Below are 72,089 nucleotides of genomic sequence, written 5' to 3'. Positions count from 1 at the left end.
CTCAGCTTTTGATCTGTTGAGCTAAGAGGGACCAGGTTCATCCTAAGGAGCACTCACAAGGCCATTTACTGGAGCCTTAGTTAAAGGTATTACATTGCTTAAATTAGTAATTTAAGTGAGATGATGCATCTATTCTAGCAAGAAGGAAGGCTATTTTCTTTCTAGTTAAGTTATCATATTTTTCTATGGTAACCATGAAACAGTTACCATAAAAGCAGTTACCTTCATCTCTTCATCTACAAACTGACCTCATAGCAATAATAACAATTATTCCTGGGGTGGTTCTGTTGGTCAGTCTTGTGTCATGCATGAGACACAAGACTTGGTCTCCAGTTTCCCAACATGCCTCTGTGACAGTTACAGGCCCTAAATATATAGACTTGGAGCATAGGAGGCCTCTGCAACTTAGCCAAGACTACTTTATTAGTGATCAATATCATCAAGGAAAGTCACTTTGAGGCATTGACAAAGCATAGGCCACTGTTGGTTGATTCCTAACAAGGATTTTGAATCCCTGCAAAATGATTAACCTATGCTGTCATGTCATCAAACACGAGTGGCATTCCATTAAAGCCACCAAGTATAAATTCATACCTATTTAATTTTTATTGAATGTTGAAGATCTTTAATAAAACTGAGATGCCATGTTATTTATCTGTGTGTGCAGGGGGTAGGGTGGGTATGTGTGCCTGTGAGTGTGGCTTCATGATGATGCTGAGTGTCCTCCTCTATTGATTATTCTCTTATTCTCTTGCGACATTGGACCCAAAGCTGGCTGTTTTGGCAAGGCTGGCTGACCAGCAAGCTCCAAGCATCCATCATCTTTATCCTCCAACACTGAAGTTGCAAGCATATGTGGCTGTGCCCAGGCTCGTATGTGAATGCAGGGAGTTGAACGTGCATCCTTACCCTATGTATAGCAAGCTTTTTTTTTTACCCACTGAGCCATCTCCCCAGGCACAAAGGAAGCTTCTTTAACTGAGAACTCATCCTTTGACTCATTCTCTTCCTGTTTCCCACTGTCTCTCTGGGCACTTTCTTTGGCATTAAAGTTGGCTGTAATGACCAATGATACCCTGGTGACCTAGGAATTGTTAATTACTCTTCAATCTCTTTTCAGAGTTAAAACCATATATGTCCAGTTGCCCACTAGACACATTCTCTCAGAGGTTCTAAAAGCAATCTAAGCTACAGATATCTGGAACCCACTTCATCTCCTTTTGCCCCAGACAAACTTCATTGTCTGTCTCTTCCTAAGCAGCAAGAGCAGGGGCCTGGAAATCTTCAGACTGTTTTCTTCTGCTTTTCTTGATAGAGTCCATTGGTCACCAAGTTCCGTAAAGGATTGTTCCCAGAGTCTCCTGATGGCCACGGGCAGCAGCATTAGGAAGGTCATCAGAAATCAAAGTACTTGAGTCTCAATGCTGATTCTCTTGATCAAAATCTCTGGGTACAGAACCCTGAGATTTCTATTTTAATAAACACGCCAGGTGATTCTGGCACATGCTCTAAATTCACATTCCTTGACATGACTTTAAATATCCTGTCCCAGGGGCTGCTGTTTGGACATACATTCACTGCTTCACATCAGAACTGCTACAATTACTTCTCAACTTAGTGTGACGTGAGCTCCCTGCCTCCTACAGGTGTGCATGTGTGCATGAGTGCTCATGCACACACACACCCCTCCCCCCCACCTCAACAGCTAGTATGTCCTTCTCCAGCTTTACAACTCTCCAGGTTACTGTCCCCAAATATCTGATCATGCCTTAATTCTTACAGGAAACTAGTGTTGCCCTAGCATATAGATAGTTAGGACTGTTCCTAAGGAATATGATATGGTTAAGACATACATTCTAAAAGTAACGGGAAATAAGTGAAATTGTTGCAGGTAGGTGATGGCTGGAGAGAGCTCAAAGGCAGAGAGAGCAGATGGAGAGCTCTACCCAGTTTCTACAGTTTTTGCCACCATCAGAGATAGGATTTAGAGATGAGACAAAGTAAGTCGGAGGCAGTTTATTTCTGAGTGAAAGCAGATACCAGGAGAAAGTGTGGGTTGATCAAGAGAGTCAGGCAACCTAGAATCTTGGATAGTATTGTATGATCAAATTGCTTATTCATGAGTTAAGGTGCTGAATGCTTAGTCAGTGCACAAAGTTTAGACTCAGACAGTCCTACAGGTCCTCAAGAGAGACATGGACCTAAAAGAAAAAAACAGGAGAGCCTCAGCTTGGAAGAGGCTCACCTAAGTCTTCAGTCAGGTAGACAGAACAGATTGAGCCATGCTCCCTAGAGAGGCACATGACACCCAATGAGACCGGTTGCTCATCTTTCTCGGCTATAAATTCCTCGACGGCAAGTCTTCGATCTTAAGCTTTCTTGTTTCTCAAAGGCCAATGTTTTCACACCTGAAGCCCAGCTTAAGTTCATGAAGCTGTTGTTGAAAACAGATCAAGATGGAGACAGTTGTGTTCTGGCACACCTATGCTGTGCACCCCACCTCCAATCCCTGTTGTGTACCCCACCCCTGTTCTTTTGCCCCACCTGCCATATTTTGGGGGGCTTGCTCATTCGCAAGCTCAGTCCGAGAATATGAAAATACTCGCTCACATATTAATTTTAAACCACGAAGCTCAAGCATCACGTGTGAGGGGACCTGAAGTGACTTTAAATGGTGCCTAGGATTCTCCTGGGTGTGCTCCACTTTCCTGAGTCATTTTCTTGCTTAGACTGTCAGGGAGAGGTCACTGCCACAGTGGAAGTGAAGATAAGCAGAAGGTGTCAACCTGACTGCACAGGTAGTGGACAGGAGGGATAGGCTGAGACGTGATCAATGTGACACAAAAGGATATGGAAGAGTTTCAGGGGATAGCAATGCCCTTTCAGTCTCTGCTCCCCAGAGACATTGAAACATCTCCATGGTTTAAAAGGTCAGTCAGCCAAAGAAAAGAGCACCCTGAGGCCAAAGCCTGAGAAATTTGAGCAGCCCTAACAAATTGAGTAGCATGATCCAGAAAATAAAGTAAAACCAGTGGCTGTATATGGATAGAAACAGGCGACGGGAAAAGCAAGTCCATGAAGGAGAATGGCCAACTGCCTGGAGAAGAATTCCAGGTAATTTCATGTACATACTCTGTGTTCAAGGATGCAGAGGATAACTCCCCATTCCTTAACTGTGGGCTGAGCACTATGATGTCGCACCTAAGGACTCAGTGTGGAAACGGAGAGAAGAGCACTTACAGAGAAGTAAGTATAAACACTTCCTAAGCCAGGGACGAAGGTCAACATCATCCATGATGAGTCATGGTAGAAGAATACCAGTGGGTCTTTATAGTCTTCATCAAAAACCCAGAACCACTGGCTGACAGTGAGAAAAATGTCAGACTAATCCAAATGAATACACCTTATACAGTACAGCAGACCAGCACTATTCAAAACACACACACACACACACAAACACACCCCACACACACCACATACACACACACACACACACACACATACCACACACACATACACACACCACACATACATACATACCACACATACCCACACTACATATACATGCATACATACATACATACATATACATCACACATACATAGCACACACACACACACACACACCACATATATACACACATACCACAGAATCACACATACTTACATATACACACATCACATAAAATACCTGTACCACACACACATACCACAGATTCACAATACACACACCACACATACATACACATCACACATACATAGCACACACACATACACACACCACACATATGTACCACACATGCACACAACACACATATCCACACCACACATATACACACATCACACATACACACAACACATACACACATACACACATGCACACACACAACCAGCAGCAGCAGCAGCAGCAGCAGCAACAAAACTGAAAAATTATCATAGCCAAGAAGAGCGAAGAACTTACAAAGACTTAATGTAACATGGGATCCTGGAGCCCATAAAGGAATCACGTAAAATATAAGGAAATTTGAACAGGCATTATCTTTACTTACTAACAATCTATTGACTTGGGTGCAGTAACCATGACTAATACACCATCCTGTGGGCTAAGATATCAGTAATAGGGCAAACTGCACATGGGAGGATGTGGGAACTTCATATTATCATAACAGCTTCTCTGTAAATCTAAAAAAAAAATTTCCAAAAATAGAACCAAATTTAAAGGCAAAGTGAATTACAAAATGGAAAAAACTCAAAATTTGCTAGCATTAGATGGCAGGAGTCTTTATAAGAACAAACACACAAACCATGTGTGTGGTATGGATGTGTATATACACTGCTATGGCTGGTTTTAATGTCAACTTACTACGAATTAGAAGTGTCTTGACTGCCCTGTTTGCTGGAGATGACCCACTCAGATGTGAGTTCGGCAGAAGGAAGAGCATCTTGCCTTCTCCTCCCACGGGCTTCCCGCTTGCTACTGAGCTAATCTGTCCTCTTATGGCTGCCATTGATCCCTTCGCTGTGATCAGACCATCATTTCCAAGCTTCCTTTGTGGACTAGAGACCACCAGGCTTCCAAGAAACCTCCTGGCTTCTGGTACCATGTTGAAACTGCTAAGGCCTCCCCAGCCTGACAGATTGAGTAACCACCAGCTTGTCAACTCTCCATTCTATTGTCACACATAGCTTTTATCTTGTTGGTTTTTCTCTCCTGGAGAACTCTGACAAACACATGTATGTTTGTGCATGTTCATGTGTGTGAATATGGACATATGTATGCCAATGGGGAGACCTGAGGATACCTTGGTGGACTGTTGGTTCTTGGCTTCCACCTCATTTGAGAAAGAGTCTGTTGTTTTTTGTTGACCTTGTCAGGATAGTGACTTCCAAATCTCTGCATTCCCTTATCTTCATCTCCCATCTCCCTTTAGGAGAACTGATCTTAGAGACATAAGCTCTGCAGCCAGCCTTACAAGGGTTCTATGGATCTGAACTCAGATCCTCTTCCTTGCACGACTAGCACTGTGTCATGTTCCCAGAGTGCTATCCAAGTCTTTAACCTAGTGTCCTATGAGTCTGTTGGATTTGCAAACAGCTTTGGTGAACTAATGTAACTCTGGGTCTTGAAACATATATGTAACCTCACAGTGCCTGGAGGATTCCAGAGACATTTCCAGTCATTTAGCTTCATTCTTCTAGGTCAATAAGCACATGGGTTATTTTTTTTTCAGGCATATCTAGAAATAGATATGCTGACTATCAACTGCATCATCCCATTTATTTACAGCGTCCAGAAAGGATATGGAAGGCGTATCTTTCAGCGTGCCATGCTGACTGAATCCTGCCAACCTAAACCTTTCTTATTCAATTTCTTCACCCATAAAGTGAAGATAAAATGCTCCCCGCAGTAGTACAAGGTTAAGGTTAAGTTATACAAGATTTGTGAAAGCTCTCTGTGACCTAGAAAGGACTTGGAAATCTTATTTCGGAACGTCTTGGGGGAGATGAGGACCTCCTTCAGTTTTTCGCCTTTTAAGCAGCCCTATGACTTGTTCGTTCAGTGCAGTCTGTCAGACACCTGACAAGCGTTGCTGAGAGGCTAGGTACATTAAGAAGTGTCTCAGACAGTTAAATGGCATCCCTGGAACTGTAAGAAGACAAATTCGGTCTTTTTTAGATTCTCATGGCAAGAACGCTAAGCGGCTAGACGGGTCAAGTGCTTTGGGGAGGGAATAGTAACTCATGAGAGATCTAAATTAGCAGCAGTGCCTGTGGCTGCTGGGGCCTGAAAACCCAAATCAAAATGGCCTAAAGAAACTGTTCACCCAGCCAATAGAAAGGCCTCAATATCAGTGTGCTTCAAGGCTCAGTAAGTCATTGTCTCAATCATAGCATCAAGGAACCAACTCAAAAGCATTTTGCTATCTACACTGATGGTTTGCCTTATGTTTAACTTCTCCAGAGTGCTGGGATGGCTGCCAAGAGCAAGCATCCATCCTTGGTCCCAGTGGATGTAATTGGATGGCTACCTCCAAAGCTCAGGCCACAACCCTTGACCTTAACCACACTGAATTAATTACCCTATAGTCCAAGTCTCCTGTCTGACCCTAACTTTGGATTGTTTCCATCTGAAATATTTATCATTTATTTTATTTATTACCAGTCTTATCTTTTCTTGTCCCTCATCATCTCTCCCTCTGGACAGTAATATTCCATGAGGTCTTGTGTTTTATCTTGGTCACTGCTGGTCCTTAAAGCCCCTCATAAGGAGACTGTGTCTCTCCGTAGCCCTCAGGACAGAATTTGCACTTTTATGAGGACTCTCTCTCTCCTCTGTTCTCCTCTGTTCTTCATATGCTCACGTTGCTTCTTGTTTGGCTTCTCCCTGTTAATATGGGGTTTTGCCAATCAGGAGTATTCCTGAATAAGAAAAAGTTAGGTGTTCTTTGGAGAAGGTCTAGCCAAACCCACTATGGGTTGGTATTGTCTGGGTATCAAAACCAAGACCCGTGACTGGAGGAGCCTGGGTAGAAGTGGAAAAAGAAGCTTGTTGGCAAGATTGTTTTTGAAGACAGGCTGACTGGAAGGTGTGCACTGGGAAACGCCTACTGTGTAAGTTCTTGAGCACCTTTGCATGTTGAGGCTCCAAGAACCCCGAATTCTTGGAGTATTATTAGTAACAGTCCTTCCGATTTTAAGAGCATTGTAGGCCGGGCAGTGGTAGCACATGCCTTTATCCCAGCACTTGGGAGGCAGAGGCAAGCAGATTTCTGAGTTTGAAGCCAACCTTGTCTACAGAGTGAGTTCCAGGACAGCCAGGGCTTTATAGAGAAACCCTGTCTCAAAACAACAACAACAACAAAACAAATGAACAAACAAACAAACAAAAGTAAGAGCATTGTATAACTTACTGAGCACAGTCTTCAATATCTCTTTATTATGTGGCTGTCACAGCTTTTCTAAAGGTTCCTTAAGCTGTAACAACAAGCCTCCGTGTGCCTTTCCCAACCCACCCAGGTCGAAGCAGGGAAAGCTGGGTAGAGACATCCTTCCAGTCTCGAGTTCATTCTTTCTCAGTGTAGCTGGAAAATGGGAGAGTGTCTTGAGATACTAAGAGGTTCATAATCTCTCCAGGCTAGGTTTTCTCTTTAAACTTGAGTTGTTGCAAACTCCTGTATACACATGATGTTTTCTTATAATGCAAACTTTAAAACATTTTAAAAGAGCAAAGTTGAGTCACTTGGTCAGCTCCTACAGAGTGCAACAAGGAGAGGTCAGGCCCATGACAGTCAGGGGATGAAAGGCTTGAACTTTAGAGCTTTAAGAAGTAACTTTTGAAAGGAAAAGGAACATCTGGGAATACAGAAATATATACAAGGGAAATCACATGCATGTTCAAGCAGCTGCAAAAATAAGAAAAGAAAACGGCACAATGGAATGACTTATTCCCCCAGGGTTTTATATTCTCCTGCCAGATCCTTTAATTATATTTCTATTCTTTTTAACCTAAATTTAATTTTACCCCAGACTTCAATAAAGAACAGATGATGCCTCATAGGGAACTTGGTCAAATAGCCTTTCCTAAGTTATTGTAGCTAAGCTCAAGTCCTGGCCAGCTTTCCAACTCACTGTGTGAGCACCGGTTATTAACCTCCTAGGAGGGTCTGCCTCTTGGCTGTAACACAGGATTTAAGACCTTTGCCAAGCAGCGGCCTCCAGGAAAACTGAAGAAGAGCCAGAGTGACAGGCATGAAGGTAATTTCCAAAGAGAGACGTCTTAGTATGGGAGACACCATCGTTCCTGTACCTTCCCAAACCTCCTGGGTCGGGATTATTATAATTCAGGGATCTCAGCTTCAAGAATTAAATGTGACAGGACCCTAATTGCCTGTGTGGCTGAAAAGGAACCATAGATCCCCAGAGTCCCACATTCTTTCTGGTCCTCTGGTTGGGTTGGTTGGACACAACTTTCATCTCACGAGGTAGTATCAGTTTGTTCTGATGTGTCGTGAGAGTATTTGTGAAGAATACAACTAATTCTCCATATCTGTGCTAAATCACCTTAAAAAGCAGACACTCTCGAAGAGTACGAATCTTTCTATTTCAGCACTGTAATAGTTAAATCAGTAATAAGATTATTCTAGTCTTAATTTTGCTTTGTTCAGGCTGAACTCTGAAAAATGGGAGAGGGGTTCTTCATAAATGGGGTGGTGTGAAGGTCTTACGTCTGCCCCAAGATATGTCCTTTTCTTTGCTGTCATTATTGAAGACATCAGTATATGCTAATGGATTAGGGGACAGTCTGGCCTCCCTATTCTTGTCTTCTCAGTTCTCTTAATGGTCTTTCAACGAATGCTCCCTTTGAGATGATACCAGGTCTTCATTCATGTCTTCAAGGCATTTTTCCCTTATTTCAGAAACAAGCTCACAGTGACGCCCACATGCCAAGAACTTCTTGAAGACCAAAGATTTGAGACATTTCTTTCCCTTGCATTTATTATGGAAATGGGTGGGCATGTAGTGAGATCCATGACTAGCCTAATGGAATATAGCAGGAGAATGCAATGGAAGAGCAGATGCTAAGCCTAGATGGTCGGAACAGCTTCAAGAAGGCTACCTTTGACTTCAGACTTGAAGGCTCAGTGGGGATCATCAATATAGAATGGCATAGGTAAAGGTGGAGCAGGGAAAGCATCCAGAGAAAAAGATCCACCTTGTGCCAAAGTTGGAAAATGAGGCAAAGCATTGGCATTTTAGATTGGAGGGACAATCGCCAGCTTGAAAGACATATGTGAGCTGAATCCCAACAGGCAATCTAGTGGCAGATTCTGTCCTGGCTTCATCCTGAAGGAGAAGTGGAACACTTCAGAGAACTCAAGTAGATTCTCACATTAGAAAGACTCTGGCAGGAGAGCAGAGAGTGGATTCGTGATGTGAAACAGAGGGAGTGGAGGAGGCTGCAGATCGACCTGTTGGAGTGGTCATAAGTCAACTAAGAGTGGATCAAGACCTTAACCAGGGCAGTGTCTGCAGAGAAGGTGAGGATCTGGGAAGACATTTTAGCAGAGACTTGGGGACCATGGAGTGTAGAGCACAGACAAGCTACAGGGAGACAAATATAACTCCTGGGTTTCTGACCTATGTGAGTGTACAGATACTTAGTGTTGGTTGGCATGGGAAGTGTAGTAAGAGAATCCAAGCCGGGCAGTGGTGGTGCAGGCCTTTAATCCCAGCACTTAGGAAGCAGAGGCAGGTGGATTTCTGAGTTCAAGGCCAGCCTGGTGTACAGAGTGAGTTCCAGGACAGCCAACGCTACACAGAGAAACCCTGTCTTGAAGAGAGAGGGAGAAGGAGAGGGAGAGGGAGAGGGAGAGGGAGAGGGAGAGGGAGAGGGAGAGGGAGAGGGAGAGGGAGAGGGAGAGGGAGAGGGAGAGGGGGAGAGAATTCAGATTGATAGAAAAGACAACTAATTCATCTTTGAAAATATTAACATTGACTTCGGTGTGATGGGAGACCTGTGCAGAAATAATATATAGAAATAATAGAAATAGTAGATAAATGGGTGGTGGGATCTGGGAATTGGAGGCGGGCCCAGGGCTCCAGACTTTTACTGTAGATCTCAGTGAGATCACCAAGGGATAGTTAGTGGGGAGGGGAAGGAGGATCATGGGAACAAGATTCCAGGGCCAGTAAGTAGAACAGGAGGAAGCAGTAGGACGATTTACAACAAGAGGTCAGAAAAGAACATGGGAAACAAAGGAAGTCATGCCAGGGAGAGCATGGACAACGGGAGATGGCTCAGTGTGTCAAGTGCTTTTTGCAGTGTAAGTGTAAGGACTGCGATTGGGAATCTCCAGCATTCCTGTAAATGTTGCCCGGTGGCTCACCATAATTCCAACCCTCAAAAGGCAAAGACAGGGCATCCCGAGAGCAAGCCGGTTAGGTAGACGCACTCTTTCTGTGAACCCTGGGTTCAAGCCAGAGTCAAGAGACTCTGACTCAATGTATAAGGTGGAAAACAACCAAGGAAGACTCCTGACATCAGCTTTCAGTCTTTACACATGGCAACACATATGTATGCTACGTCATACATGTGGACACACACGTGAGCAGACAGACATGCACACACATACATACTACACAGAGTTATGCACAAAACGTTAGAGCGACAGCACTATGAGTTTTTGTTTTGAGACAGGGTCTTATAATGTAGCCCTAGAACTTGAAGACCAGGCTGCCCTTGAACTCACAGAGAGCCTCTGCCTCCCAATTGCTGGGATTAAAGGTATGCAGCATCATTCCCAGCCGTTACCTAGGATTACAGAGGGTATGTATAAGGAAGGCTCCAAATGGTGAGATGGCGATACAGTCATTCAGGATGGGCCAAGCAACCGAAAGTGCGATACAAAGAACCTCTACAGGACCAGGGCTGCCTGCCATTAATATGACACAAAAGAAGCTAGATCAATGCTCCTGCACTGCTCTGTCCTAATTCCTAACCAAGGACAATTTCACAGCTGTCAGAGCACCTCTGATGAAAAACAAGAGGAAACAGAACTTAGCACATATTGATTGTCAGGTCCTATGCTAGACACTTCATGTAAATAACTACGCCACAGTTCTTGAAGCAGGTGACCTAACCTTCTCTCCCCATCAAGAGGAAGTAATAAAGCCTCAGCATGCTAAGTTACCCACTCCTCTGTTTTCCCTCCAGTCTACAATTGCCTAAGCAAGGCTTCGAGGAGCCTTTGACTCTCACTGACTCAAGAACACTAAAAACAAGAATGGCTGGATGTAGGCCGTTTATCTCTGTCAGAGAGACACCCAGAGAGGAATGCAGCCACAGCAACCTGTGGCAGGGAGGTGCCATCCTCTACAGAGATTCTATCTTGCAAAGGAGCAGAGGACAGCTAGGGTGGAGCAGGGAGAAACAGAGTAGGGAGGAGGTATCCGCCTCCTTTTGCTGGCATCGAAGCTTCCTCCTCTGAAATGGCAAATCCATCCCTAGTCTTTCTCCACTTCCCTGAGAGATCGATCTTTAGGGCTCTTGGGGATTTACTGGCTCACCTTTATCTTTAGTATCATCAGTTTTAGGGGGGATGTGAAAAGATGGCTCAGTCAGTGAAGTGTTTGCCCCACAAGCATGAGGATTTGAGTTCAGATTCTGAGCACCCACATGAAAATCTGGGTGCACGGGGTGTACAACTAAAACCCTGGCTTGGAGAGGTGGAGACCAGTGGATAACTAAGGTCACAGGCTAGCCAGTCCAGCTGAATTGATGAGCTCTCTGCTCAGTGAGAATGAAAAAGCAGAGGACAACAGAGGAAGACATGTGATGTCATCGACCTCTCACCTCTATACACTAACGCATATGCACACTTTCATACACATACCTACACATACATGTACATTTATCAACATGTACACATCCACACACCGCACACACAAATTAAAAAAAAAAACAAGACTATCATTTTAGAGCTAACATCTTTATAGTGTTAGTTCTGCTCTGTGAGACTGATGGCGTTTTAGTAAGAACTGAGCTGAGACTAAGGGCTTTGTCCATAGATCTTCCACCCTTTAGGATCCAGGTCTCCATTTAGTATTTGGAATAGAGGTGCCGAGATAATTATAATACCCGAAACATGGAAGACTCTACAAGAAATGTCACCAATAATAATTATGCCATTGCATGTGCCTCTGGGCCTTCTGTGGCCCTGTGTAGTCTGTCATTCAGAGCCACTATTAATGGAAAAATAACTCATGACATTTCTCAAGGATGGCAGGACAGGGTTTATCCAGTGAGACTGTAAGGATGAACTCTGAAAGCAAGGATGAGTGGTGATTTCTAGCCCAGAAGGGGCGGTGGGGAGTCTCCGGATGGAAAATTACTAAGAAGAAACATGGAGGGCAGGCAGATTCTCACTGGTGGCTGAGAGAGTGGGGACAGAGAACTCAACCCACTATCTGCAGTGGGGAAGTTTATGAAGATGACCCAGGAGGTCAGGAACTGGTCAGGAAGAGCCTGACTCAGCCTGGTTCAAGGCCTTTGTCCCTCCCCTGACTTCATTGTCTCCTCCACAGTACTTAAGTCAGAGTTTCTCCAGCTGAGGCTTTTGCACTTCCTGTGGTCTCTGCCTGGAGGCTTCCCCAGCAGGCTTCGGGGTGGCCAGGGCCTTTTGCTCCTACAGCCCCTTCTCCAGCAGGCCTTCCCTTATCTGTGGGTGTATCACTCCATCTCAGCATCCCTGATGACTCTCTCCTGACCAGTGCTTCCCCAGAGAGTTCATCACCACCAGACACACTGTGTGTTTCCGTTTCCTCCCGTCTATACCCATGATACAGCATCTTGTCTGTTTTGCTTTCTGCCTTCACACAGACACCCGGAAAAGCATGCAGCACATAGGAAGGGCTCCCCTAGTTGAATGAATTTAATGACTGGTTGAAGCCTCTTATAAACTCCTTCAGATCTTTTTTTTTTTTTCCTTTCTGGAGTCCCAATAACCAGTAGGATGACCTAACTCCCTTGGCACCTGGCTCAAACTCCTTTTCTTTTCTTTCTTTTTTTTTTTAAGATTTATTTATTTATTATATGTAAGTACACTGTAGCTGTCTTCAGACACTCCAGAAGAAGGCATCCGATCTCATTACAGATGGTTGTGAGCTACCATATGGTTGCTGGGATTTGAACTCAGGACCTCTGGAAGAGCAGTCAGTGCTCTTAACCACTGAGCCATCTCTCTAGCCCTCAGATCTTGATTACTCAATTACATATGTCAGTAGTAAAGCATAACTCCCAATGATGAATGACCAATGACCTATTTTACCATGGTGGTGCGTGTGTGTGTGTGTGTGCTACAATTTCAACACAGGCATTAACTCAGATGGACCATAAAATATTTTTCTCTCATAAAAGTTTTATGGAGGTTCATGATCATAGAGGGTAGCTAAAAGGCAAAAGGATTCAGAAATATCCAGACCAAAGAAATTCACTTGGCTGGAAAAGAATGCATGTGCTTTCAAGATCACCATCCTTGCTCTCAAAATAGATGAGTCCATATGTATGAGAAACATGAAGAATGGGCCAGACTCATAGTGGGAGCTCAATCAGTATTAGCCGCTATTACTGTCTCCCCTTCCAGACATCCCAGCAGTGTTCCTTCTTCCAAATTCCCCCCCATGTTGCTCCCCAACCCTGACCCTGCACACTCACGCTGCCCACCCCCCAACCTCCACACCTCCTTGTCCACGTCTCCTTGCCAATGTCTCCATCAGGGTTCAAGGCTCAGCTGAGATGGTGCATCTTCAGGGAAAACTTCTGACTCCTCCGGCAAGTTAATCACTCGCTCCTCTGACAATAACCCCCAGTATAAACACTGCATTGTAATTGCTCATTTGTTCTCCTGTCCTCCCCAGGAGACTGAAGGAGCTGTGCGGCAAAGACTTACCTTATTAAGGATATATTCCCAGCCAGGACTACCAGGATGACACTCAGGACTGGTGTGGATAATAGAGAGATTTTAGGCATCCCAGAAGCAAGGACAGCCCTGGCGGGTGTTTCTCAGACATCATCTCTTGCCAGGGGAAATCAACCCTCCACCCAGAGCTTCCTGACGAACAAGAGTGGAGCTCAAGTAGAGGTCGAGTCAGTGACTTGTGAAGGTTATTCGTTTGAAGGCAGAATTCATCTTGCATCCTGTTTTGGGTTGCTCAAAAGTAGGGTCGGATTTTCATACTGGCCATTTGGACTCAGCCTAGTAGATAAGCAAATGTGTGGCACAAAGGAAGGCCCTTACATTGAAGCTCTAGGTAAGTCAGGATTTCTCTTTGCCTATATTGTTTTGTTTAACGGCTGCTCACGTGGTGTCTACAAACAGACTGCCAAAAGCTCGCGCATCACCCAATACAGACTGCAAAGTGGAGGAAGGATGTAGCTGCATCAGGATGGATCCTGGCCTTTCACTATCATTCTAGCATCCCAATGTCTTGACAAGTCTTTAGCTCACAGTTGACACTCAATAAACATCTGTCTAATGAACCTGAGATTTATCACCGGGAGAGAGACAAAGTAAGGCCATTCATTACAGCACTACAGTTGGGAGGCACTCCCTTAGGGAACCACCAGTCTGTGAGTCCCCACGAGGCAAGCTCAAGTAGCAACAGATTTTACTGAGGGCCGGATATGTTACTAAGCATACAAACCCACCTGGGTGCAAGATAACTCACTTAGCTCCCTCTGTGAATGCACAGGCTCTTGCCTGGAGAAATGCTGAATATTTAAAGAACAACTGATTTTTTTTAAAACCACGCAAAAATCTTTAGAAGGCATGAACCATTAAAAGAGAAGTTTGCATGTGCACCCATGTGCATGAGGGTGCCCATGGAGCCCAGAAGAGGATCCAGGAGACGTGAAGTTAAAGACAGTTCCGAGGAGGCATCAGACATGGATGTTGGGAACTGAACTCTGGTCCTCTGTGAGAGCAGCAAACTTACTTAACTGATAAGCCATCTCTCCAGACCCCACGGTTATTTTTAAGAGTTAAAAAAAAAAAAAAAAGCACAAACATTGTAAAAAGTGTTCCTGAAGGCTCCTTCTGCATGGAAAATCTCCCCAGGTGGGCTCTAGCTATCATTGCAAAAGCTTGGCCATATGGCGAGGAAGCATTTGAATATTTTATCTAGTGCCAACAATAGCCCAGGATGTAATGTATTTTCCCCCTTATGACTGAGCTGAGAGAAGCAGATAAACCCCTTTAACAGCCAGGGACTGAAGTTCAGTGTAACTTGCCTAAGCTAACCCAGCCAATTTGCTCTGATTCTATGCTACCCTGATATCTCATTCATCAATGGGATTCAGAAAACACTAACACAAGCTTAAGAGAACCACATACTTGTGATAGAAACTGGGCCTGACCTTTTCCTTGGTTGAAATCATCTAGGTATATCTAGGATGCTCTAGAACAGCACCCTCCCCTTGGAGATAGTGTTAAGACTCCAAAGCCGAGTCTTCCAAACTCCTTAACCTACTCAGACTATTCTGACTTAACGTCTTCTGGCTGCAGACAGAGTAGTCTGACTCCCGTGCAAAGCAACCAGAGTGCATGGTGGCGGTATTTCTTGGAAAACTACCACCACTGGTACACTGCAGGCATGTAGGTGGGAATGGCACAGAGTGTGAGAACATACTGGCACTGTCTATTTAAAATAGCAAGAACGGTAGAAAGACGGGAAAGCAGTAATCCTAGCCTTGTTCAACTAAAAACACTAAAGCCCAGGTCCTTAGGGGGAATTCAGTTTGCTTCATCAGAGGGGGAAGTCACTTCTTTGGGCTCAGAGTTATTCCCAGTCCTCTTTCCATCTAATCGGGTATTTGACAGGAGCTGTGACCCAAAGACACCAAACACACACACACACACACACACACAGAGAGAGAGAGAGAGAGAGAGAGAGAGAGAGAGAGAGAGAGAGAGAGAGAGAGAGAGAGTAGGGAGATAGGGAGCAAACCATATCTGTAAAATATCTTCCTGTTGGCAAGCCCATGAGTGAAACGTTAACCTAGAGGCTAATCTGACTCTAGGCTTCCTGGCTCCCAGGCATCAACACGTACTAAGGGCAAATTGTCACACTCCACGTTTACTTCCTCCTGTGTAAGATGGGGACAAGATAAACTAACGATTTTTAATTGACTGAAGGGGATAACTAAGGTAGACCACAACAGTATTTGCCATATAACAAACACTGAGAGGCTGGAGAGATGGCTCAGTGGATGAGAGCCCTGGCCACTTTTTCAGAGGACCCAGGTTCTCCTCCCAGCACCCATATACTGGCTCACTGTCCAAACTTCTGCTCCAGGAGAATCTAACATTCTTCTGGCCTCCCTTGGCACCGTACAAATGTGGTATCCAGACATACATGCCGACTACACACTCATGCACATAAAATAAACATAGTTGCTTACTGCCTTTAAACTCAAGTCATAAATACAAGTAGTGCTTTAAGTTCCTTGCATCACTGTTCATAATGATAAAATATTGAAAAGGAAACCTAAAAATTCTGAAACGAGCAAAATGTTCACTTCTGGAAAAATGGTAGAGACACTGAAAATTCTGGCTCTGTTTCTCAGCATGCAGGAGATCTCTGTTTAAAATCCCAGCATGGCAGCAAAAAGAAAAGAATATTCTGCTGACTAAAATGATGTTAAGCGTGTGTGTGTGTGTGTGTGTGTGTGTGTGTGTGTGTGTGTTAAACATGTGTTACAATATACACATGGAGGTCAGAGGAGAATTTTGAGGAGCTGTGTTTCTACTTGCATTGTGTAGGTCTTAGCAATGGAACTCAGGCGGCCAGGCTTGGCAGCAAATGCCATGACCTGCTGTGCTATCTTACCGGCGGAGAGCTATATAATATTTTTAAACCTGTATGGAAAGAAAGTGTGGAAAATGCAGTGCCATGTAAATGTTTTTTTTAAAGGATTTGTTCTTATTGCAATGTTTAATTCTGTGTATGTGTATCTATGTCTCTGGCCCATGAATGAAGAAGGTACCTGCTGAAGCCGAAGGCATTGGGTTCCCCTGGAGCTGGAGTGACAGGGTTCTGCAAGAGCCACATGTGCTCTTAAACACCGAGCCAGCTCTCCAGCCCCTACAATTTTTATGTATGGGATAGACAGCTGCATAAAACAAAAGCCAGGACTGGAGAAGTGGCTCAGTGGTTAAGAGCACTGGCTCTTTTTCTAGAAATCCTGAGTTCAATTCCCAGCAACCACATGGTGGCTCACAACCATCTGTAATAGGATCTGATGCCCTCTTCTGGTGGGTCTGAAGACAGCTACAGTGTATTCATATACATAAAATAAATAAATATTAAAAAAAGAACCCAGAAATCATATCCTATAAATATGGGAAAAGAAGATGGACTAGTCGTATATGAGTATTCAAATGAGTAAACTCAGGCATTTAAATTTTTTGTATATTTTTTCTAGAACCATACACTTGCATGATGTGGGGATAAAAATATATTATATAATATCAATAAGTAATTTTAGAGTTACTGCTTTTCAGAATAATCTGCATTAAGACTCCAGGGACGCAGAACCAAGTGCTGATTCTGTTCATTTTATTATTAAGTCAGAAAAGAAGGAAGGGCCACAGGGAAATAAGGAAGGCAGGAATCATTTTCCAAGCTCATAAACTGTTGCTGGGTTTTATGAAAGCATTGATAAACAAGTGTTGCTTTTCTTTACTTAGGATAGTGTCTAACGTTCACATTCCAGTTCCCCAATTTCCTTGTGGCTTATACAAGCTTTCTGAAACTCAAAGTCGGGTTCCAACCATTCCAGAGAAGCCTACCTCTGAGATCTAAATAACACCGTATCTCCTGGGAACTCTCTTTCACCCAACAAACTCTCCCCTTGAGCCCGGCTTGACACTAGAAGCTAAGAACAGAGGTAGAGCGAGACTCACTTCTTTTTTGACAGACTTCCTTCTCAGGACGAGAAACCAGGAGATAGCAAACACCATCAATATGTGACAAGCTGTGGAGGGATGCCAAAGCTGTTGTCTTACACAGGAAGACATCTAACCATGCCAGGCACCTGTGTGCATCCCGAGGCAGGTGGGACTGAGCATGCTGTCCGATTAAGCAGGGTTTCGGTAAGTACAACTCACGCCTAGCTGCAGCAGACTCTAAAGCAACAAGTGGGCACAGGCATTGGGTTGTGAGGTTGCCAAAGTTACCAGCTGCAGGGTTGTCCTGGGCTTCATTAAAAGAGGCAAGGTCAGACAGCATCTTTGTGAGAAGAGTTCAGACGGAGGCACTGAACAGGCATCTCTGGGCCTAGCAATGGGAGTTCTAAGCACAGCAGTCATGTGCAGGTCTTATGTTAGGAAAAGGATGCTGGAGGCAGGGTGGGGGCTGAATTTGTTCAAAGATGCTTCAGCCTGGGTAGAGATACGAGGGTGGCAGCATTGCTCTGAGGGTTTGCTAGAGCCTTGTAGTTGGGGAGAGAGGTGAGGAACCCCATTGTGGAGGGATGAAGAAGGCACAGATTACAGCCTTGAAGACTGGTTGTAGGGAAGGGTGGTGAGAGAAACCGAGGGCGGGTGGACTGGTGGTTGTTCATTTGAAAGACCTAGTCTTTAAAGACAATGTTGATGGGAGACATTAAGGGGGCATCACCAGGTGGGTGGGCACTCTAGAAATACATGATAGAATCCTGGAACTAGAGAACAGAAAACTCCTGGAAATAAGACTTCAAAGTTCTATGGAAAGATTGTTTGATCCTTACGAAGGCTCTTTGCCATATGAACATTGTTTTCTTTCTCGTGTCCATGCTTGGTGAATGTCCAGTTCAAGTCCTTTGATTTTGCTGACTCTAGTCTAATGCAGTGGTTCACCACAAAAGTGAGGCTGTGGAGTCGGGCGGACCTAGATCCCTTCCTCCATTTAGAATGAAGCAGTCATCTCTCTTACTGCCCAAACTACAGAGAGAGGTCAAGGGAGTAGTTCAGAGGTAAAATGTGTGTCCAGCGTGTAGGTACAAAGTTTAACCCCCAGCATCAGAAAAAAAAAAGTCAAGAATGAGTTATATCTACTACTGAAGTCGTGGTTAGGGTTATAGTGTTAAGTATAATCTAGTCATTGGGCATATGGAAGCTTTTAATCTGAATCCCACAATGGAGTACTTGCTTGAGATAAGCAAAAGTTCTCCTATGTAAAGACATATCTAAACACACACACTCGTAAAGACATATCTAAACACACACACACACACACACATATATATATATACATATACACACACATATATATATATGTACACACACACACGTAAAGACATATCTAAACACACACACACGTAAAGACATATCTAAACACACACACACACACACATATATACATATACACACACACATATATATATGTACACACACACACACACACACGTAAAGACATATCTAAACACACACACACACACACACACACACACACACATCCATCCTTCAGGCCTTGAGAGGAAAAGAACATGGCACTAAAGATGTTATAATATGGCTGGGCCTGGTGGCGCACGCCTTTAATCCCAGCACTTGGAAGGCAGAGGCAGGCGGATCTCTGAGTTCAAGGCCAGCCTGGTCTACAGAGTGAGCTCCAGGACAGCCAGGGCTACACAGAGAAACCCTGTCTCAGAAAACCACACACACACACAAAAGATGTTATAATATACTGGAAAAGTCTGGGTGGTGGTGGTGCACACCTTTAATCCCAGCACTCAGGAGGCAGAGGGATCTCTGTCAATGTGTGTGTATACATATACATACATATATACACATATACATGTATACGCGTGTGTATACACACACATATACACATATCCTGAAGAGTGAACAGTGACAGGGGTCTTAAAGGAAAGGCGCAGCTTCCTTTTAAACCTGGAGAGGGGCTTCACTATGACTGAAAATGAGGAGAGATCTAGAGAGACCGAGAGAGGGAGCACTCAGGAGTGTACTGCCATGAGAGGGGGGTGGTAGAAGGCCAGAAGAGCCTCTTCAGAGAGCAATCTTCAGAGCTCTTCCTTGAACAAATCCCAGGGAAGTCTCTAGACCAATCTCCGAACAACGGAAAACTGGGCTTTTTATAACCTTTAAGGGGAAGTTTCACATCAAGTGATTTAGTTCAATAGCATACGTGGCCAAGAGCGTGGAGGAGCCAGGTGCTGGCTGGGACTATAAACCGGGGGCTACACTTAGACCTCAGCACAGACAGTCTTTTCTTTATCCGAGAGAGCTGCAGGCAGGCATGGAGTGATCTCTTCAAACTGTGGGGCTTGGCCTTTTAAAAGTGACTACTGTTGTTTAGTTATGTACACACACACACACACACACACACACACACACACACACACACACACACACAAAATCAGATTCATCTATCTATCTATCTATCTATCTATCTATCTATCTATCTATCTATCTATCTATCTATCTATCTATCTATCTATCTGATAGAATCTCTCCCTACTTAGCTGGGACTGTGTAGACCATGTTAGTCTCAAACTCACTGAAACCCTCCTGGACCAGTTTCCTAAATGAGCTGAGATTACATGTCACATCAACACTCCCTGTAACCAGAATGAAGCTTGAGTTAGCTCAAGTCAGGAGAGAGAGAGAGAGAGAGAGAGAGAGAGAGAGAGAGAGAGAGAGAGAGAGAGAGAGAGAGAGAGAGAGAGAGAGAGAGAGAGAAAGTTAAAAATGAAAGGGCCAGTTTGTTTCCCTCTGCATACTGATTTTTTGGAAGACTACTACACAAATTACAAATGTGTGATTCGCTCAAGCACTCAAACACCCAGCATTACTCTCAGCCATATGCTCCAGACAATGGAGTCAACCCAAGTAACAACTTTATTCTAACCTACAGCACAAGTTCTCAAATACAGTTTAGTGGTTTTGACAGTGCTGCATATGAGCAGACTTTAAATGAATCCACAAAAAGTTAATATATTTAAAGTCAAATATACACAGTAAAATAACAGGCGGCTAACTGTTCAGAATCATGCATATACAGCGGTGTGGCTGGTGTTATCCTTGGGTACTCCTGACTACTGAAGACATCCCCAGCAACCAGTTCTTCAGTTGTTCCTTTACAATTTACCAAAAATCAGAGCCTAGACACACATACAAAATAAACTTTCTTTTAAACGTACAGCTGTCCAGAATTTCAATGAATAAACCATATCTTTAGTCTGACAGCTTGTTCCTAGACAGACAGGTTATAATAGCATCTGATCTAAAGGCAAGGTGACTTCATTTCTCTTAAACACCAAGAAAGATTAACCAACAAAGCAACTAATACATCAATCTTAATATAAGACATTGAGAGGAAACTAAAAATAATATATAAATATCACTCCACAGAGTCAGCATAAAACCCATCAACAACTGACACAAGCTTCAACCTGCCAATCAATGTTTTATTTATGGCGTGAGAAAAACATAATATATTGAGAAATGCAGAGGAAAAGGCAGAAATGTGAGTTTATGTGTCTAGTCCCACAATTAAAATGAATATCAAACTCATACAATAAAGTTAAGTGGCTTAACCACAATGACTTGAACCGTTGGGCACCAAAGTGGCAAATACAATTCGCCATGATTCAGAAAGCTCATGGCAGATGGGCAACCCAATAATACTATCATAATCCGGACAGGATCCTCCCCGACTGTGGAGAGAGACCCTGGAGAAAAACTGGGGCAAAGGCATGTAGCGAAGTTATGTCTTCTGAAAAAGTGGATGGTATCAAAACACTACTGTCTTACTCCTGGTGGCCCACACCAGTCATGGATGTCAGCCCAAAGCAGCACTGAGTTCAGGGTTAGAGATTGGCAGAAAAGGTTGGAAAAAACTGCAGTGTTTCTAAAAAATTGGCAAGTTCTCCACACTTAATAAAACTGCCAGAAGAGGTATAATGTTTGTTCGTGGAATGTTGACCGTTTGCTGCAAAAACCTCGCATGGATGAGGAGCCAGTGGGGGTGTGCGTCAATGGAATCGTTTCTTTAAAAATTTACAAAAGAACTAAAGCCTCCTTTTTAAAAAATAACCATGTTATGTCAAGATGAAACATGGTAAAAAGTAGTGTTCAGTTTCCATGATTCTTTTACACAGTGAACGGGAAACGTGATAGAAACAACTTTGGGTTTTCTTAAAAAGGAAGTTGTATTACTATTGCACTGACTTTGACAACCTGACCTACTTAATTTAGAAAAAAATCATCGTAGTTAAAATCTGTAAAAGAAAAATACAAAAATTTCTGGTTTGTAAACATCAGTTGGCCAAGTCTCTCCCGAGTCCTTCATGATAGTGGAATGGAATGAAGAATTGATTCACTACCTCATCTGTTGCCTGTGAAGAGGAAAACTCCGAGACACAGCTTTTATACTTTCACAGTAATTATATTAAAAAAAAATTAAAACGAAGTCAGTGCAAGTTTGCTCACTCTTCTTCTGTGTGCGACATTCAGTTCTCCCCCCGCCCCTCCCCCCACCCAAGTGCCTCCATCGTGATAATACTGATTTGAAAACCTAGCACAGACTGGTCATAAATGCCGAATAAAGTCTGTGGGACTTCGGTACAGGTATTTCCAAATGGCATAGTAGTGTACGGCAGCTGCCGTGGCCACAAACAGGTGCCAGATGGCATGGGCGAACGGAATGATGCCATCGCTCTTGAAGAACACAACTCCCAAGCAGTAAATCAATCCCCCACAGGCGAGCTCCTGAAGTCCGTCAGTGTTATTCTGTCAACAGAGATGGGAGGGTGGGGGAAGAAGATCTGATGTTACTCTGATGTGAGTTACTGCCCTTGCCCCTCCCTCCCCCCCAAGAAATCTCCTGGTTTTCTGAACAGTTAAAATCGCAGTGAACAACATCCTTATCTGTAAACAGAAAGCAACTGTAAATGCCTCACCAGCTTGACCCTCTCGATCTACAGACATGGATCCGATCATTGCACACATTATAGGCTCCACAAGACAGTGCTAATTCTGCTCATTTAACTGTGCCTAAGCAGATTGTAATCATGGTTAGCCGTGACGTGCCTGCCAAGGCTGAGTGACCTTCATGTACCAGATTACCCCTTGGAAGCCTCCTTCTCCATCTGACAGGCCCAAGAAACTGGTTTATAATTTATATCTTAGCCAGGCTTGCTGCACGCCTTCACCTCCCTCTCACCACATGTACCGATTGGGTTTTTCTCCCTCTGATCTTTGCAGCATGTACGAATTAAGGGAGTCTTTACTACTGACAAGGGACACATCACACTGTCTTAGGGATATCCTAATTTGCCCCATGCTTCTGGGTGTTAAATCTAAGTCCTATATGTTTTAAGTCAAAAGCAAGATTTTTTTTTTTGTTAAGGCTGTCTCGAGAGATCCAAAGACCCAGACCCATGTACAGAGTAAACTATAAAGAGACTGGTGCTGCAGGGGAAGGGGCGGTGCCCGAGGGAGAAGCAGAGGCCAAACCAAGAGGGTAGCCAGCCCTTAGAAGGGAACAAGAATGCAGACAGCTGGGTGCGAATGCCAGCAGCCTTGGAGCTAGTCCATGTGGCCCAATGGTCCCAGTGGCCAAGTCAGGCAAAAGCAAGAGGAAATTCCTGCTCAGCCATCTGTAGGAAGGAGCCCACGGGCCTCGCCAGAAGCAGTAAGAAGATGGAGCTGAAGGCCGCTGGGAGGACACAGGGTCCAGTGTGATGATCAACCCTATTTCCAACATTCCCATTAACTTCAGGGTTTTATAGGGTTAAAAGATTAGGAAGGAGGCAACTCAAAATAACCTATACCAAATTTTCTTTTCTTGGTAAGAAGAGACTTGATCAACTAGACATTGATTACAATGTTAAAAAAAAAATCTAAGACCAGAAACTTCAAGCCAATTAGTCATACAGTTGTACTGCTGCATACAGGTTACAGGGCTACCAACACCGATCATTCAACATTTCTTGGATGTGCATTAGGGATGCTTGTCCCCTCCTTACTCTCTTGCTCTTTTCCTTTCTTCCTCTCTTTCCTCTCTGTCCCTTCTCTCCCCACTCCCCTCCCCCCTCTCTTCACATTCTCCCTCCCTTCTCCTTCTCCTCCTCCTTCCTCCCTCTCTCCCCATCTTTCTCCCTCCCTTCCTCCCCCCTCCTGCTTTTCTGTCTCTACTACCCCCTCAAGTCTCCTCCCCATGCCCTAAATAACCTCTATTTCATACTGTATCTCTGTGAGGATGGTGCCTCAGGGGAAGGGATACCTCAGCATGGGCCCGCAGAGGCACCCTGATCCCCCAGATCATATGGAGCCTCTACCAAACATATCCCTGGCCTGCCTCTCTCTCTCTCTCTCTCTCTCTCTCTCTCTCTCTCTCTCTCCCCCTTCCTTCCTTTCTTTTCTTCCTTCCTTTCTTTTTTTTTTTATAAAACACAACAGATGTAATAGGTATAGTCAAGCTTGGTCTGTTCCACCTTTCATTCTCATCTGTATACCTCACAAAATTAATCACACAAACCCCTACTCTAAAAATGTCCATTTCCCCAGTGTCAAGGGAAAGTTCAGACACCAGAACACTTTGGTTCAGGTCCCCATTCTGACACTAGGGAACTCCGTGGCCTTGAGAAAAGTACCTGACCTCTCCGTTTCTCATTAGTCAGTGCTATTGATAATGAATGAGACCCCAGTTAGGGTCGTGAAGATGAATGTGCACAAATGCACATGAGCACTTCACGGGGTCTACCAGGTGGTACCTGCAGCATCTTCCCTGTCTCTGCAAGTCTGACGTGGAAAAGTGTTCTAAGGAACTGCCTCTTCACAGATTGTGTGTAAAAGCTGATTGGTATACTTGCTTGGGTTCCTAGCTTGTTTGGACAAAGAGGATTAGTGTCTATCAAAACCAAGCCAGAAACGAGATGACTCTGAGGACAGATGGAGGCAGTGCCCAACCACATGACACTGTCTGGCTGCATTTCTTAGCCTCCTGCACTTGCACTTGGGGCTCCTGCACCCCCTAAGAATCCATGGCAACCTTTGCCCTTTGAGTCAGGCATACCTGGCTGTTGCCAGGTAACTGTGGGGTGGAGCCTAGAAGAAATGCAAACAACATCCACCCAAATGTTTCTGTCAGTCCTTGGGCATCCCAGTCCCAATCAATTCTTGACCCTTCCAGCCACCAAGGTGACCACTGTTCTTAATGCTACCACCACATACAGGACCACCCACTCTAGGACTTCAGATATGAGGAGTTATACTGCTGATGTGCTGCGAGTCACATAAATCCAAGCACATATTTTTAATTTTCTTTTCCTTTTGTTTGTTTGCTTGTTTGTAGGTTTTGTTTTTGTTGTTGTTGTTTAATAGTTCCTCCACTTAACATAGTTTATTAATTCTTGCTATTTTGAGAACTGCAATGTATATGACCAATTTTAACTTTATGAGTCTTTTTGTGATATATGTCTCCATTTCTGTTGAAGGAAACCAGTAAGTCCCAGAATAAATGCACTTAATTTTACTAGAAACTAAAAATGTAAAAACTAAACTTTTGGAGGCAGGCCCTATCACTTTATACACTACACGGTGGTGGGACCCACCCTAGTGCAGGGCTCCAATCACAACTACTCTTTCAGTATGCTGTGGTGTGGCAGCCCACTGGGGTTCTAATTTCCATTTTCTTGACCACTAATTATATCTACATGTTTTCAAAGGGATGGGCTTTTTTTTTTTTCACTCAAGTTTTTTTTATCAAAACTTTGTATCCATCTTTCCAGGGCTTTAGGACTGATTTGGAGGACCAGAGACTGAGCATATACTTAAGAGCTGGCTCTTTCAGGATGCATGTCCTTTACCACAGACACAGCAAGTATTTCCTGCAGAACCATGACCGCTGGTCCATTTTCTTCACAGAAGCAAAAGCTTTCATTTGGGAACTTTCCCCCAACTTACTTTTTCTTCTTTCACAGTCTTTCTTTCTGTGGCTCCAAAACCCTGTCCCTATCCAAAAAATTGTGATGACAAGATGTCCCAGGTTTCCCCATGTTTGTGTTTCCAAGAAATCTTAAGAATCTTGCTTCATAGCTAAGCCTATACTTCAAATGGAGTGTCTGCATGACGTGAAATTGATATTCAAGTGTTCTAAACCGTTCTCTTAAAAACATTTCCCTTCTTCCATTGAGTTGTGTTTATATATAAATGCCACTGCTTCCTAAATAAACTATTTATTAACATTACTTATTTATTAACATGAGTAATGTTAATAAATAGTCTATAGACTCATTTCTTCCTGGACATACCCATGGTCCAGTCCCAACAGACGTGGCACAGCCCTCTGTGGGCTCCAATCTTCTTCAGTCATCCTAGATCCTCACAGAATTAGTGGTCTGGAACACTGGTCAGAATCTGGCTGTATTCTCCATCCTTCTCCCAGTTGAAGAGTCCCTCTGGGATGTTATACTGGCCTGGATTCTGCATAACGGTACCACATGCTCCACCCCATCCTCCCTAGTTCTCCAGTCCTCCTGGTGTCTGATTCTTTATCTCCACACAAACATATCCTTTCCCCACACCCTTAAGTGCAGCGATGGCTATTTTTGGAATTCTACTGACATTAGCATTGAATACTCACAGTGTGCCTTAACTTCTCAGGGATCATCAGAGACAGGCCAGTGGCACACACAGGTGTGACGTCTCCTGAGGAAGGATGTTCCTACTTCTTTTAATATTGTAGCCAACTGTGAGGCTAAACTCATTCTTCTGTAGATCCTGGCTTCTATGCTGTGCTGAAGGTTCATCTACAGATTAAAAAGTCCCTGTTCTTTTCCACTGGCTTGCTTTTGTTTCTCTTATCTCTTACAGCATCCCTAGCTCATCAGCTACAATGTTGACTAGAAGGAGTGAGGACATAACATTCTTGCGTTGTTACCAATCACAGCCTTTCACCAAAAAATATGGTATTTGCTGGTAGTGTTTCCTTAATTGTCTTTTATCAGATCTGTGAGGATTCTAAGTTTGTTAAGACGTTTAAAATGACGGTTGAATACTGGACCTTGTCAAAAGTGTTTCCTTCATCAGTTGAGAAGAGCCACTCTTTTTCATTGGTCCTCACAATGTGGCAAATTTCAACGACTGGTTTCTAAGTGATGTAGCAATGGCTCCAGCAACTGGCTTCAGGAAAAGCTAACCTGATGATGATTCTTTTGCATCCTCATGAAACTAGATTTGCTGATACTCTGTTGGAGCCTTCTGGAGCCGTTTCTGCTTCACGGGTACTGGGCTGTAGTGATCCTGCAATGTGCATCTGGTTCTCAAGGTAATTTTGGCTCTGGAAGATGAACCAGAAAGTGTTTCTTCCAATCCAGCTGTGTTTGTTTCATTGATTAATTAATTTATTGTTCTCAGGTAACCTTGGCTTGCCTTGAACTCTTGATCTTCATTCCTCTACCTCCCAGGTACTGGAAATGCAAACATGGCCCATCTCACCAAGCTCCACTCTACTTGTGAAAGTCTGTATACAATTATTATTATTATTCTGACCCTGAGTATAAAATTTGCTATAATGTATGACTGGAACCTTTTCAAAGTTTTTGGTTTCATGGATTTTTTTCTAGTTGTTGAGTTTGTGTTCTCTCTCTCCTTTTCTTTTTCTCTCTCTCTGTGTCTGCCTGTCTATTTTTTCAATACTACCGGTTGAACCCACCGCCTCCTAGATGCCCAGAAAAGCCTACATCACTAAGCCATACCCACAGCCCTCTACTTTTTCCATCTGAAGATAGATGCTTACATCACTAATTTTAAAACTTTCTTCTTTTTAATCGTGTTACTCAGAGTTCTTCAAAGAATTAGAAACGTGGGGACTGAGGAAGCCTAGAGTGAAATGTGTATTCCCACAGACACAGGCATGTAGAGGCCTCCCATTCAAGAGATGGCAAAGCATCCCTCTGCTCCAAATGCCAGCACCTGACCTACAGAAGTGCGAAAGCTAGCACCTGCAGCATCCTCCTTACAGACAGCTGTACTGAGACTGCTCCCCTGCGAGACCTTCCAACGCTAGCTAACATCTACTCGTGCTCGTACATGATAAACTCCCTCAGGTTTTAGGTTGCATCATTGGTGTCCCTCTGTCAGAATGAGCACACCTTACCTGGATCCCAGATTTTCTGTACATGCGTTTGTTCTTTGTTCATTCTCTTACCACCCTAGTCAGGGTTCCAGACTACCCTGTGCAAGACTAGGTGCAGAGTCAGTAAGATGGATGTGTATGTCTGCATGCAGAACAGGGTGTCTGTCTCTCTCTCTCTATCTCTGTCTCTGTCTGTCTCTGTCTCTGTCTCTCTCTCTCTCTCTCACTGTGTGTGTGTGTGTGTGTGTGTGTGTGTGTGTGTGTGTGTACTTATAGGTTTTAAGGCACTGACTTGTGTAATTACAGAACAGCAAGCCTGAATTCTGCAGGGGCCTGGCAGCCAGTGATCCAGGTTAACGCGCGGCTACTGTGGCTGACATCCAAAGGTATGGGGAGGATCCTTGCTAGGAAGACCTCAGTCCTTTTATCTTAAGGCCCTCAGGTTGAGACCCCCACACACCACAGGGAATATACTCTCTGTCTACTGAATTGAATGCTAATGTTACTGAAGAAGTACCCTCACAACAACCAGGCTGTTAATGGGCAAACATCTGGGTACCTCGGCCGAGTCAGGATGATTCATCAAAGCAACCTGCACACTCACAGAGTCATCTAAAGCACCGTGCCTCTTTCCCAACACGGCTTGGGCTGCAGCCCACAACTTGTCAGGTTGCATATTCCTTACTAGTCACTTCAAAGATGCAAGTGTTTATATAGGCGTATGCCATCGAATCTTTAAACGTTTGGAGCACCTCTATCATTTTGTGGAACAGTTCTAATTCTTTAGTACCAAAGGCTGCTTTATTGTCTACGTACATTGCCTATTTTCATCAGAAGATTTTGTATACTGACCTATTCTCAGGTGGGGCCTTGTGGGAGGAAGCAGGTTGGCAGGGGCATGCCTCTCAAGGGCTTAGCTTGTCCCTGGCTCCTTCTTAGCTACCTCTCTGTCTGCTGTGAGGTACTCCACCCTCTTCTGCTCTCTCCACAGCACGCCTTCCCATGAGAGAGCCCACAGCCAACAGTCAAGTAACTACAGGCTAAAGCCTCCAACACTACGAGCCAGAACAAATCCCTCCTCCCTTTCTTTTTGTGCTTTGTCGTTATTTTTGTTTTGTTTTGTTTGCTTTTTGAACTTTTTTTTTGTCACAGTGATAAAAAAGCAACTAAGACAGAGGGGCGGAGTTCCTCTGCCCCTAAAGTAAGCTTGGTCACCCAAAAGCCAGAGATGTGTGATATCCGATGTGGTTCTAACCACTTGGAATGGTGGGCGCTCCACTATTCCCCTGAATTCAGTGCTTCTGGCAGCATTGTTTAGCTCCTCGCCATCAAATGGTTATTCCCAGTGAGGGCTTCCAGAATTCTGCCCTGCACACATCCAGCTTGATGCCTGGCCGCGCATACTCCTTTGTAGATTCCTGCAGGTCCGTCTCGGCAGCTCTCTCCTCCCTAGGTCCCTGCCCCATCAACTGTCTCACGTCTGATTTCTAGGAAGACAGCTGTTCTCTGTGCTCTCTTTTAATTGCTATTTGGAAAGTCTACAGGAAAACAATGCGGGCGGGGGGTGGGGGGGAGGGGTAGAACCCAGAGCTCAGCTTTTGGTTTCTCTGCCTTCAAGCATCCCGCTCCGCACTCTCTGTGCTTAATGCTTGGAGAGCCCGCAGCTTTAATTCATTATTGAGCGCTCTAGCTCTTCGTGGCAGAAGAGTGAAGCCTGAGACCCAGGACTCAGCTCCACAGCTCAGCGCTCACTCTTACATAACCCTTTTGATCTGGACTCTGTCTAGATCTCCAGATTATTATCAGCTCTCCAAAGGCGGGGGTGCCCTCCCAGGCGTGCTGTACCCTCTGTTGGTAACACCTGCCTCACACTGACTGTTCCTGCTTTCTACTTGTCTTTCTGAATCAGCATACCTATCACTTATTTTAGTACTTCAACCTCATGTTTCCATAGCAACCTGAGTTGTCCCTTCCCCATCCCCTGCCATCGGGGATATTATAAAACTTTATTACAGTCTCCTATTGAACGGAAACTGTCTATCTGTTGGACCCTAAGTTCTGTGACAGCAGTGTGTGAATTACCCTGCTTCATTTTCATAAACATTAGTCACTGGCTATTATAGCACCTAGGAAAAGGCCGATTACAGATTCGGGCCAGTAAAAATACTGGATAAACCTGCTTTTATGACAGCCAGAGGGAATTGACTTGAAACTGCTCTAATAATTAGTAACCAATCCACATAGACTTTGCTATTATGGCTCTGGCTGTCCTGAACTGCCCTATGGATGCAATAGCCGTGGCCCAGTTTTCTCACTTCAGTCACATGCCTGCCTACCTCTTCTCATCCTTTTCTGCTGCCTTTGCCAAGTGAGCCATGTACATCTATGTGTACGCACACACAGACATAGATAATATGTATTTATCCGTGCAGTCGTGCTAGGTAAATTACTAAAACTACCATCAAACTCATATATCGAGGAAATATAATTTTTGACACTTTCACAAGCAATGTTTTCTGAAACCTCAGAACCAGATTTTAGCTCCAAGGGGCACTCTTCTGAGGAGGGCGGGCCCTGGGGAGTGAGAGGGGAGGTAGGCACTGGAGACAGGGAGGTGGGTCCTGGGAGCTGGAGGTGGGCCCTGGGGAGTGGGAGGGGAGTTGGGCCTTGGTGAGAGGGAAGAAAGCCCTGGGGTGGGAGGGGGGTCCTGGGGATTGGGGTGGGGAGAGGTGAGCACTAGGGGATGGAATTACATTCTCACATTGTGTGTAGAAACTCAGTAATGAAATCTCACGTCCAACCCTGACTCTGGACAACTGAGAATAAAGAAATGAGTTAAAACTAAATAAGCTGCAGTTCTTTAATTAGTACAGTGGCTAACGGCCAGTGCCGAACACAAGACATCGGAGGAAGTAAGCCAGTGGCCAGCAGAGCTGGATGAGACTGCAATGTATAGTTGTGGACTCAAAGTGACAGGTGTCTATGGTTTTCTACATGGTAATTCCACTGGAAAGAGAACTTGAAACACACCGTACACAAGAATTCACTAAAGATAATGTAACACTCTTATACTGAAGTTCCCAAGCTATTCTCAAGCAAAGTTAAAAGGAAAATAACAGTTGTTTTGTTTTAAAGCCACTCTCCTTTCTTAGAACGAGAGCTACTACTACTTCAAAGCAAATTTTAAAAAAATGAAGTAAAAGGACTTGAAAACTACTGAGCACGAAGCTGGGGCAAATGCTAGGCTTTTCCTTCTGACCTCAAACTTACAGCTTTCCCTCTTCAGCTGGGTAGGGACCATACGGTGGGCCACCACAACCTTCAAAGATCCCTCGAATTCTTAAGATTTTATGTCAGTCATTCATGCTCTCTTTACCATAACAGAACTCCAAATAGCCTCTTCCAGAGAGTCAGGCTTAAATAGCCCCATTACTCAACCTCAAACAGCTACTTCTAATCTTTTAGACAAGTCTCTGAAAGAAGGGTGATGAGATGGGGGTTGAGGGGGGAAGCCATCATCCAAAACAAAAAAGTACAGAACAAACCCACCCAATATATACACAGCGTTGCCAAGCCTTGGGGATAGCTAGTGTAACTCATATGGTTCTCTCTCAAGTCTATAGTTAATGGATATATCAAAGCTCCAAAAGGGAAAACTGCACATTTCTCATTACATCAGAGTATCAGGGATTTAGGGAGGAAGGAACCAAAATTCTAAAGCCACGTCTCACCATTGATGTCACCACCAAGGCTGGAGAAAATCCCATCGTGAGATAGAAGAAAAGTTCAACCACTTTATACCTGTAGGGACACACAAATGGTTAGACACACCCCTTGGGACTGCTTTATACCAGCTTCCCTGTTCTTTATCTTGAAAGCGAAATATAAGCTTTTAAACAACTCAAAGGGGATGCATTTCCCACGAGGAGACCACCTAGCCTCTCCCTAACACACTGAGTAACAATGTGGTAAAGTTTCTCTTAGGATGAAAAGGGCAGAAATTGACCCAGGCTGCCTAGAACATGCTTGCTGTCAAAGCTAGCTGTAATCTAGCCCAGTACAATACGTTTCCCTTGCCCATCCTCTTGGTTTGGCCCATCATCAGTTCCATCCAGAGTTAAAAGGACCTTGAAAGGGTGAGGGGAGGTGAAAACACAGCTTTCTCCAGGAGTGGGCAGCAGCCAGAGCCCAGGATGCGTTTTCTGTTTGTCTCTTCATTTTGCACGCATATTTCCTGTCCCATGCCACTAGGCTGCAGGCTATCTGAGAACTTTAGCCCTAGTGGAGGGAGAATGGTCTTGGGGTTACCAGAAAGGCCTGTCTTTCCTTGCTATGCTATCTGGAGGCTACAATCCAGAAGCCTGCCCCCAAGGAGCGCGTGTGCCTTCAGACAGATTTGCTGGATATTACATAATCTACTTAGCATTTGTTACATTCAGGGGGTAACTGGAGTCAGGTGTCTAGGATCAGCTTCAGGATCAATATGGCTATTGGTGTTCTCTTTGTTCAGATCTCGTTTAGGCAGCTATGTTGGTGAACTTCATGGGTGCAGCTTCTAACTTTCTTAGAAGACAATCTCATAGCAAAGTTCATTTTCTTCCGGCTCTCATGTGGGTAATTTTCATGCCTACAGCTGACGGTGATGACCCTGAAGGTCTCCTTTGGAGCCAGACGGTGCACTTCAATCTGCCTTTGTTTATACTCACACTGTGAGTAAGGGGAAAAGCTGTGTCCAACACTAGCTTCTTTCCTCAAACACTCTCCAGATTTCTATGTAGGTGAGTACTGTGCTGTGACACTTATCATCGGTTACCTGTCATCCCCATGGAAACTGGAAGGGAACTAGTCTCCACTTAAGACATCTGTGAAACAGACAGGGGCTAGCTTGCCTCTGGATGATGATGATAATAATAATAATAACAACAGTCCCTAGGGCTCTAAAATGTCCTTCAACCTCATTGTGACACATTTTTGCCTTCCCACCCCAGCCTGTGCAGCAATAGTGAATTCCAGATGGCATTAAAGACTTATTAAAAAGCAATACATTTTCTTTTTATGTATTTCTACTATTGTGAGACACCAGCACAGAGGAAACTGCAATGTACCACAGGGATAATTTAGGCAGTTAATTGTTAAATTATCGAACGGAAGTGATCTTTCTCTTACTTTTCATGGTAGAGAAATACATAAATGGTTCCTCCAGCTGCCATGAGCCAGATAAACCAACGCATATGAGATGCCAGGGGTCCAAGTTCACGGAGATTTAACCTATAGATGCAAATGACAAAGGCGTAAATGACAGGAATCGGGAGCCCATGTTCTCCTAGTGACAACAAACAGCAAACAACAGGGTGACAGAAAGATACGGCCTTCAACATAGCAAGGAGGCTTTTGGCAAGTTTGGGTGAAACGAATCATTCAAGGTAAAAACTGCTGGTCGAATTTTAGTATTCAGAGTTACACACGATTTAAAAATAGCACCAGCTAAAACCAGACATGTCAGTATGCTGTCAAACCTGACTTTCCCTAGCGGGGACACACTGAAGTAAAGGCTACTGGCGGTTTTATTTCTGACTACATATTTGGGATGCTGACAAAGCTTATTGAGAACCCAGAATAAAATCCTGAACCCGGATCACATACCCACAGCAGACACCTAATATACATGTCTCCTTTAGCAACCTCTCTGCCAAGACAGAACATGAGAACTCCTTCAGCATGTGCTATGGGACCTGTTCTGTCACAGTTCAACATACCACAATGTCATGTGCCCGGGTATATTAAAAACAAATTCGAAAAACAAATGTTCAGTTTGGCTAGAACTATAAAACTAATATTCCCGAAAAGGAAAATTAACTATGGACATATCTAAAACTATACAGGAACAGACTGCCTACTCTCTGTGTGATTCTTGAGTTCATGCTTAATTGTTTTTTTCCCATATTTATCCACTTTAAATTGCTTCACAAAAGCTTTTAGGCATGCTTGCTCGTATATGAATCAGACCTATAATTTAGTGAGAGGTACTGGAGAGGCCTTGGACAGTTTTTTATTCAAACAGATAATTACATTTCTTTTGAGTGACTGAGTCGGCATGAGGCAGATTCTAGAGGCCTGCTGTTTCTATTGACTAGAGCAGTAGATGGGTCAATGGGAAGTTCTGAGGTTTTAAAACTGGGCCAGGTCTAGGGGAGAAACTATAGTTTCTTTAGTTTTGGCTTTGAAGGCGTGTGATCTACCTCAGAAGGGCAGTAAGATCAAGGAAACTGCACAGGAGACTTGATATATTTAACTCGTTTGGCTAGTTAGCAGTAATGAGAAATGTGTGGACAGTAGCTACTGGGCTACGGAGTGGGCAGAAACAAAGGGTATACATTTCTAAAGGATGCTTGCCTTTCCTCATATGCATTTACAGCATCTCCATTCACCAAATTCAATCGTCACATATTCTGAAAAGCAGCAGAGATATATGGAAAGAAGATGGAGGGGGAAGGGAAGCCTGCTAGCTATACCCAAGTTCACAGCACCCCCCCCCAAATAATCTCAAGCAGACAGTCCTTCCAAATCATGAGTAATGTATCCAAGTAAACCAAACTGGGGGTGGGGGTGCAAGTGTGCCCTGTGAGAGGGGCAGAGTACACGCAGGAGGACCTCGAAGGGGAAGGGGAAGGGAAGGGAAGGAGTGAGGGTCTTTATCACAAAGATGCTTTCCCAGGGTACAGGATGCTATCTTACCATGGGGCGTAGGAAGCAGCAATGAAGAAGTAGATGACCATCCGATCGCACATGTGGAAACAATGCTCCACTGTTCTGTTGGGGGAAGGGAAGAGGGTAAGGGAACGGGTCAAAACCTTCAGACAGGAAGTCTGGGTACCACTCTGCAAGGTTACAATCACTCTGCCTGCTTCACTGCCCCTGGGCATCCACAGCTCGCCCTTCCAAGCCGCAGCTCTGCTTTTTAATGACAGGAAGCCACAGGCGAAGCTCTACAGTTTTAGGTCATACACATAACCGGACGTGAGATGGGGGAGCCCCACGGCAGTCAGGTGACATGAGTCTTTGATGTTTCCCTTTTCGTTTGGAAGATGAAATGCTGTGAGGGGAGACAGCACCTTGGTTCCTATCACAGTACATGGCTCAGTCCTCATGCCCAGCTACCAAGCCCTAAAAATCCTTTCTTTGGTTTAAACTCCTTTTTTTTTGACCATTTCATATACATGCATAACATATTCTGTCATAGTCACCCCTCCACAATCTCTTACCAGCTCCTGCTTGCCCCACCCACATCCTTGTACCACAGTGGTGCTCAACCTTCCTAATGCTAAGACCCTTTAATACAGATCTTCATGTTGTGGTGACCTCCCAACCATAAAATGATTTTCATTGCTACTTCTGCTACTGTTACGAATCGTAATGTAAATACCTGATATGCAGCCCATGGAAAAGGGTTGTGCAACCCCCTAAGGGGTCAAGACCCAGAGGCTGAGAGGCTGAGGTTCTAACAGGTCTCCATCCCATTTTGAAGACTTCTGTTTACTGAGTTCACATTCTTGTCTTTGTTGTTGCTGTTTTTGTTTTGTTTTGTTTTGGTTTTGGGTTTTTTTTTTCACACATCTTTAAGCAAGCTTTCACTTTAAACATGCCAGGGTAGACAGTAAGTGGCAAAAAGGGGAAATCCGTAGTTTAGGGCCAGCAATAGCATACATAAATATGGCGTCTTTGCTGTGAAAGGGTGGCGAATGCATCTTGAAACTGGTCCAAAGTCAAAGCTGGACTCGCAAAACGCATGCTAAGGAGGCTGTGCTTTACTGAGGTCGTTTATGAGTGCAGTCAGGTGGAGAGATGGGTCGGCAGTTAAAAGGTGCTTACTGCTCTTCCAAAGGACCTGCATTCGGTTCCCAGCACCCATGTCAGGCAGCTCACACCCATCTGTAACACCAGCTTCAGAGAATCTGATGCCCTCTTCCAGCCTACACACACACACACACACACACACATACACACACACACGGCATCCATTCACACACATGCACACACACACATACATAAATAATAGTTAAAAACATGAATAAATAAATAAAGGTGTAAATACAGAGGACTGTCAGCCACGTAGCTGAGGGTCGGCTTGAACTACTGATCCTCCTGCCTCCATGTCTCACAGTGTTGGGATTACAGGCAGGTGCCATCCACCCAGCTCCATCTGTTGTTCCCAATCTAGTTTTGGTTTCCAGGGTATGGAACGCTATCATTGTGTGGCGCTTGGGCCCTTGACATTGCCTCATGATACACATATGCTGTTGGCCAAGTGGACTGACAGGGTCATGAGAGCAAATAAATAAAAATCAGATCTGTACGGAAGAATGGTACGGTGTCCTGAGCTAATGTCTCGTCAGTAAAACACACTCGGGCAACCGGATTCTTCTACAGCAGAGCTTTATTGCTTCAACAGGAGGATGACTCCGAACCCGGAAAATGGTGCTGCTTATATACCCCTCCGTGTGGCATGTCAGCATCTGATTGGTTGTTTGCCCATCACCCCATTACTACACCCCAGGATGGGCAGTGACTTGGCACGAATTTACTCTTGCACCTGCGCACATTACTTGTTTACCAGTTAGGCACTATGGAAGCCAGCGCCATCTTGTAATGGCGATTGCTCACGGCTCTCCATACTACGGAAGCTACAGTTTAGTTATGATCACTTAGTCACGGGTCTAAAGAAGCAAACATTCGATCAAACCACGTCTAAAAATCACCTGGGAATACAGGGAGCCACAGACTCACGGGTGCAAGACTCTACTTTCCAGGAGCCAGGAAGCAGGAGGGAGAAAGCAAGGGTTTAATTTCTTGTTTTGAACCCCTGAGATAATTTTGATTCCCAGCAAGGCTTGGGGGCTTTCTAACTCTGCTTTCGAGGCACTGTTAGGGCAGACAGTCAAACCTAGAGTCTTGCTGGTAACCTGCCACCAGCTTGCCCTTGTGGCACAGGCCTGTGGTCCCAGCTTCTGAAGTTGAGATGATATTAATTACCTGGGAGATACAATAAGTTCAAGACTATCCTAAGCCAGACTTGTTCTCAAAATAAAAAGAAGAACGAGGTCTAGGGATGCAGCCCAGTGACAGGACACTTATCTGGCACACATGAAACCCTAGAGGCAATTCCCGATACCACTTTCTCATAAGGTGAAAACTCCCCACAAGTCACCTCTCCGGTCACACTGTCTCATAAGAGGGGGACCAACCTGAGAACACAGAACAATAAATGTGGTGATATTGGTTATGTTTTCAAGACACTTACCCAGTGCATAGTCAGAAATTGGGACTTCCTTTCTCTCTCCTAATTCTGGCTTGGTTAGGCATTAAAAAATAATGGTGTGATTCAGGCTGGACCTAGGCCTCCCTGCACATATGTAGCAGATGTGCAGCTTAGTCTTCATGTGGGTTCTGAACAACTGGAACGGGGGCTGTCCCAAAAGCTGTTGCCTATAGGTGGGATACGTTCTTCTAGTTGGGCTGCCTTGCTGTCAATGGGAGAGGAAGCGCCTAGCCTCGAAGAGACTTAAAGTGCAAGAGTGGGATTGGGGGATATCTGGAACGGGGGCCTACCCACTCAGAGGAGAAGGGGAGGGGAGATGGGGGAAAGACTGTGTGAAGGGTGACCAGAAGTGGGGTGTAAAGTGAATAAGTAAAAAAAGATTAAATTGAACTTAAAAAAATGGTTTGATTGAAGGTTGAGCAAGATAAAACAAAACAAAATAAAACAATCAAAACTACTCATGACTTGTGATTCTAGCAATAATTTTTCATGGTTCAAGAGAATCTCGTTTCTATTATACCTTCATCTCCAGCCTCTTCCAGGGAGGCCCTGAATACTGAAGTAGGCATCTACAACTCTTTATTGATTCAGAAATCTAGACATCAGAGCCAAGTATGCTAAGACAACCACAACTGTCAGGCCATGCCAAGAAGATAATGAAGTGTCCTCCTCCCAAAGGAGCCTCTGGGTCCTGTGACCGAGTGTCCTGGGAAGCCAGTACAGGTGCTCTGGTGAATCTCCTGTGAGTGTGTCTCTCACCACCCTGTGGCTCGGTGCTGTGCTTTTATTTTAATCCTAGGGAACTGTCACCTTCGAAGAAAGGGTGGCAGAATGCAAGCTTCGGGCAGTACAGTAAAGGATACAGAGGAAAATGGGGACAAGAAGAGCTCTCTCCCAAAGCCTGTCTCCCTGCTAGTGACAGTTTTTTTCTGGCTTGTTTTGTTGAGATAGTCTCACTCTGCAGTTCACTGGAACTCACTCTGTAATCTAAGGTGGCCTCAAACGAATGACAATCCTTGTGTCTCGGGCTCCCAGGTACTGGGATTCTAAGTCTTAGTGCCATCATGCTTAGGACTTTGGTTTTGACAATTAATGAAACCAAAGTTCTTTCCTTACATCTCTGATTAGAAGTACAGTCTCGTTCATAGTGCTGAAGCCGGCCCCACGCTTCTTCCACTTCTCTTTCCTCCATGCTAGGACTACAGGCATGTGCCACCATGCCCAGCTCAAAGTTCATGCCCCGCTACATCAGTGGTCCTTTGCTCCAAGATGACCAGGGTCTTGTGAGAATTGTTTTCTTCTCTGGGGTTTAATCTATTTAATTATTTAAGGTTTTATTTGGTAAAGCACCCATTTCCACAGAAATGATGCTCCGTCTTCCAGCCTAATTCTGACAAATGCAAACACTTTTACATCCTTATTACCAGGCCAAGGACCTTGATATTGTTTGGAAAGTACCTCATCTTCACTGGGATGGTTGTCACGGTAACCTCGTCCTACATTTTATACTTTTCAGATTATTTTCATAGTTATTATCTTATTCACCATATTGCATTACAATAACCTCACGAGGCGGCACAATAATCCTTTCATAATGAGGAAAGCGGAGCTCTTTGTATGGGGTGGAATTGCTCAACGCTAAACACAGGAGGAAAAGGCTGCAAAGTTCAATGTCCCTCCTTGCTAGGTCACAGCTATGGCTCTCTTTCTCGTAGTGCCCCTGGTGTACAAGAGAGAACTGGAAAGCTCTCGGGATTTTAGCTGTAAGACCCAAAAGCCAACTTAGGTTACTGCTTTCTTAGACACACACAAGGCAGCTGGGTCTTCAAAACTCTATCCAATCCAAAGAGTATGTCTTGAATTCAGGTGTAGCTCAAAGCCTATGGGGTAAGAAAGATCCTATTCTTCAGCCCACGGAAACCTCAACAGCCTGTGACCTGAAGACCAGTTTAGTCAACGAGGATGATCTGCAGGGGAAGTTCCCCGCCCACCGGCCCCGCCCACTATACCTCAAGTGGCTCTTCTTCCATGATACTATGTGAAACACTGTGGAGACTATGAAGAGGGCGCAAAGGCCCATCCCGTAGATCCATGCTGTTATCTTCTCCCAGCAGTCATCAGACAGCCGATGGAGGAGGGCACTGCCCACAATGGCCGGAACAATGAGGAACTGGGAGGAAAAGGCAAAGAGACATGAGCAAGCACCCTGGTGTCTGCGGGATCAACAGTTTTGCTAAAAAAAAAACAAAAAACAAAAAAACAAAAACAAAAAAACCCCAACCAAACAAAACACATACACACACACACACACACACACACCCTGACACAAAACAACAAAACAAAACAAACACAGAGGTTTGCCAATGGTGTCTGCGGGATCAAGAGTTTTGCTAAAAAAAACAAAAAACAAGAAACAAAAAAACAAAAACAAAAAACCCCAACCAAACAAAACACACACACACACACACACACCCTGACACAAAACAACAAAACAGAACAAACACAGAGATTTGCCAATTGTGTAAAAAACACGTTTTAAGCAAACATTTGTCTTCCTTGGATCATCAAAATGAGAGGCAGAAGAAATTAGCTGCTGCCTGGAAGCAGGTGTTCCTTGTTCGGGGAACTGGGCCAGCCAATGGCTGCACAAACAAACAGGGAGACAACATTGCCCAACTATTGCAAAACGGTTGTTCTTTATCCTAATTTCATTAAACAAGAGTGCATTCCAGTCTCCCTCTGAAATCTGATATAGAGGAGGTATTTAAACTATGCAAACATCAAGCTTATGCCAGCATTCCCAGAGAGGTCCTGATTTCCAAGCACTCCATACTGTCTGCAATCTGCTATATAAGTGAAGGACGCATGAGTGAATAGGTTCCTATTATAGTATCTAAAACACCACACACACAACCCAAATCAACTGTAGAATTAGTGTGTCCTGGGTTTCACTTTGAACTTATTCGATTTACCTATTTGGGAGAGCCTGCAAAACAAAGGGGGTTGGGGATTTCATCATTTTAAATAGTGCATGTCACTGAAGCCCAAAGCTTGAGAAAACTAGAATCTTAGAATTCTGATGCCTCCCTCCCTCCCTCCCTCCCTCCCTCCCTCCCTCCCTCCCTCCCTCCCTCCTTCCTCATTCTTTCCTTTCCAACCACTAAGCAGGTAAGGATTATGAGCTCTGGACCCCCCTCCTGTACCCCCTAACTGACGGGGTTACAGCACCATGCCCCCATGGTTGGCGTCTGTGATGTATTTTTACCACAGACCCAGATTTCAACATCACCTGTCAGTTTCCAAGTGGCCTTGAACAAGACAAAGCAGTAACTGTAATAACTTTTTTTTTCATAAAGAAAAACGTACTTGTCCGAAAAAAATCTCCCTAGAGATTCCATCCCTTTCCCTCCTGTGGTGGGAGAGCGAGCATCTGCTCTGTTTATCTCGTTTGCGGTTGTCTTGTGTGTTGAGACAGGCTGCCACAATCCTCACTAGCCCTCAGATTTAGGGCGTGCACCACCACACCTGATAATACTTTCTCTTTAAAGACTTGGTGTTGGGAGATATACTCTCTGTCTTTAGAAATCTCCTGGGTCTATAACACTCCCAAATATACATTTATTTAATAAGATCACACACTCTGCTCTAAAACATCGTCCTAGAGGTATGTATCGGCTTTCACTTCATTTCAGTCTAAGCACTGTTCTGTGACTTGTGACATGCTGCCAGGAGTTAAGGAGTGTTCAGGCTCATCCTACACGAATGCTATCTCTGAAGGCGGGCTGTGTACCTGCGGAGGAAACCCATCGAGCCTGCCCAGCCTCATCTATACCTTAAGCCTCGCCCAATCCTCATCTCTGCAGGAGCAAACTCATCATCTCTCCTACTGGTTTTCAGGAGATCTCAGTCACTATTTCTCTCCAGATGTCTCACAAAATGAAACTCTCAAGGAAAATAAAAAGTAAACAAAACAAAGTGCAACAAAGGAAATGTATAACAACATAAGAAAATGGAAGGACCGCTGTGTGGGTGAGAAGATTTAGCCTCCCTGTCTCAAAGAATCATTTGGTAAAACAAAACAAAACCATCACCACCACCAACAAGCTCTCCTTTCCAACACGCTGTGACTTGCCCTAGCCAAATAAGCCCAATAGCTGTCTTGAAAAAGCAGCACCCTCATTCAAGGTCCTGCAGCACCCATAAAGCAGGAATCTTTGTTGCCCCCTCACTAGGGTGCTTACTTTCTACTATTCTGAAACCCAGCACTGACCTTCAGGCACTTAAGGTCACCAGGCTGAGTAGTTCCAACAACTTGTGCTGAAGTTACTAGAGAAGCCGTTCACCAAAAGCCGCGTAGGAAAGATGGAAGGACGGCAACGGAAAAGTTGTACTCACTGCGTGTGTGTAGCAATTGGCAGCATGTTCGTAGCACGTTGGTTTGTAGCGGCCATTAGCTGGGGCCCGATGGTTCATGAAACTGTGGAGACAGAAAAGCCACCATGTAAGCCACACGCTTACCTTCGGGGGTGGGGGTGTCACTCAGCCCTTCTGAAAGAAGAAAGTTGCTGTTATCAACAAGAAAACTGAAGCCGTTTAAAGAGGTGTCAACTTGGCCAGCAGCACTGAATCTAAAGCAAACGCGTCGTTTATTTGATGAAACAGCCTTTGAGTTTGCTCGATAGATAAACTTCTGCCAAGTAAGAGCAAACAGAAACCACATCAAATTCAGCAGCAACCCTCAGATTAAAGGGGTGCTACACAACCAAGTTGTAAAGCTTAGAGGGGAGGATTTCTGCTTCCTCCACTCGCATGTTGTTGCTGTCATTAAACAAGAAGGTACATACGGCATTTGCAAGGTTGCTGCTTCCTCACGCAGAACACGTAAAGCTTTATGTATGTAGAGCATACAGCCTGCATCCCACAGTAGAGGGCCTGTCGGACTAGTTTTCTAGTATTGTATTACCTGTTCTGGCACTAGGCAGCATATTCGATACCTGGTTACCTCCAGGCCACCTAAACAAGGAGGCACGTGTTCACCTCTGCTCTTTCCAAGTGAAAAAGAGTTGCTTCAGACACCACACCCAGGATGCTGTGGCTCTAAAATACACACATCCACACACCGGCACTGGATGCTCCTGGACCAGGCTTCCCTTTCAGCTAACGTTCCCAGAGTCCGCAGGATGAAAACTATATACAGTTCCGTTCCAGCAAGAGGATGAGAACTAAACCTGAACTATGCTCACTTGGGGATCATTCTGATGTGTTGGTTCACACACATCGGGTGGGTGTGGCGTGGGGTGGGAAAGCGTGCTGAGTAAAAAAGGCAAAGCAGCAAGCACAGAGAAATAACTGAGTAAAAGCCTTGACAGCTGTACGATCCCAGAGCTCCTCCTGTCAACATGCTCAGTACCAAAAACCAACCAACCAAAAAAATAAAAAATCAAAACAACAACAAACCACCACCACCCCTTTTTAAATTCTAGATAGTCCGAAGGTAGTTTGTGTTTGTTTGCCAGTATCTATTCTGACCAATCACATTCTCCATTCCCATGATGGGGAAATATGGGGGACTAATATTTTCCCCCACTGGGAGGAACCTGATAACCTCAGATCAAACAATTAAAGACATAACAGATAATTCCTGACAAGTCCATACACAGTGCAGGTTGGACATGGGGACCGTGAAGAAATGTCACCTGGCCATGTATGTTAAGCTAGAGCCTAAATGAGCGAGCATGCTAAGTGTAGCTACCAGTCAGCTTGGAGAACAAGTAACCACCCAGTAGCTTCGACATGTAACCAGCCATCCTCGCATACAGCTATGCAAGTCCAAACGTCGTCTCTTCCCCCCTGGAGATCCCCTAAATTATGTCACTTATTGCCTATGGGATGAGAGTGCTCCTGTACAGCTCTTATTAGTAAAGAGAAAAATAATTACACCCTGGGGAGGCACGCTTTTCCTCCTGCTCCAAGGAGCTGAGGATCCACCATATCCTCACCCTGACAGGGAGGCCACAACCGAGCTCCGTGGGTGCGTGGCTCATACCCTACTAGGAATTTCAAAGGGTGGAGAATGGAGCTGCCAAAATGGCTGAGGTGGGATGACACGGCAAACACTCCATATAGGGTGAAGTGGGAGCTGTCTACCCACCACCAGGCTGCAGACTAAAATAGCAACTTCTATCCCAAGCAGCCCAGTCTAAAAATAGTCAGACCATTACACAGCCTGGGGGGTGGGGTGGGGAGGGGGGCAGATAGACTTTCACATTTTCTCCTGCAAGTGAAGAAGCTGAGTGCCCATGTCTGCTCGTCTCTGCCCTGCAGAAATAATTCAGCTTAGAAATAAAAACGGCAAGGAAGGAAGGTGGCTTAGTGGGTAGAGTGCTTCCTATGAAAGCTCGAGGACAAGTTCACACCCCAGTATGCATGTTTCGAAAGAAGAGGAGGAGGGGGGAGAAGGAAGAGGAAGAGGAAGAAGAGGAGGAAGAGGAAGGAAGAGGAAGAAAAGGAGAAGAGGAGGAAGAGGAAGAAAAGGAGAAGAGGAGGAAGAGGAAGAGGAAGGAAGAGGAGGAGGAAGAGGAAGAGGAGGAAGAGGAAGAGGAGGAAGAGGAAGAGGAGGAAGAGGAAGAAAAGGAGAAGAGGAGGAAGAGGAAGAGGAAGGAAGAGGAGGAGGAAGAGGAAGAAAAGGAGAAGAGGAGGAAGGAAGAGGAGGAGGAAGAGAAGGAGGAAGAGGAGGAGGAGGAGGAAGAGAGGAGGAAGAGGAGGAGGAGGAAGGGAAAGAAGAGGAGGAGGAGGAGGAGGAAGAGAAGCTTCTACTTATAATTGCAGTGCTATAGAGATGGACACAGGCAAATCCCCATTACTGATCACTTAACCTACATTACTCGGTAAATTCAAAATTCAGTGAGATGCTCATTCCACAAAAATATGGGGTTGATTGAAAAAGACACCTGTTACTAGCCTCTATGGGCATGCATATAACACACACATGCTCATGAACACATATGCACATATCTGTGCATACAGTTGGGGGGGAGAGGAGAAGCTATAGAAATACTCCTCTCTGGCGACCTATGTACCCTGTCCCGATGAATGGGTAAGCTGGATACTAGAAACACAGTTAAAAGCAGCTACCCCGGGAGCATCCTACTGTCTGGAGCTCATGGAGAAAGACAGCACAGTTGTCCTGCTGGGAAATAAGAACACAATTTTTCAATTTCTCTCAATCTGTCAGGCTGCAATCATGCCTCCTCCTCCTCTTGTTTCTGAAGAAATCATTCCTGAGAGCTAAAGGGAAAAGCAGATGCAACATGGAAATCAACTCCCACACTCTGAGCCTAGGCTCTCCTACCCACCACCCAGAAGAATGAGAAAAGCTTATGTATGTATGAGAGGAAAAAAGGTCCCCATTTACAGAAATCCTCTCTACTGAACAAGAAGCAACCTAATGGTCACTTGGTGCCCTGGGAAAAGTGGCTAGCGTGCATAGATCTCCAATCTTTTGACACTGTGACATGATACTGTCATCTACAAATATTTTAGGCCTCACTCACAACTACCCTGAAACATGAGGGCCATGGATTTGAGAGACACACCTACAGGGGCTCTGATCTAGGTCTGAGTATGGCAACCACATTTAGCAAGATGGTTAGTGAGGCAGGGCTTATTCACTTCCTTTCTCATGCAATGCTCTCTTTTGCCTCTGGCTTTTGGGTTACTCTTATGCGTTCTTTTACCCCACCCCAGAACTTCAAAACTATGGCGGGAAAGAACAGTTAGGCACTGACCGTTATATGTTAGTACAATAATCCAGACCCAAGGACTGGGCTCTCAGAGAGCAGGCAGGCTGCAGCTCTTCCTGCAGAATTCATAGGCAGAAGACCAACGCACACAGGTTAGGTCTCCTGGGTTCCCAACTCCCCAAGTCCAAATATTGACAACATTACTTTCGAAGTATATTCTAAATCAGCTCATTACTACACTCCTTGGCGCCCAACTGAAATCAAGACCAGCAGGCCAATATCTCCAACCTGTGAAGCCGGAGACTCGTAACTGGCCTTGCTACCTGTCCACAGAGACTCTTCTTCATATGGTAGCCGTAACTGTCTCTTACAAACAGATCATATCACTTAACTATGAGAAGTACCTCTACTTCAACTATTTCCTAGCTTCCCAAAATGCTTAAGGTAACACTCTGATTCATCCCTGACCCACAAGCCTTCAGCCACTCCCCACGTTCAAGGTGCCACTTTCCTGCTCATTGGTGCTCCCCAACCTCCTCCTTACAGTTCCTGTGACCCAGGAACTTGGGGCTCTTTATTTCTTCCTAGAACATTCAACTTGCTTCTCTTCTCTCAAGCTAATACATCATCTACTAAGAGATCTTCCAGACATCGCAGATTAAAGCACCTCTCTGTCCTTCGTACCCAAGTAGAGTCCTTCCCATAACTAGTAAGAATTTGGCTCCTAAACTTAAAAAAAAATATATGAAAGAAAATTCATCTTTCCATGTTGTAAAAATTACATGGGAACGTGCACCTTTGCATGCAAGACGCTGGGAGTCCCTGCCCCTAGTTGACTTTGATAGAGTTTTTAAAATAAAGTTGCCAGTGGCCAATGGTTGAGCACGGAGACTCAATGGTTGGTTAGGTTCCCGGGCAAGGAACACAGGGGAGAGGTAATACTGCCTTGCCAGGGAAGCAGAAGGATCAGGCCTGAGAGCTGCAGAAGAGAGAACGAGAGAGTGTGCAGGCATGTGGGAGCCAGGGAAGAGTGGTCCCAAGCCCTCCTGCCACGGGGTCTAGAGTAGCAAAGATGGAATATAGACTTTTAGTAGGTAATAATTCAGGAGTATCAGAGGGGGGAGGTGTTAACAACGTGGAAGTGTGGGAGAAGCCCAGCAATTGAGCTGATTAAGGCATATTAAATCTAAGGCTGTGTGTGTGTGTGTGTGTGTGTGTGTGTGTGTGTGTCTTTCATTTGAGAATTCACAACATGGGACAGTAGCAAGGAACTCACCCTGCTGCCAAGGAGATTAGAGTGGATTAGCCAACTACCCTGACCTTTCTACCCTGTAATGTGAGTCTAAGAGGTGGTCTTTACTATTTCATTTCCAGTGTTAAGCACGATGCTCATCTTTTGCTGAAGTTTAATTCATAATTATTAAACAAGCAGATGAAAATCTCTTTGTAGCCTCCCGTGCACAGAGATTCATGACTTCCTACAATGCCAGCTCCCAGGATCCATTTATCTTTGCTGGAGATTACATACAGAAGAGCAACAGGCAGCCTCGGAGCCAAATGAGCCCTAGGTCTTAGGAACAGAAAACTCAGAGGCTAAGACAACGGTTATCCTCAGGACAGCTTCAATGTTACTGAGTGCTGCAGCTTCCACCGATCCTTCTGCCCAGCACCCTGCAACCGTGCCAGCTCCCTCTGAAGACTGAGCATGGCATTTGTTCAGACAGTCACTCAAGAATGTCAGACACTCTTGGCGATTCCTAAAGGGAGAAGGAAGAGAGAAGACCACCTCCTTCTATGGCTCAACGCCAAGAACCGGTCCAAAGAGACAGCAGATAGCCCCCCCCCCCAAAGACTTTCTAAATGTTTCAGATTTTGAAAAAGACGCTTTTCTGTGCACTCGACTTAAAAATCTCATCAGTAGGGTAGTCACAGCTTGGGCTGAGGAAGGAAACTCCTTTTCCAGCTAAGAGGCAGAAAGGGTTAACAGCTCAGCCAGCAGCTGCAGAGATACGAAACTGAATTCCAAGGTCTGCCTCTTCCTACCTGTAGCTCCCTGGGCAAGGACTTTGTTACTCTCTAAACTTATCTGCTCTTCAGTGACTTGTTAAGTTGAAAATATGCAAGTACCCAGCCAGTAGCTGGCACAAACAGGCAGTAACTGACTGGTAACAGTTATTATCACCTCTCAGAGAGGTTAGGAAAAGGAAAGTGTGTGTGTGTGTGTGTGTGTGTGTAGGCAAGTGAATAGTGTCTTCAGTCTGAGAGAGATAAAGCAAGGATGAAAACACGCTGCAGCCCAGGGCAATTTTTTTCACATCCTAAGGTTTACTTTGGTGTTTGTTTGTTTGTTTTTGTGGCTTTAACTGTTCCCTTACAGCCTTCCTCATATAAATGGCAGAAGTCTGGAAGATGATCCAAAGCCACAGTAACCACCCAGGCTCCACCTTGAGTGGAACTGTAAGGTATTTTCTTATTTAGGCAGAGCTATAAACCATTGTCTAATGAACTGTTCCTCAACTGAGTACCAGCATGTATGTCAAGGAAAAGAACATATTAGTTCAGAGACAGTGTGTGCCTCCCGTATGATCTGCCCGCCCTGGACGCACACCAAAATGTTTCATGAAGACAAAAAGATGTGGAAGACAATTTTCAACCTTTTAATGTGTGAATCATAAAACTCAGGACTTTTCTGATATTACTTTGTATTTGCAGGCTGATTCTCAAGTTCAAATTGATGCTTATAAATAGTCTAGGCTATAATAGAGAAAGAGGTAATGAAGGGATTGCATCAATCAGAATCAAAGGAGACCCAGGGATCACCAAGAAAGACACAACTAACATTTGCAGAGCACAATAATATACACCTATAATATACACCTACTCAACAATTACATTCTGTGATACTCTGAAAGATAACCCCTGTGTATTCTAATGTTTGAATGGGTAAGACTCCAAAATAGGATGAAAGTGAATTCTGTCCATTAAAAAAGATTGCTCAATCAGCTGAGGTGGTTTTTATTTTTTCATTTTAGAGCTCTCTGAATGTTGGTACAATAAGCAAAAACAGACATTTTCCTTCTTTTTATAGAATTCAAAAGGATAGACTAGAAACCCAAACTCTTCGTCAAATAGGGAAGGGGTAATTTTGCAGAATATAGCTACTGGTCTCTGAAAGCAGGAAGCCCACAAAGACATGCAAAGGAAAGAATCAGACAAACAACCCACACGCACAGGACATGAGGTTCACACACGTTACAGAGTCTCTTAAATCCACTGTGGTTCTAAACGAGAAAGACCAAGGTTCCTTTCTGCCTTTGACATAGAGACGTAGTTCTCCTCCAACGATAGTGCCAGACTTCCAGCCACCAAGTAATAAGCAATATTCAGAAAGCAATCCAAATCTTCAAGCCGATCTCCCCCAATACTGAGCGCAAAGACCACCCTCATCCTGTGCATGTTGTGTTGGCTCTTTTACCCTTTGAGACTGGAAGAAATGAGATAAGCATTAATGAGTGAACAGGGGAAAGAAGGGAAAGGAAAACTAAATGGTGTGTTTACATTTTAAAATAAAAAGAAAGACCACTTCAAACTCAATAGCCTGCTCGGAAGATTTTAAGCATTTCTGCTTTTGAATTCTCTGGTACATCACACTAGGCTACCCTGTTGGTGGTGAAGGGCTGGGAATGGGTATGGCTGCCAGGCTCAGACAAAGGGATGGAGTTACCAGAAACCCCATGGGTGAACTTTCACCCACTTAGAAACATTAAAGCCCAGAGCTTTCTTTGGGAACAATAGGTCGGCAGCCTTCATCATTCCTTCCACGCAGGTAATCCACCCGGGAGAGAAGGGCCACACTATGTCCCTCAAGTCGGGCTACCCTACCACCTCTTTAGTGTAGAGCAGACAACCCGCCTTCCGGTGGCGCCTCCTCCGTTCTTTCTCCCTATTTCCTAAAACCAGGTTTCTCAAAGGCATGTCTCTCCACCTGAATGCTAACTTGCCCCTGCCAAAAAAAAATCCCCCAAATAGCACACCATTAGGTTCTTAGCCCGAGACACACAACCCCTCCGGACACCATCAGGAAAGCTGGACCTAGAGAAGCGTGCCTCAGTTTCCCTGTCTCTAGGGCCAACCACCGACAAAACACCTCAAAAAGCTCAGGCCAGACCTCCTACCCGCTGTAAGACAAACATCGCCACAGGGTGCTGCAGCAGCCTTAAGAGACCTCACGTTGGGGTTTGTATAAGGGTGGAGGCCCTGAGTGGAGTCGTGGGGAGGGGGCTCTGAGGCTGGAGTAGTCTGCTAGAAGCTAGCAGCAGCGGTGTCTGGATGGGGATCTCAAGGGCCAAGCTAGGTTTGCAAGCGGATGGAGGAGGCAAAGCAGATGCGGGGTCCCGGGGCACAGATCCCAAGCTGCCTGGAGGAAGGGGATCGCAGAACTGCGAGTCTTCCCGGGAGCCGGTCCTCGTCAGGGCTCGGGATCCCCCGGGACGGAGCACGTTCCCCGCAGAACTCTCACCGCTGGAATCGATTCCTGAACCGCATTGATCCACCGCTCCACCGCGGGGGCCGGGAGCTCCGTCTCTTTTGCACCGGCGGCAGGGCGCGCCGGCCTCATGGGCTTGAGCTGCTCCGAGGCCGCTGGCGTGCCAGGCGGGAGCCACGCAACTGGGCAGGGCCGGAGTGGGCCACACCGGGGGTCGGTCAGCACAGGGCCCGGGCCAGAGCAGGCGCCTGGGGGCGGGAGGGAGGCCGCTTAAACGGCCCCGGCGCCTCCCGCCTCCCGCCTCCCTGGCTCCTCCGCCCCCGGGTGCCTGGGCCCCGCCCCGGAGCCCGGCTCCGCCCCTGCCCGCTGCTCTCGCTGCGTGCGCCCGCAGCCACCTGCGCGTCACCGCGCCCAGTGGCCAATCAGTGTCCGGAGCGGCGCAGGGCTCCGCTGCCATTCATTTCCCTTGAAGCTCGGTAGGTGGGGCGGAACCTCAGAGCCGAGGGGTGTGGCTAGCCGAAAGGGGAGGAGCGCTGGGAGGGCGGTGCTCTGCATTAAAGCTTTGAGCGTGTGAGCTGCAACAGAGAGGAAGGAACAACGGTGTGTAGGAGATGGCCCACAATCTTAGAAGCAGCTGTGCCGGAAGTGGCAGCGAGCAAGAATCTATCTCTGCCTTCTAATCTTGGCCCCATATCGTTTATCCAGCCTTCATTCATTTCTGCGTCCTTCCTTTCATTTATTTCTTCACCTTTTACGCTGTGTAAAGACGGATTAGTAACACGGCTGTCCTATAAAGAAGAGATTGGAATTTCTCCAGGGGGATTCTTCTGGAGAGATCTTTTTACGTCCTCCATTTTATTTTCTATTTTTTAACCCAAGAAATTTCCAAGGAAAGAGTAGACTTGAATCGGCCCCTTTTGCTAAACCTCTGTAAAGCTAAAAGGACTTGCCAGAAGAGCAGATCCTAGGGAGAGAAGAGATAAGAGGTAGTGAATACACTCAGAAGAATACTGGAAAAAAGGAATTGACATGTGCAGGACCTGTCAGCATCACTCCTGAAATCCAGGTGTGCTCCCATCCAGGAAACCTGCCCACACACATCCCCCACTCCTCAAACTTCACCTTCTTGAGGGACTTAGGGCCAGCTTCGAAGCAGTATTTACTCTTTTTGAAACGAATGAAAGATGGGGGGATGCCGGGGAATGGTTTCACCCACCATTCTAGTGTCCTTCTCTTTAAGTGCCCCGGGGTGCTTTCCACAACAATTGCTTTGATCTTGGAAGGAATCCTTAGGTTCAAAATTATGTTACTCATTTCACAGGTATGGAGGCCAAGGCTTTGAAAGGTGGCACTGTTTACAATAGCCAAGTTATTATATTAGTGTAGGTGCCTACCAAAGGATGTAGAAAGAAAATGTGGTGTGTGTGTCTAGAGACAGCATGGAAAATTAGTCAGCCAGAAGGAAAAAAATGAAGACTCGGGAGTGATCTTTCCATTCCAAAGCTGCACACTTGGTTTAAAAGGACAATCGGCTCCAATAGAGGAGGACTGGATTGTTCTTCAGTGTGTGTGTGTGGGGGGGGGGGGGGTTACGAGTAACTACATTTCTGGGAACAGAGAAATGGATGGAACTAGATATCATCATATGAAATGAAATAAATAAACCAGGCTCAGAAATACAAATGTTAAATGTTTTCTCTCATATGTTAAATGTAGAGAAGTGGGGGTTGGGGAGTCATCAATGTAAAAGAGGATCAGGGAGTGAAAAAGAAACTTGCCCGATGCAAAACAGATTCCTACATAGCTTCCTCTAACACGAAGCACCAGATACCATCAGGTCAGTATGCCAACGGCCTCTCCCTAAGTTTTAAAACAGCACAATTCTTAAAACACACACCTGACTCCTTTTGCACTCACAGTAAAGCCTGACAACTAGCATAGCTTGAAAATCTACCAATTGACTACATGGCACTCCCCTTATAAACGATCAAGGGGCAGTAACAAAGGTACTAACTAAAAGATAACTGAAAATTAGCCACATGAAATGACAACCTAAGGGATAGGAACTGTAATCACAACAAATGTCCCACTTCCTTGGGGGCGGGGGGGACGACGCAGGGGAGGCTATTGTGTGAGAGGACCTAAGAAGTCTCTGTACTTTCCTTTTGGTCTTGCTCTGAACCTCAAGCTGTTAAGATGATTTGCTTTTTCTCTTTAAGAGAAAGAAATGAAATGTTGATGCCGTCTTCGACATGAACAGACTTTGAGAACTGTATATGAAACAAAAGAAATCAATTACATTCAGGTCACATATTATATAGCTGTAGAGCCAGCCAGCCTAAGTTTAGTGAGAGATCCTGTTTCAAAAGGTAAGATGGCAAAGGGAGACACCCGGCTTTCACCTCTGGCCTTCACACAGATGTGTTCACATGAACACATGCACCTACCTACATGTACACATACCTACAGAATTATGTACATGCAACATATACATGGGAAATATGATGTCCTTTTGCATCCATTTATGAGGATAAATCCCAAGTGTATTTGCAGAAAGGAAGTCCTGGCTTCAATTTAGGGCCCAGGATTGCAATGGTGGGAGGAGACGAGAATGGGAAGGTTTTGTTTGGTGTTTGTTTATTTTGGTTATTGGTTGTGCGTTTTCTTTTGTTTGTTCTGCATTAACAGAACATAACGTTCTTCTTAGGCTTGGGGATATAGATCTTGCTATAAAACTGCAGAAACATTTGTGGGAAAAAAAAAACAAACCAACCTGTTCCTTACAGGAAGGGATTTGTCATAGCGTAGACATCAGATGCTGCAGCAGCTTTTGGGAGAACACCTGCTCTGCTGACTGAGGTACACAGGCTCCCCAGACAGGATGCTGATGAGACTAGAGCACACCTGGGCCCTGGTTCCCTGACAGTGATGGACCAGTCAGAACAGAACAGAGTCACTCAAACTTTGACTTGAGATGCCCTGGGAGGATTAAATGAACTGTTCGCTCAGATCTGTTACTGGGTTTTGCTATATCTCCACAAATAGAACTTCTGGGAAGCTTTAACAAAGAAAGACCCTCCCTGAAGGTGCCGGGAACCATCCTGTGTGCCAAGATCCCAGGCTGAATCAGAAGTGGGGCACGAGAAACCAAACTGAGCACCAATGCTTATTTCTCTGCTCAGCATGGTTGAGAGTGTGGCAGCCACCTCTCAGCCTTGCTGTCATTCACTCTTCTTCATGATGGGCTGTATCCTTCAACCCATGAGCTAAGGAAAACCTTCCTCCCATAGCTTCTTAGTTGTTTGCTTGTAGCAATGAAAACCAGTAACGAATACGGGTACATAGTCTATGCTGCTCTTTCTGATGAGGGGGAGTAAGAGAAGAGGTAAAACACTCCTTAATCCAGAGGATGCTGCTTGAGGTGTTTTAGGACTTAGGGAGGGATTCAGCAGGTACAAGGGTTTGTAGACACGTAGGAAGAGGGAAGAAGGACTAGAGTAGAAAAAAAAAAAAGATTGTGAGAAGTTTTCCTAAGAGTATTTCCCAACAAATAAAATTTAGAAGCCTATTTAAAAATTGTCATCATTGTCTGTTTGTTAGTATTGGTTTTGAAAATGTTCCTCTTAGAGATCAGATCACATGGATCAATTTGGTAAAGTGGTTACCCAGGTTAACTCTTCTGACAGCGACAGTTGCATGCTTTGTTTCATTTTTTTTCTTTTTTCCTTAAAGCCACCCTGCCAAAGCCAGGCAAAGGGTCACGAGCCCGTGTGCCTGGGCTATCAGTCACGCAGAGGCTGAAGCAGGAAGATCGTGTGTTTAAGCCAAGAAGTTGGACATCAGCCTAGGCAACCTAGGAGGACCTCATCCTCACAAAATAATAATGACCCTGCAAGAGTGTTTCGTGTCTGTTTTATAAATGAAGAAGTGAAAGCATCAAGGGACTTTGTGAGTTGGTTAGATGTGCAAATATCAGTGAAAGGTTAAGAGGACAGGCTTTCTGGTCCCAAGCCCCTTGTTGATTCCTCTAAACATCATCACAGCGTATGTGCTATGCTTCCCTGCATGAAACAGCATTCCCCTCTCAACCAAAAGTAACAGCTTATGACATGGTACTGGCTGTAGTGTTTGCCTTCCCCAATTCAATGGCACCGGCTCCATGCAGGCTACTCCGACAGACTCATGATGCTCTTGCTGGTTATAGAAGCCTTGGGATAACCGAGGCTCCCCTCTTAGAGGAAGGCATGGTACCGGCAGATTTTGGTAAGCAAAGGAATGCTGCTTAAACAAAGCAGAAGTTAATGGCAGTGTCTGTCACCACGTGGTTCTGAAGCCGCAAGAGCATACCAAGGCTTTCACACTGCTTTGTATAAAACCATTGCCTATGCTTTTTTTTTCTTTTTTAAATCCTAGCTGAAAGAACAAAAAAAAAATTTTTCTGAATAAAAATGAAGGTTTTAAAAATCTGAATGTCCCTGGATTTTGATGATATAGCCATTTAAACTCAATGCTTCTTGCAGGGCCAAAGTCAACCACGAAGAAATGGGCTTGAGAGAGACTTCCTAGCTTTGTGTGTCTTGAATAGTCTTGAGGCTGCTGGAAAAGACAAAACATAACTTCCCTTGGAGAGAGAAAAGTCGAGCTTGTTGGGGGAATTGCCTAAGAGTATTTCTCCATGCTCACACATCCCAGGAGCGGCTGCTCTGCAATCCTATCCTCCTGAGAGGATTTGGACACCGCTCACATCACGCTGTGTACTTCCCGTTCAGCCGGACCTTCCTGGACAGGCCACAGAAGCTTCTATGCAGCTGATGCTCTGTGTCCATGGGCTGTGTAGCTCTATGTGCAACCAACTGTCAAATGGAAAGACTTAGAGAGTAAAACCTTGAATTTATTATGCAGCAAGTACTGTACTGAATCCTCGCAGGCGAAGTGGTGTGTGGCCTTCAGGCATTGCATTGGGATTTAGATGCAACTTAGAGATAGCAAAGTATACAAAAGGATGTGCTCAATTATGTGCAAACTGCATGTAAGTATGTGTATGTATGTATGCATGTATGTACGTATGTATGTACCTATCATATACAACAATATTGGAGAAACGGGATGTTGCTAACCTCTTTCCTAATGGTTAGGACTTATTCCTAAGAGCTGGAAATGCCATTCTACTTGTGACCCATCATAGACTTCTGTTGCATAAATAGTAAACATTACTGGTTCCCATTCAGTTTCTCTTAGCATGCTTCCCATGCACATACCAAGACTTGAACGGCTATCCCAAGTCTCCTCTTAGCTAATTAGAATTAGAGTCTCCTATGTATGTATGTATGTATGTATGTATGTATGTATGTATGTATGTATGTATAGATATCCTGGTATTTTGGTATCCTTATAGGTCCTGGGACCAAATCCCATAAATACCTAGGAACAAACACTAATCTAAATGATACTTTAAAATCATAGCTAAGTGGTACTAGTTGTTACTAGTATTTTCTGAATATGAAAAGAGGAACGTTTCTCTTGCCACACATAGTCTCCATGAGCCCTTTCTGCACTCAGTCTAATAAGTTCACTGGTGCTAGGTAGAAAGTTTGGTAAGATAATTCACGGAGGAGATAAACATCTGACATTAAATAACAGCTCAGTGTGTGATGTTCTAGTAGAACATTGCTTGCGATGTTCTAAAGGCAGTGGGACAGGGTGGGAATGCTTTGAACAGCAGGCGACATGGAGATTTAGCAAATTAGTCAAGAGAGGAAGGAGAGCAAGTTAAGCCGTAAGGGAAGAACAAGGAACACACAACGGTCAGGCGTGTTTGAAACAATTCTGCATGATGCAAGCTAGAAACCTTTGTACAGGAGGATCCCAGATGGTAGAGATGTTGGGCATATAGGTGCCATAGTAAAGAAAGGATGGATATGTGAAAATAATGTTTGGGGCTCATATAGAAAAACTTGTAACACCCAGGTGACGTGATCATATAGAAAGATGTGGGGGAAACATCTGGGAGGGGCACTGTCTTGGTGATTGATAGTAACTCTAGCCAGTGGAGTGTCACATGAGGATTGGAATGGTCTAAATCTATGCTGTCACCCTTGGCTATTGACTACCTTAGAGGTACTCTGAGGAATGTGATGTTTGCTGCTACTGAATTTTAATACGCTTAAATAGTTATACGTGGCTTCCACTGTGCACAGTGAACACAGGTCTATATCCTTATCCTTGCATGAATAGAAACTCCAGTTTTTTAGCTGAACACATGACTGCCCAGAATAAAGATTGCAGTTTTCAGCTTATCTGGCAGCAAATGTGGTCATATGGCTGAGTTCTAGACAGTTCTATGGGAGTTACAGCATAATTTCTGGGTCATGCCTTTAAAAGTCAGGGCTTCTGCTTGCTTATCCTCCATAGGTTGGGACATGGACACTGTAGATGGACAGGGTGGCCCTGGTGTGACAGAATAGCAAGATAGATGAACCTAAATTTGACTGCATGAGCAGAGCTACTGTATGAGTTCATGACGTTAATTAAATTTCCATCTCACTCACATTGCTTTTATTGGGAGCTTCTCTTACATTTACCCTATCCTGGCAAATGCTGTTCAAGGAACTGACAAACCGATTCCAACAGACCAGGCAAGATGCAATAGAGCTGAGAACTAGAATGATGTTCTGGGGGTGGAATAAAGGGGAATAATCACAGTAAGATAGAAGTGTGTGTGTGTGTGAATGTGTGTACATGTGTGTACGTGTGCATGTGTATGTATGTGTGTGTCCATGTATGTGTGTGTGTATAAGTATGTGTGTGTGTTGGGGTGTGTGTGTTGGTGTGTGTATGCATGTAAGTTTGTGTATGTATGTGTGTTGGTGTGCAAGTATGTAAGGTTAGAGAGCCATTCCTCAGGATATCTCTACCTCATATTTGAAGATAGGATCACAGTCTTTTCCAGGGACTCCATGGTTGGGTGAGGCTGACTGGCTAGTGAACTCCTCAGTACCTCTGTCCCCACCTCCCCAGTGCTGAGAACAAGTGCATACCACTGCACTCAGTTTTTCTCATGTGGATTAAACTTGGGTCAGAGATGCACATAAGAGCTGCTGTCTAGAGCTAGGTATATTGGCACATGTCAGAATTTTAGAAGAAGAAACAAGAGAATCAGGAATTGAAGCCAATCTTGGCTGCATGAGGACTTTAAGGTCAACTGGGAGAGATGAGACTTCCTCTCAAAACCACAACAAAAGCCAGACAGTAAACAAGCAAACTCATGCCATAGTGGCACTACTGTCGGGAGTAACCGACCCATTTCAAGCCCAATCCACAGAATCCGTGCCTGATAATACAAACTTGGTCAAAAAGCCATGATGGCCGGGCGGTGGTGGCACACACCTTTAATCTCAGCACTTGGGAGGCAGAGGCAGGCAGATTTCTGAGTTCAAGGCCAGCCTGGTCTACAAAGTGAGTTCCAGGGCAGCCAGGGCTATACAGAGAAACCCTGTCTCAAAAAACAAACAAACAAAACAAAACAAAACAAAAAGCCATGATGAAGTAGGTCATGGGCTCTAGCAGGGCGCTGAATAATCAGGGTTAGCTAAGCTGGCATAATACCAAAGGACCTTCTAAATATATGTGACTGCATTCACAGACAACACTACAACAGCCTTTATCAGAGAAACCTCTCTCCTCAGCTAACAACAGGAAATAGGGTCATGGTTGTGCAAGGTGTTCAGAATGGATGACGAATGAGTGCTCAGGCCTCAGCTATGTATTTATACTATGTTCTCTAATGGAAAAGACAGAAAGTAGGAAGGATGGCTACAAAATGCCATCTTCTGGGCAGACCCACCATTGTGATCACAAACTCATGGCAACTGTAGATACCAACACTGAGTCTACAAAAGAATAGGATCATTAGTAGTCAGGAATGGATGGAGAAAAGACTGGGAGGACTACACACACACACACACACACACACACACACACACACACACACACACACACACACAAACTTATTGCCCATCTGTTTGCTACTGATAGATTCTCACTGCTGATCCCACCAGATTCCAGTGGCTAATCTCAATCTGATGGCCCGGGTTAGACTGAATCGATCACAGATACAACCAAAGCTATGATGCATAGGTTGAGGGGAGAGTAATCGACACATTATCTGCATTATGAAATGGTCAACAAACAAAATTTAACTTTAAAAAACCCCCACAATTTTAGACAAGTTTTGTCTAAACCTAAAGCTTGCACTAAGATTTAACCAAACCTGAGATGCATTCCAGCAGCCAAGTGTGGCATCGCTAGATCAATTCACACCCCTTTGGAGTTGAAAGCTGTCAGAAAAGTTGACTGCTGTAGTCAAGAGCTGACCATGTGAGCCTCTGACTTCCCTTACTTGGAGCAGTATAAAAGGGGGCTCAAAGTGGGGAGTCCTTCCCCAGGTCCTTTGAGGATTATATGACCTCTTGTAACTCAGGGACATCTTTTTTTAAGTGTCTGAAAAACCTTTCTTTGGCAAAGGAATCACTAGGAAGGATGTGGCTAGGGACTCAGTAGCATAGTGACTTCCCAAACCGCCAGTTTGCAGAGGGAGCCGACCTAAGCACATTTGCATGGGTCAGCCCTCTGTGACTTTTCACCTCCCTGGCTCTGCAGGAACTCAGTGTGTTCCTATGGCCTTATTCCCTCTTTTTAAAACAGCAGTCACTGAAATCAGAACTCAGGCCTTTCCCTTCTCCACAGCAGCTACCAATGAGGATATCTTCTCCTATATAACTAACATCCAGCTTTCATTATCCGTGAAGGAGGCATGGGCCAGGTCATCCACTGGCTGCATAAGTCTTACTTTGAAGATGAAGAAATTGATCCAGCAAGAGATTAAATACCTTACCTAACAGCTCTCTCTCAGTTCATTAGCATCTGAGTCACAGAATTGCAAAATCGCTGAGTTGCAAAACACCCTTAGGTTTGTTCAGCCTTGAGGAGTCTGAGGGCTGGGGAAATTTAAATGCTGTCTCCTAGAAGAATTAAATCTCGACCCCTTGGTAAAGTTGACACATTCAAATAAAGATACAGGACACCCCAGGAAATTCGAATTTCAGTAAACAGTGGTTTTTGTTTAGTATAAAAAGTCTGCCCCCACCCCACCCCCTCGTGCAATGTTACTTGCTAATTAATTAGTTCTCTGAAATGGAATTTTAACTCAGCATCCTGTACCTGATATTTCAATCCTACCTCAAGGCAATCCTTTCCCTGGCTGCTTTGCACTCCATAACTTAATGCTGGGTGCTTTAGCTATCTCACAACTTGTTTGTATGCGGTTTCTGGTCATGTGCCTGTGAGAGGAGGATTGAGCTCGGTGCGTTTTGCAATTTCGTCACGGTGTGAAACCATTTCAAAGTCAGAAACAACCCCTAGTAATATTTATAAGACAGGCATGGTTCATTTACAAATAAATCCACTACAAAACTCAAATAATCGTGACCCCTTTTGTCTGTATACTTAACTGTATTAGGGAATTATAAAGTTGGCTCAATCCTCACACTATTGCCCTGTAGCCAATTCAATTTCTCTTCCAACCAACAGTTAAATGTTGAGAGTGTTGGGTGGAATACAGAAGGGAGGGGGCCAGGTAGGTCCAAATGGGTAGGAAAGTTAGATTTGGCGAAACAAAAACCCAGCAAGAATAAGGTCCAGTACAATAAACAACCAACCTGGGAAGAATGCTGTAGATAGTCAGTAAACAGAGCTGTGGAAAAACAGACCAGTCTCACTGATAAAGAGCTGGGTGTCCACAGAGCTGACAGTGAGAACAAAACGATGCAGGTATTTTCTGGCAATACTGGTGACTTGGGAAAAAGAGCCACCAGAGTGAAATGAAACCCAGATAGATAAAATTACCTTCTTTTCTACCCAGCTGGTAACACGGGCTCGACCACATAAGCCCTAAGTAATGCTATACCAAAAAACCGAAAACAAAACAAGAACCCAACAACAACAACAAGAAAGAAGCCCAAAAACAAAAAACAAAGACAAAACAGAAATAGAGGAAGGAAGAAAGAGAGAGAGAGAGAGGAAGGAAGGAAGGAAGGAAGGAAGGAAGGAAGGAAGGAAGGAAGGAAGGAAGGAAGGAAGTGGGGGACAAAGGAGGAAGGTTCACATTCGGCATTTTAGCTTAGCTGTAGACTCAACTCTTTGCTGTAGACACCTCGAATGTTTTTAGCCATTCCCTCCCTGCCTCGGTCATTTTATAAGTGAACCTGTGGAAGATTCCAGCACATGAAGGAACAGACATCCCTGTGAATGGGGTAGAAAGTCAATGAAGCCGAATCTGGAGAAGGCATCCTTTCCGTGTGTGACAGTCTGCAGAGTCCGGCCTGGGGAGCCGACTGTGTAGTGTGCATTTTGTTGTCGTGATAAAGCACTGACCGAAGCGCTTGGGAAGGTAAAGGTTCTTTGCCTTACTCATTTAGATCACAGTCTATGACGAAGGAACGCTACGGCGGGGACTGAAGCAGGCAGGAGCTTGTGGGTAGGAACTGAACCAGAGTCCACAGAGGAACCCTTGTTGCTTACTGGCTAGCTCAACTAGCCTTTTTAATTTTTTTTTTATTTTTAAAATACAACCCCAGGACCATCCGCTCAGGGTGGCATCCCTCCTGTATCTCCCACCCCCACCCCAGTGATCTGGGCCACTCCAACATCAACCATTAATCAGGGAAGCACCCCCTAGCGACTTGCCTAGAGGCAATTTGAGATGAAGGCTTTTTTCCCCCACTGATGTCTCCCTGTAGGACCTTAGCTTGTGTCAGGTTGGCAAGGGACAAAAGAGCATGTGGACCGTGTGATGTGGGTGATTTCTGAGTCCACAGGGGTTCTCACTAAGTATGCATGTGGCTCTTCTCCTGGCAAAGAAGTCCCACTATGTAAATGAAGCAAAGGTGAACTAGGGTTCACAAATTCTAAGGCAGGAAACAGTATTGCCAAACCCCAGGGGGTTCCCCAGCTGATGAGACTTGAACTCTTTGTTGTTGTTTTTTTTTCCTGCTCCTTGGTATTTCATGTATGGGTTTCCCTGGTACTTCTGGTGTTTTCTCACCAGACTGACTTGTTTGTAACCCTTAAGAGAGTGCCCTGATAGAATCTGCTGCAGGATATTCCCCTTCCCTGTCCTTCCTAGAGATTCACATCCACATTCCCTAGCAGAGATACTGTCGGATTCAGAGTAGAGGTGGTACGGATAGAGGGGCCACGTGTGACGCCTGACTGAGCAATCTCTCTGTGTTCCAGGTTCCTCATCTGTGATATGGGCTCAACTGTAGCTTTGCAGGACCAACAAGAACTTTCCCTCTTGCTACCGCGGCTTTGATAGTTGAGTTAGTTAGACTGAACTAGCAGTACGTAGATTAGCATCAGAAAAAGTGTGCAAATTATATGTACAATGACGTCCCTGGAATGCGAAGAGAATCTTAGAAGTATATTCACTTTCATCAGGGAATACAGAGAATGGGAGAAGTGGGGGGAAATCTAGGCAATTCAGAGGGGGAAATCAATCATTTTAAGGGAGATCAATGGGCTTCAAGAATAGAAAATAGCCTGAGATCCAGGTTATCTGAGCTCTCAAATGATGTCAACCCAAGTTTCTTCCTTTCAGCCACTTATCTTCTGGAGGATCTGGCCTGCAGTCAAATAGGGAGAATCTAAACAAAGCCTTCTCTTGAGCCTCAAGGGATGGAAAGGGTGAGAGATAGGGGTTGCTGGAGAGGGGCAGTGAAATCTTGAAATTTATTAAAATACTCAACATGCTGTTTTCGTATATTTTGTGTTCTTGTGTCCTGGACTTCTAGTGGCTTCAACTACACAGGAAACTGAGAAGTGAAGACAATTCCTTGGAATGTTCAGTACCGTGGCCAATGCGCAGTGCCTGCTCAATGGACACAGTTGTTAGCAGTGTCGCCCTTGTTGTCATAGCAACTCTGGGGTTTGTGGCTCCTGACTGAGGATTCCCAGGTCTCTGTTGGAAATTTGCCTGGGAGGGTATTGTTGGCAGAACTCATCTTGACTTGCTAGGCCAGGAGGAACTGGCTTCTGGGAAATGGGCTGTCCTGATCCCATTTAGGTTAAGCTGCAGGTGTGGTGGAACACACGTGAGTCGTCCACCATCTTTATCATTGGAGGCTGAGAGGGGACGTTATTATAGCAAGGAACAATGAGTGGCTAGCAACTCAACATTGATAAGTACTCAGTGTGTATTAGCATGTCTTCTCATGTCAAACATCTCATTTTGACAAGTACTCACAGTATCTAGCAAGCAGCCATTTGCTTAATCTTGCCACATTCAGACTAGCCAGGGGAACTTCCAAATCTCTATTCCAATGATGTGTTTCCCTGTACCCTCAAGATCCCCAAGCCAATCCAGGTTTATCACACACTTTGCCCAGTGTGTAAAGGACTGTCACATAACTGTGTATTGGGAAGATGGGATGAAGGGATCCAGTCAGAAAAGAAGAGATATCGATAAATAAAGAACAACTCCAATCTTCCAAGGCACTTCAGATCTAGGGGTGGAGGTCACAGGACAGCTCTAAACAAGATGGGTGTGTGAAAAGTGCAGTAACATAGGATAAAGCTGCAAGGGGCCAGAAACAAGGGGAGGCAGCTTCTGTCGAGTGTTGTTGGAAGAAAGTCTTCATGATAAAGTCATTCGGTTTGGGTGTCGAAGGATTGGAAAGACATTGACCATCAAAGATGAGTAAAAACGTTTTACATATATATTGAGTAAATGCCATAAAGAGTTGTGAAAGAATGGTGTCTAATAGGACTGTGGCAGGCAGCCTTCTTTGCTGCAAGTACATGCTGTTTACTTAATAAAGAAGAGCATATATATACATATATATACACACACACACACATATATATATACACACATATATACATACATAATAGAGAACATGTGCATATAAACACATATTGACATATTATATATGTGTATGTATTATATAATATATACAAGTACATATATATTTTTCTCCTAGCAATTCAAACTTAGAGCCTTGTATATGCTAGGCGAGTGCTGTCACAGTGAGCTACATCTCTAGCCACTTATGTAGGACTTTGCTAGCAAAGTAATAAGCTAGTGACTAATTTCAGAAAGGTAGTCTATGTTTAAGAAGCAGTAGAATGTGTTACTATGGTTGTCACCCTATGTCCCTGTTGTGTTGGCCACTGTGTTGTAAGAGTGTGCCCATGTACAACTTTCTCCCAGCTACTGGACACTAGGACGTCTGGAGCAAGCATAGCTAAAAACCACTTTTTTTCCTGCCTCCTATTCTAAATACCTTACATGTATTATGGTCTCTTAGTAACCCTTGGGGGCATGATTGTTCTTATTTTCCCAAGGCTGGCACTTGGCCTAAGTCACCTATCTAAGGTCACTACTTGCAGTGCAGTAAAACTAATAATGTCTAAACCCAACGCTGCGTCATCATGCTGCAGTTAAGATGCACTGGCCACACCACTTCACAACAATTTGCCTCATAGTGATCCTGAGCCTCAGGAACACGGTTTATTGTAAATTTTGCAGGAGGTGGTGTTCTTAACCATTACTATGACGTGGGCTGAGGGGACACCTAGTTCTGATATCCTACTGACTCATGGTCTATCTCTGGACATGAGAGATGAAAAAAAAAATCAGCCCTGATCTAGAGAGATGGGAGATAGCCACCTCCATCAAATTTCAGGGAGCAATCCCCTGAAGGACTTGAATCCCTGAGTAATTTATACAGTGATCCATCCCCTTCTTCTAAGAGGCTTTTTACTTTCCAACAGAAGCTCAGATGGTTTCCTAGAATCCCAGCATCTTAGGATTGGAAAACCTTAGGCTGTTGTCCAATACAACATGACTGCTCCATAGTCTACCATGCCACACTGGCTCCATTTGTGCTATTGTGGAAGAACAGATGCCTGCCAGAAACAACGCAGAGGAAGAAAGAGTCTTGTTTTAAAGACTCATGCTTTGAAAGGTTCTCCTCTGGGGCAGGGAAGCCAGGGCAGGGCAGAGCTCAGGTGATGGTACCTTGTGACAAGCACAGGTTTCTTCAGATCATCATGGACCAGCACTATGGGACAAACACAGGAAGCAGACGAGGATAACCTCTTCCCAAAGGTTCCCCCATGGACCTGCTTATTCCAGTGAGGCTCCATCTTCTAATACACCCATGCTCCCCACCCCAGTATGGCGCTACCATTTGAGAAACAAGAGTTCAACCCATGAACCTATGGGAGGTATTTCAGACTCAAAATCACAGCACAATACTGTCTGACTCACCAAGTCTTTTTGTTTCACTTCCACTGTCTCTGCGGTAACATTCTTCTGAGGAATATTAGTTCTGCATCTGAGACGAGAGTTTGCTGGTTGCATACAGTTTGTGGAGTGTTTATCTATCACCCTTCCTTTTCCTTCCACTCAATGTGAATTCACATTGAAAGTAATTAAGAGTGATAGCCGAACACACTCGACCTTCACAAGTTCAAACAGGAGGAAAACAGCAGCTCTGAGAAGGGCAAGGGGAGATGAAGGCCCACCCCTAACCAAGAAGCTATTTGTAATCGATACCCACTGGTAAAGGGAAAATCAGCTTTCTACAGTGGAGTGTTGCTGGGTGTATTGACCACACTCCAAGGCAAGCCCCACCGGTGTCCAGGATCAATACAAAATGAAGGGAGGGGGAGAGGGGAAGACATGACATTTGGAGGGGAGAATATGAGAGGAGTTGGGGAAATGGAAAGAACATGATTAAAACATATGAAAATATTTTAAATAAAAAATGTTTAAAGGGGCCATAATAAAGATAAAATAGTAGGGAAAAAGGGACAGATGTTATGTAAACAACATTGATTGTATGTTAAGTATATTTTTGCAATCATGTACTTGCAAAGGTTGGCCCTTTAATTATTATTACCCCAAATCACTAATCATACTCTTTGGCTGTTCTTGATGCATGTGGGATTTTTTTTTATGCAAAGTGCTGATTTCACCCGTGATAGAGATTCCCCACACTGGTAATTCCCTATATCTGATGTCAGCCCAGGACAGTGCGCAGCTCTCACTGTCAGCAAATTCCTCTTTTTATTCAGTTCAAAATGTTTCTAACTACGGCTGGCCCTCCACAGCCCTGGGAAGCCCGCTTGTGCTCCACTCTGTGTCTTTGCCTAGTATTCATAGAACTGCTTTTAAATGTCACAGTTCTCTTGAAGTCTTTCACTTTACTTTTGTGACCCATGTTCAGCAACCGATGAACCCTTCCTCGATGAGAAAGTTCTCTGGCTGGCAGTCTTTATACATAAAAGAGTTGGCATGCATACCCCTAATTCTAGACTGTACCTATAACAGCTAATCTTTATTGTCAACTTGACAAGATTTGAAATAATCTCTGGGGTATATCTCTGGCCATGCCTTTGAGGTGTTTTTCCCAGAGATGTTTAACTGAAGAAGGAAGACATACCTTGAATGTGGAGCAATAATACAGACGGATACTCCCAAGTGTCTGTAAAGGAGAAAGATGAAACCCATCTGAATGTTCATCTCTCTGCTTTGTCTCTGGATGCAATGTGCTCAGCCACCCGACACTCCTGCTATTGGGCCTTCTCCAGTAGAGTGGACCTTCAAAAATATAACTTTAGAACTTTTAAGTTGTTTTTTGATGGGTGATTGGTCATAGAAAGGTAAAAAGAAACTAAGAGAAAATTAGTGCCAGGAATGAGGTCATTTCTGGATTCGATGACTTGCAAGTCTTTGGAGCTGGTTTATAGGAGGAATGTGGAGAAATTTGGATCTGTGGGCTGGATAAACATTAGAGTGCTATAACATAGCTCAATGGATCATTATGGGGGAAGTTTGCTAGGTCAGGGTGGGACAATAGGAAAAGCACCTTGAAGGCAAGACCACAGCATTCATGGACCACTGAATCTGCTATAGCTGTAGTGGTAGGGGTGGCTCTAGGTATAGAGATAGTAACAGGGTTGCTAACATCATCCATGTATTACTTTTGTGCATGAATGATAAAGTGAAGGTGGTCACAAAGGCTTGCAGTAATAATCCAGAAAGTCACCAAAGCAAAGTGATGTGGCTCAGGGCTGAATTTCCCACAAGGAAGTCCTAAGAACCATTGCATGAAGCTGTAAAGGTGAATCCCAAGTGGTAATGGAAACCCCAGAAGTTGGAGATGCCAAGACTGTGAGATGTTCACTCAAGAAAGGCATAATTGAGTTAGCCCAGGAAAAAGGTTATGTGCAGTGCAGGCAATTTGGTTGACTTTGGAATCACCTGGAAGCCATACCCCTGGGCATACATGTGAGGGTGTTTCCAGAGAGGACTGACTGAAAAGAAACAGCACAATGTGAATGTAGATGGGAAATCCTATAGACTAGCTTCTCAGACTGAACAAAAGGTCTTTAGTGAGATTCTTGCCCAGAGAATTTTGTGTGAGGGGACCTTGTAAAATATATCTTATCTTATACTTTAGCTACCCACATAGCTTAGTTAAGTTTATAGATTTGGTTGTTTTTCTTTTGAGTAGTGATACTCAGCCAAGAAGGCATCTCTAGATTTTCTTTAGGGCACAGCAAAAGGAGAGGATACCAACCATGCATTTTGCCACATGGTCTTTTTCTATCCACCCACCAGGGTCATCTGTCAGAATGAGCCTGTTGTTTTTAAGTTTCTAATATCATTAATTCTGGATATATTCTCAGAGGAACAGATGGGTTGGCACAAGTCTGCCCTTTGAGTCATGTTCAGACACAAGCAGATGCCTTATGTCGTTCAAATGATGTTGCAGAATTCTTTGACTAATGCAATATTGCAGAGTCTCTACTGGAAAAACAGGATGACATAAATCAGGAAGACGAGCTCCAGTGCCTAGCAACCAAGTCTTCGTCTGGTTATTCCCTTCCAAGATAAGAAAGTCGCCTTTCTTCTAACCTCTCTATACCCTCTAAGTCAGCATGACTGCATCTTTTAAAGACTGTGTATCCTTATATTAATGAACCTCTGGCCTCTCCTGTCAGCTTGCCCTGACTGAGAAGGAGGGAATGGAGCTGGTTGCCCTATGCAGCACACCTTTGCAAGACAGCTGGCAGAGCCTTCTGAGCTCTGAGCTTTCCTCTGTAGCCACAGAACAAAATGCCCACTAGCTCTCGCTGATCTTGATCTGTGACCTTGTCTCAAAGGATGCTATACAGCATCGCTCCTCAGACTCAAAGGCACTAGAGATGTCTTGAGAACATTGCTAAGTTGCAGCATGGGGTGCTCCAAAGCTAAAGGAGCTCAGAAGCTAAAGCATCCTTTGTGACTTCTGCAGACAGGGTGAGGGGGCCAGGCTGTAACAATTCTTGTTTCCTCTAACCCCCTGCAACTGCTCTGAGGAGAGCGCTTAGGGGGGCGGGGAGGGGAGGGGGGGAGAATATAGGGGATTTTCGGAGAGGAAACTAGGAAAGAGGATAACATTTGAAATGTAAATAAAGAAAATATATCATTAAAAAAACAGAAAAAAGAAAGAAATACTGCAAGCTCAAAAGAAAAAAAAAAAGGAGAGGGCTTGCCCTCAAGAAGGGTGGACCAAGTAGAACTGTTTCTTCTCATAGCATTCCCAGCAGCCAAGGAGCCAAATCTCCTTCATCCCTGAAGTGGGATCTAGAAACACATTACAGATACCTCTCCATAAGATGCCATTTTTGTTCACAACCATTTCCCCTTCCTGGATCCTCTGTCTGGTACCAAGCAATATATTTTTTTATTTTACCCTTGCAATAGTCTCATAAAGTCATAATTATGAGCTCAGCCTTTGAAGACAGAGTGGAAGGTGCAGTAAGCCAGTGATCAGGTGGAGAGTTCAGTGTAGGTTTGCTGACTCCAAAGGTCACCATTTTCCATTGCAGCAGTATTTCCCAACGTACATTCATCAGAACAGATGTTGATTGTGTTACATAAGAGAAGGGAAAAAAAATCGTGTGCAGTCTAGGAAGTTTTCAGAGATCTTGCTGTAAACATAAACAAGATTCATTTGGCTGACTTCCTCTGTGCCTTTAGCACTCTAAGCCACAGTGAGACTTTGCAAGAGAGGAGAGAGGAGAGAATATGTGGACCCAATCTCATTTCAAAGTGGAATTGTTGGGGCTGGGAATTTCTCAGTGCTTAGAGCACGGACTGCTCTTCCAGAAGACCTGAGCTCAATTCGAAGCATCCACGTGGTGCCCCACAACCATCTGTAACTCCAGTTTCAGGGCATCTCATGCCCTCCTCTGGTCTCCATAGGTATCTGGCATGCAAGTGATGCAGACATGCAGGCAAACTATTCATATACATAAATTAATAAAAATGAATAGTTTTGAAGTAGAACATTTAAGACATGATATAAAACTCTAATCTGGTGTGTCCGTGTGCGTGTGCGTGTGCGTGTGCATGTGTGTGTGTGTGTAAATGGATCAGCAAGTAAAAGCTTGAGCTGGTCTTCTTGGGCTTGCTTCCACATGGTGGCTCAAAGCCATCTGTAACTTCAGTATCAGGACTCCAGTGCTTTTTTTCTGGTCTCCACAGTCAGTGTGTGTACATGGTGCATAGACATATATGCAGACAAAAAACTAGTATACACAAAAATAAATAAACAATTAAACCTTTAAAAAAGATCCCCAACTCCTAACCTGCCCCCTTTGGAAATCTTTCCAGTGAAAGATACGGGAATTTTCTCTTAAACTTTGGGGGCACGCTAGCAGTCTTCACCAGCTCCTCTGTCTTCTCTTTGCCAAGTGGGGAATTTTCACAGGGCTTTCTTACACAAAGAATGGAATGTAGAGTTTACACTCTGCTGCCTTTAGTCCTGATTTAGAAATCCTGGGGCAGGATGTCCTGAAGGGAGATGGGGGTGTGGTCTGCCTCAGAGTGAAGCTGATATTGTTCATCAAGAGCAAAGATAGTCTTCTACATCTCCATTCAAGCTGACAAGGAGTGGGTCCCAATGCCCCAGAGCTGCTGTTCTGATAGCAAGGACCAAGCACCTTCCCCCATCCACACCCCACCCTGGCCAACACATACAACCCTGGAGAGCTTGGGTATAGAACTATGTATTAAAATCCACACACGTCCTATATCCTCAAAAGTAACAACAATACTATGTCAGTTAAAAATAAGTAAATAAAAGAGGTTAGTGCTGAAAAGAACGTTCCAGTTAAAATGGCAAAGTCTGGGATGCATAGGAAGAGTGTTCAGGGTGCCTGTAGCTGGGGAGGAGACAGCTATCTCACCTGATGAGAGGAAGAGGAAGAAAGGGGCTCTGGGAAAAAGCCAGTGTCGATGGGTGTTGGCTGGCTGCCATGAAATACTCTCTACCCCTAGGAACATAGGGAAGATTGTTGTCCTTCTGCATATTCTCACTTCCAAAGCTGCTAATCGTAGCAGGCTGAGTTGTGAGTCTCTAAAATGCCTCCTCCTATCCAGTCTGCCCCAGAGACAAGGCGGTAAATATGAGGTTACTGGGAAAACCACAGCGATAGCCAGATAGCTGCAGCGAGAATGAACTCTCCTTAAACAGCAAGGGGAAAAGGACCATGGCCAAAACTTCAAGCTGGTCCCATAAAAGAGACCACTAAAGGCAAGTAGACCCCACCAAGGGCAGAGACCAGCAACATTCACAAGGTCAGCAAAGAACAAGGCCAGTCAGAGTTAATGCTGAGCACAGCAGATGAGCCAAGGTCAAATGGGGGAGGGGAGAGGGAAACTTCAAGGCAGAAGAACCCCTCCCCTAATTGGGTGGGTAACACCTGAATTGCAGGTGATTATCTCCCAGGTTGGTATTGGTCCTGAAGAACATGCAAAGAGCATGCACACCCCAATTGTCTTGGCCTGACAATTGATTGTGCTGAATTAACACAGCTCAATAGATGTTACCTCAGTCTCTGTCCAGTTTCTGCCTTAAGTCTTAGAAAAAGCCATGACGACGCCATAGTTCCGTGGGTTCTTCCTTCTCTTGGCTTCCTTCTCCATGGGAGTGACTCCATCCTTTCTTGGGACCCTCACATCAGTCCTCTCTGGAGCCCAGATTGCTTTCTGGAGTTCTGAATTTTCTAAGAGAGCTTCAAATATTTCTCTATCAAGTCTTTTCTCTTTAACAAAACCCCTTCTTCAACTCGCCCTTCATCATTGATGAAATTCATTCATTCTTGAGTATATGAGACAGAGACTCAAAGATGCCAGGACCCTGGTTCCCGAGTTCAACCTACCAGAGACTGAGAATTCCTGTTTACACTTAAGGGTCCTTGTTTTTTCTGTTCCATTAATTTAATGATCACAGTCTTGTGTGTGTGTGTGTGTGTGTGTGTGTGTGTGTGCGTGCATGTATGTAACAAGGCTTTGCTTGTATGTGCACACACACATACATGTATGTGTTTGTGTGTATGAGTGCCAGCATGGAAGTCAGAGCAAATCCTCAGCTGTTGGTCTTCTCCTTGTCCCTTATTTGAGACATGGTCTCCTGTTTGCCGCTATACATGGCAGGGCAGGCTATTGTTTGGGAAACCTCATGTTCCTTCTATCTCTCATCTTGCCATAGAAGTGCTGAGATTGCAGGCACCTCGTAGTGTATCCAGCTGTAGGTGGATTCTGGGGTCTGAGCTCAGGTCTTTATGCTCTTTACACACTGAGCCATCTCCCAGTCCAAGAGAGTATATTTGGTGATTAAGATTTCGCTATAAAATATATGTGAAACGCAACAGCAGTACAAAGATGCAAAGTTGCTCAAGCAAGCAAGCAAGCAAGCAAGCAAGCAAGCAAGCAAGCAAGCAAGCAGACGTGTTTCCTTTGTGAGAACATGCCAAGGAGATATTGCCAAAAACAGGCAAAGGGAGCCAACCAGATGAGAGTTTGGTCACTGGTTTGCAGCCCTCATTCCTCAGCTCAGGGAGGTCTGACACAGAGCAGTCGGTCTTAGGGCAAACCTCCACCTGAAATACAACATAATCCTAAACCCACAAGAGATTTGAGGAGCTCAACCCAGCCCGTTTGCTTTCCACAATTTAGTCAGAGAATTAGAATCTGTGATAATTCTGAACGCTGGAGTCATCGCCTCGATGACTAATGTTGACTTCAAGGGGAAACATGCTGCTCTGTCCAATTTTGGAGACAAACTAGATTTTTTCTGGATTCTTGTGCCACCCTTACCAACCTTGCTAGCCTGTGGGGACTTTAAGGTACCGTGATGCATTTCATAAGGCTAGGGGAATATGACACTCAGGATGTAAAGAAAGAGAGTCCAGCATGCTTGTTAGCCATTTCTAGCTCAAGGAACAGACTAGCTTTTGACCCCGCCCCCTACCCTGCCCAGTCGTCATCTGCCTTACACATGTGAGAATCCACACATATTGTTTGAATCTTGAATCTCCTGCTTGGGTGACCCAAGAGAATCTTTGCATTCTGGCACTTGGATCTTAGATAAACAGAACCCCAAGCTAAAAGTAGACCACAAACAATAAGAACCTTAACACTGAGGCAGACTATTAAGCTATTTTTAAAGAAACTTTCCTTACAATTTTCATAATTGAACAAAGTTGGTCCTGAGACTGATGTGCAGGTTCCAGTGAGTCTAAGTTAGAAAAACACTTTCCATTTGCATGGTCCACATTGCCTCTTCATTTCACAGAGAAGGGCCAAAGTTCTAGCATCATTGGTCCACCAGAGTCACCTGAGAGATTCAGTTTCAAAAAAAGAAAATATGTGGATGATTGGATGATGCCTTAGGGTCAATACCTGAAGTTATCATCTGCATCACACATGTGAGAATTCAAACACAAGGACCTACACACGCACACATGCGAACATACACACACACACATAGTGGGGGGGGAGAAACAGGGGGAGAGAGAGAGAGAAGGAGGGAGGAAGGAAGGGAGGGAGGGGGAGAGAGAGGAAGAGGGAGAGAGAGACTCAGAGAAGTAAATGTACACATCTTTGTCTTAGAGCTGTTCACAGCAACAGTGGAATAAACGTCACGCTGAAATTGCATGACAACTTCCTCTTCCTGGTGTCAAGAGACAGAGTTACTCGTCCCCTAAATTAGAACTTAACAATATTCTGGCAGGATTGAGGTCACTTTGTGACAAGACTTTCTCTGATGTAGAGTGTTAGCAATTGCAGTAGCCGTGAGTGTGAATATGTAAGAGCTAAAACAGAGACCGCTCCAGTTCTGTGGGCTGGGAGCTTACTGCACTCCTAAATCAAGAATTCAGGTGGGATTCCTCATTTGATCCTTTCACTGCGTGTCCGAGTTTTAATATTCCCTGTGAGTGAAGTTTTCTATCCCAGGTCTGACAGACGCTAGCTTTAAAATTACCTCCCGTTGTCTCACTGGGAAATGTGAATGGCTGATTGACTATTTTGAATGACAATACAAAATGACCAGAAAGGAAGGCTTTAACAACTGTGTGACCAAGAGCAAGCTTTACAGCTTCCTCATTAAGAAAGTGCGATGAATATTAATGTTTATCTCAGAGTTCTGTTGGAGATTTAATGAACTGCTAATATAGTTAGAACACTGCCTGGGGTATACAATGGCTTCCTTATGCATTACCATCATTAGTACCAGAGAAAGACCCAGTGTTTAATTTTCCTTAAGTATCCAAAAAAAAAAAAAAAAAAAAAAAAAAAAAAAACCAAACCAAACCAAACCAAACCAAACCAAACCAAAAAAAAAAACCAAAAAAAAACAGTACCAATATCTTTGTACATGATGGTGGTGGCTGTTGAGGAGAGACCCCAAGTTAAATTTTAAATCATTGACTGCCACTAGAGATGTCAAGTTATTCAGTACCTAATCTAGCAGAGCCTAAACTTGTTAGGTTTGCAATTCAAACTTTAA

General features: G+C 44.5%; 1 protein-coding gene across 3 annotated transcripts; it reads right to left on the bottom strand.

Moving 5' to 3' along the window:
• Nucleotides 1-20,377: 20,377 nt before the first annotated feature.
• On the bottom strand, nucleotides 20,378-49,675 carry Mmd (monocyte to macrophage differentiation-associated). 3 transcript variants are annotated; one of them, NM_026178.2, is made up of 7 exons: nucleotides 49,216-49,475; nucleotides 41,350-41,431; nucleotides 38,964-39,124; nucleotides 34,374-34,448; nucleotides 32,805-32,906; nucleotides 31,370-31,439; nucleotides 20,378-22,288 (listed from the first exon to the last, which is right to left on the bottom strand). In NM_026178.2, exons 1-7 carry the CDS (start codon nucleotides 49,239-49,241, stop codon nucleotides 22,088-22,090), a joined length of 717 nt encoding a protein of 238 aa, NP_080454.1. In that variant the 5' UTR covers nucleotides 49,242-49,475; the 3' UTR covers nucleotides 20,378-22,087. The 3 variants fall into 3 exon arrangements, with proteins under 3 accessions (NP_080454.1, XP_017170206.1, XP_011247489.1); XM_017314717.2 differs by lacking the exon at nucleotides 20,378-22,288 and adding an exon at nucleotides 24,887-26,840 and having other exon boundaries at nucleotides 49,216-49,536; XM_011249187.2 differs by lacking the exons at nucleotides 20,378-22,288; nucleotides 31,370-31,439; nucleotides 32,805-32,906; ... (1 more) ...; nucleotides 38,964-39,124; nucleotides 41,350-41,431 and adding an exon at nucleotides 47,333-48,180 and having other exon boundaries at nucleotides 49,216-49,675.
• Between the last annotated feature and the right edge of the window lie 22,414 nt (nucleotides 49,676-72,089).

The sequence above is a fragment of the Mus musculus genome, chromosome 11 (assembly GCF_000001635.26).
Source record: "Mus musculus strain C57BL/6J chromosome 11, GRCm38.p6 C57BL/6J".
Taxonomy (NCBI): domain Eukaryota; kingdom Metazoa; phylum Chordata; class Mammalia; order Rodentia; family Muridae; genus Mus; species Mus musculus.
The sequence above is the reverse complement of the archived record's forward strand: the minus strand, read 5'-3'. Positions and strand labels throughout refer to the sequence as shown.

Coding starts and splice junctions, on each gene's coding strand:
- Mmd (NM_026178.2), bottom strand. CDS start 49,241: ATGCGGTTCAGGAATCGATTCCAGCG. Junction 41,432..49,215: donor TTCAGGAATCGATTCCAGCG/GTGAGAGTTCTG, acceptor CTGTCTCCACAG/TTTCATGAACCATCGGGCCC. Junction 34,449..38,963: donor TGGAAGAAGAGCCACTTGAG/GTATAGTGGGCG, acceptor TTCCCCCAACAG/AACAGTGGAGCATTGTTTCC.